Source organism: Balaenoptera acutorostrata, chromosome 14 (genome assembly GCF_949987535.1).
Source record: "Balaenoptera acutorostrata chromosome 14, mBalAcu1.1, whole genome shotgun sequence".
In the NCBI taxonomy this organism is placed as follows: Eukaryota; Metazoa; Chordata; class Mammalia; order Artiodactyla; family Balaenopteridae; genus Balaenoptera; species Balaenoptera acutorostrata.
The window spans coordinates 53,475,626-53,547,714 of record NC_080077.1 but is presented as its reverse complement, the minus strand read 5'-3'; the positions used below and the strand labels follow the sequence as shown (position 1 = coordinate 53,547,714).

The 72,089-nt window shown below is 41.6% G+C and overlaps 1 long non-coding RNA gene across 1 annotated transcript; it reads left to right on the top strand.

The window, feature by feature from the left end:
* Positions 1-43,198: 43,198 nt before the first annotated feature.
* On the top strand, positions 43,199-56,249 carry LOC130704703 (uncharacterized). Its single transcript, XR_009005139.1, has 3 exons — positions 43,199-43,331; positions 47,244-47,340; positions 56,020-56,249. It is a non-coding gene; the product is annotated as an uncharacterized LOC130704703 (long non-coding RNA).
* The last annotated feature ends 15,840 nt before the right edge of the window (positions 56,250-72,089 follow it).

The window sequence follows — 72,089 nt, the reverse complement described above, 5'->3', positions numbered from 1 at the left end:
GAGAAACTATAACCTGTGGTCCCAATCTGGCTCGCAGCCTGTTTTTGTAAATAAAGTGTCTGCAGCCATTCATCTCTGTACTGTCTGAGGCTACTTTTGCACTAGAAGGCAGGTGATGGTTGCAACAGAGACTGTATAGCCTGCAAAGCCTAAAAGATTTAACTTTCTGGCCCTTGACAACTCTTGATATAAATGGAGGACAAGGAGAAGAGGAGAAGGAAGAAGAGAAGGAGGAGAAAGGGTGGAGGAGGAAGAGGAGGAAGGAAAAAGGAGAAAGCGAAGATATTCTGAAAACAAATCAAATTTTCTGGGTATAAACTGTGCAGAGGAAAAAATATTCATTAGAAGAAAAAGATTGAAATGAGATTGTGGGTTTATTTTCTTCTCCCTTGGTAGAAGCTGAGGAGCTTTAGTTTGTTTTCATATTGTACTATAGTCCACTTCACAAAGACCCACAAATCTCTCATCCTTTTTTCTACAAGAAAGGCCAGAAGTCCCTACAGAGATTCCAAGTCTTATGCTTGTTCACAAATGTAATGATGTGTGGGTGGTCTTGGGGGACCCCTTGGAATGTGGAAAGCTGGGGTTCCTTTTTGAACACATCTCTTTGGGATGTTGTGTGCTACTGCCTTTCAAATCTCCTTCTTTCTTCTAGGACTAACAAGAAACCCCTCTAAACTGGCTTTTATTATTACTTTTAAAAATGTGTTGTACAGGACCCAAAGGATTTGTTTACCCGGAAAGTATAGTGTTTCTCCCTTCTAAATATTACACAAAGGAATTTCTACTCCAATGTCTCAGTGGGTTACGCTGGCTTTTTAATACTCCAGCTGATTCCCCTTCTTTTCTTAGGTTTTCCACAAGTTACTCACTAATCTTCTTAGCCCCTTTCCAGTCGTCCTGAGCATGCTTCACCCTTTTCTGAAGCAGCTACAAAGTAGCTATGAAGCACCAATTATTTAAACTCACACTGACTTGCATGAGAAGAAGTGCAAGAGGAAACACAGGATAAAATTCCTTTTATCCAGGAGCTATAACTGTGATGATAGACTCTAAAATGCTTCACAAATATTTAATTTACTTTATATTATCATTATTTCAGTTTTATGTCTGGTTCTACACTCTAAAATTGATGAAGCACATGGAGAACTTAAAGAGTGTCCATACATTATTATAACATTAGAAATAAACATTGTATGTGAAGAACATTTGTATTTTCAAAGCACCTTTACATACATCATTCTATTTGAGTCTCAGGACAATCAAACAGATATGGCTATATCCATCTCATAGTTGAGGAAACTGAGTCATGGGTAATTTATTTCATTTTTATTTAAATTTATTTATTTATTTATTACCCCACTGCAGGGCACCCAGGATCTTAGTTCCCCAACCAGGGATTGAACCCGTGCCCCCTGCAGTGGAAGTACACAGTCCTAACCACTGGCCCGCCAGGGAATTCTCTATTTATTTATTTATTTATTTATTTATTTATTTATTTATATTTAATTTATTTATTTTTGGCTGTGTTGGGTCTTCATTGCTGCACGTGGGCTTTCTCTAGTTGCAGCGAGCGGGGGCTACCCTTCATTGCAGTGCACGGCCTTCTCATTTTCGTGGCTTCTCTTGTTGTGCACGGGCTTCAGTAGTTGTGGCTCACAGGCTTAGTTGCTCTGTGGCATATGGGATCTTCCCGGACCAGGGCCTGAACCCGTGTCCCCCGCATTGGCAGGCAGATTCTTAACCACTGTGCCACCAGGGAAGCCCCCCTATTTATTTTTAAACTATAGTTAAAACATTCACATTACTCCACATTCAAAAGGCACATAAAGGTATACAGGGAACAACTCCCCTCCACCCCTGCTACCCAGTCTCCCTTCCTGGAGGCAACTGCCATGCCCTGTTTCCTATATATTCTCCTGGAGATATTGTATGCTTATGCAAGCATATATAGCCACACATGGTGTTTTTCCTTTTTACATAAATATCTTAATATGTACACTGTTCTGAACCTAGCTTTTTTCATTTAATAACATATTCTGGAGATATTTTGTATCGGTATATAGTAAACTTTCTCTTTCTTATGGTTTCATAGTATTTGATTGTATAAATTTATAATGTATTTAAACAGTCTTATATGATGCCCTTTTTAGGTTGCTTTCAATCTTTGCTTTTTTTTTTTTTTTTTTTTTTTGGCCATGCCACATGGCTTGCAGAATCTCAGTTCCCTGACCAGGATTTGAATCTGGGCCATAGCAGTGAAAGCCCCGAATTCTAACCATTAGGCCACCATAGAACTCCCTCAATCTTTGCTTTTAATGAGTAACCTTATGTCTTTACACGTGTGCAAATGTATCTGTTGGAGAATTTCTATGTTGGAATTGTTGGATCCAAAAATACATACATTTAAAAATTTGAGAAGTATTGTGACATTTTCATTGGATTAGACAAAGATTTTAGGTGAATTATCCAAGACTGCAGAGCTAATTTTTAATGGATTTGAAGTTAAAACAAATGTTTCCTAACTAGAAAATAGGAGCCATGATGAATGGTACATTAGGGGAGACACTAACTTCTTGTGAAATATAATTAATTAAGGCCTCTGCAAGAGAAGAGAGTGAGGAGTCACCTTTCTTGCCTACTCCATCCTTCTCATTGCCTTTTGTGAACTTGTTCCCTGAACCGGAGGGCTAAGTGATGAACTAACTTCAGCAAGCCCAGATGGGTTTACCTCCTGTCAGCCTGGGCCAGCCAGTCTCATAGACAACTGAGATGCAGGCTCCTCTGCCTGTACTGAAAAGTTGAAAAAAATGAAAGTGCTTTACCTCAAAAAGTAGAAGGCTATGAAGAAAAGGGTAATGAGTTTTAAAAGGCCTTCAAAGATACTGCAAGATGGACCCTCACTAAAAGACTTGCTTTGTGTGTCACTGTCCGTGGTGCTGACAGCATCCCTGTGGGCTGAGACAGGATGGCTTTTCCTCCTCCTGGGGCACTAAAGTGTCTTATACAAACCCTCCTGGGGAATTCTGGACAGGAGAGAAAGGAGGCAATCAAGGGAAACCAGAGAAGTAAAAAGGACAAGGGCTACTTAGGCAGAATGTTTGTGAGGTTGGATGGAGAAGGAAGAGGGATTGGTATATGACTGGGTATTGTTTACAAATCATCACAGATACTAAAAGATAATTCTGCCCCCTTTGAGACAGTGGTGGGTCGGGGGACATATGCACATTGCCTTATGCATTCCATTATTGTATGCATATATCCCCTGAGGACTTGAAGAAAAGTAAGGTTACAGAAAGAGCTTAGAGAAAGTTATCATGTGGAATTTCTTGAGTGGACAATTTTAGAAATAAAATGGATTGCCATCTTCCTGAGCTGATTTGACTATAATCCTACTAAGACTGGGAATAGACTGGATAAACCTCCCGAGAACTTTGCAATATTTGAAGTCACAACTTCAGTGAAAACATTCATCCTATTCTTGCTCTTTACCCATTTGAGCTTCAGGGCAACCTGGATTTAAACTAAAGTAACATCACAGGGCTTCCCTGGTGGCGCAGTGGTTGAGAATCTGCCTGCCAACGCAGGGGACACGGGTTCGAGCCCTGGTCTGGGAAGATCCCACATGCCGCGGAGCGACTGGGCCCGTGAGCCACAATTGCTGAGCCTGCGCGTCTGGAGCCTGTGCTCTGCAGCAAGAGAGGCCACGATAGTGAGAGGCCCGCGCACCGCGATGAAGAGTGGCCCCCGCTTGCCACAGCTGGCGAAAGCCCTCGCACAGAAACGAAGATCCAACACAGCCATAAATAAATAAATAAATAAATAAATAAATAAAATTTAAAAAAAAAATAAATAAATAAAGTAACATCACAATCTATACTGATTATTTTTGTCTTATCTAAAGACATTTGCTTTCAAGTGTTGTTTTTTTTTAATTTATTTTTGGCTGCATTGGGTCTTTGTTGCTGCGCTTGGGCTTTCTCTAGTTGCGGCGAGTGGGGGCTAGTCTGTGTTGCAGTGCACGGGCTTCTCATTGCGGTGGCTTCTCTTGTCGCGGAGCACCGGCTCTAGGCACGCAGGTTTCAGTAGTTGTAGCGCACAGGCTCAGTAGTTGTGGCTTGCAGGCTCTAGAGCACAGGCTCAGTAGTTGTGACGCATGGGCTTAGTTGCTTCGCAGCATGTGGGATCTTCTCAGACTAGGGCTTGAACCCTTGTCCCCTGCATTGGCAGGCGGATTCTTAACCACTGAGCCACCAGGGAAGTCCCAAGTGTTTTTTTTTTTTTTTAAGTGTTGTTTTAATACACACAAGAAGTTACTAACTCTCTCAACCTGTCAGTTCTTTCCCTAGCAGCATAAAAGTATAGTACAGAACATGAATTCAATAAATCCCATTCATTCCTCATTGGTGCGCTGAAATTGAACAATCTTCAATTCACATGATTAAGTATAAAAAAATATTTATGTTTTGGTGCAAAACGAAAAAGAAACTCTTGGATTTATATTAAGTTTAAGTGTAAAAATATAATTTTTTACATTTCTAGCCTTGGTTTTGTTTTCAATTTTTTTTTTTTTTTTTTTTTTAGAAGCACATGCTTTTTTTTTTTTTTAATTGTATAGCTACTTTATTTATTTATTTATTTATTTTTTTTTTTTGGCTGTGTTGGGTCTTCGGTTCGTGCGAGGGCTTTCTCTAGTTGCGGCAAGTGGGGGCCACTCTTCATCGCGGTGCGGGGACCGCTCTTCATCGCGGTGCTCGGGCCTTTCACTATCGCGGCCCCTCCCGTTGCGGGGCACAGGCTCCAGACGCGCAGGCTCAGCAATTGTGGCTCACGGGCCCAGCTGCTCCGTGGCATGTGGGATCTTCCCAGACCAGGGCTCGAACCCGTGTCCCCTGCATTAGCAGGCAGATTCTCAACCACTGCGCCACCAGGGAAGCCCTGTTTTCAATTTTTAAATGCTATATTTTCCAGTTGGAGGAAATATGTAATTTGGGGGATTAGGCCAGAGATTCCATAAATGTTAAAATCTATTTTCCAATATTTTAATGGCCTCACTGGCAATGCAGTTGGCTTTGTGTGCTTGGCTGTGGTTATAATCACGGCCGCTACAGAGACACACAGATTTCGAACTATCTGGGCTTGGGGAGCTCTTGTGCATGAGCAGTCAAAGCAACATCCAGACAGAGTCTCCAGAGGCCCTTACTGGCATATCTGTCCCCACACAGGGTGAGATTTCCCCATAGGCCACCAGGAAAATAAGCTATTCTCCCCAAGGGTTATCTGATTCTGCCTGTGGGCATTGACTCTTATAAACCTTCTCATATTCTAAGCTTAGAGACTGCCCTCAAGTTCTACATCAAATTTCTCTATTCCAGGGCTGTGACTCAGCTCCAACCTAAAATCCATTTGAGAAAAGAAAACATTTAAGGGAAAGAGTATCATCCTTTCTTCTGGATCATCTGTTTCAACATTTTCTTTTCCTCGCACACAGCTAACACAATGATCATCTTTTATCACACTGTGGTGATTCTCTGCCAAAGTGTGGATGGGAAAGGCAGAGGGCACGTCCTTTTCTGTTCCACCCAAAAATGCTTATCAGAATGGAGGGTGGGGGGCTTCCCTGGTGGCGCAGTGGTTGAGAATCTGCCTGCTAATGCGGGGGACACGGGTTCGAGCCCTGGTCTGGGAAGATCCCACATGCCACGGAGCAGCTGGGCCCGTGAGCCACAATTGCTGAGCCTGCGCGTCTGGAGCCTGTGCCCCGCGACGGGAGGGGCCGCGATAGAGAAAGGCCCGCGCACCGCGATGAAGAGCGGTCCCCGCACCGCGATGAAGAGTGGCCCCCGCTTGCCGCAACTGGAGAAAGCCCTCGCACGAACCGAAGACCCAACACAGCCAAAAATAAATAAATAAATAAATAAGAAAATCCTTTAAAAAAAAAAACAAACAGGTTTTAAAATAAAGAAGAAATTCAGACTTTAAAAAAAAAAAAAAAAATGGAGGGTGGGGTGGGTGACAAAATCTATAGGAAATCAATTTACTCTTATATATAAATTCAACAACCTGGCTGTATTTTATGACCAAATATAATAAGTACCTGTTAACTCTTTTGAGTTTTCTTTGTATACAATCACATCAACTGAGAATTATCCAAATCTGATTTTTTTTTTGAGGTTCCATATTGTGTAGTGCATGCACCCTCTTATCATGATTATCATCACAAACAACAACAAATATATACTGAGTGTTTCCCAAGTAAAAGACATGGAACAGGGTGATATGGGGATCTAAGGGATGAATGAGACAGAACCTTTGCCCTCTCAAAAGGATAATAATTGGGACATGGTTTGTCTATGTGAAAAACAGGACCAATAAACAAAATGGGACAAGGCCATAATTACCTTTGCAGACTCAAAGTTCATTTAAAAGAATTGCTTTTCTTTCACGCCTACTATGTTGGCAGACTGCATACCCTAGATGAGCTGCTTGGTCACAATTCTCCACTCTCCTCTTTTTTTTTCCCCTTGTTTTGGACAAATGTCCATTGCACAGTCTATGGTCTGAGTCATGAACATAATGATATTAGAAGTAAATGGAAAAGGAAAAGCAGAGTAGGAGAATATTGTAGGGGAATAGCTATCACTCACTCTGGTATTCTTTCCATCTGGCAGGGCTTCCTGGTTCCCCCATAAAGTGGAGATTACCATGGCCACAAAAGACTCTGAAACCTTTCCCAGAAACCAATTGCCAGAATGGGAATTCTGAAGGAACATAACACAAGTGAATAACACATTATTTTCTTCTCTAAGAGAAAAAGGTTATAAGAAGTAATAAAAAAAAATACAATCATGAAATCTGGATGAAGGAGACAGTTTTAGCCTGACTTTCAATCGTTTATAGACAATTTTGAAGTAGTTTAAATTTAGCTAACCCATAGCATGGATTACTCTTAAAGTTTTTAAAGTGGTTTACAAAATAGGATATATAACAAAATCTGTTTTTGTAAAAAAAGAAATAAAGGTATATTTATGAATAGGAAAGACTATCAATTCTAATTTTTCCTAAGCACTGTGATTTTAGTTCATTTTATTTTCATCTTGGGTATAGGAATAGGGGATGGGGATGGGGAAGGAAGAGAACAGACTATTTTGATAACAAAGCCCATAGAACTACTGAACTTTTAAAAATATGTACATTTATTTTTGTCAAGAAAAAAATTATGTTTAATTTTTTCAATTAAAAAATTTAATGTAGCCTTAGAAACAAAAAAGTGCTGCTATCCAGTAAGCAGTCGGTAAATGATTGCTAATGTTATTATGTAGTGAGAATAATCTTCAGAAAGAAAATCAGGATTATATTGCTTCTGAAGCTGTTGCGAAGTCAAGCCTTCACCTAACCAAGCTGTTGACAAAAGGATAACATCAGCATGGGAGCTACAAAAGCAGAGCTCACAGAGCAGGAATTAGGTGGCCAGTATTCTTTTTTATTTTAGGTAAGAAGTCGATTTATTTAGAGAGATACACATTCCCTAGACAGATTGCGGTCCGTCTCAAAAGGCGAGAACAGCCTTGGGAGAAACTCTACAGACAGAGTGTGGGCCATCTCAGAAGGCGAGAGGCCTGGATGGCCAATATTAAAACCACACTGTGCCGAGGCCAGAGATCCTGAAGAGAGAAAGAGGCTGGGATGCTACTTGCTGGCAACTTGTGCCCTTTGAGAAGCACAGAAAGTTCACTGAGCATCACTGGGGCCACCTCCCTGCCTTTTGATTCCTTGATCCTCTGCTCACCCTGTGACAATTCTGAAGAATCATTCATCCTCTGGTTAGCATAAGTACAACTGGTGCAGTGACTAAAGGTTAATTTCCTTTATCATGCACTAACTGGTTTGCACAGTAACCTTGGGTGAGTGTGTTTGATGTCCCCCTGAGTTGATGAGCAAAATGTGTAGTGAAGGAAGCGAGCCTGGGACATAGGGGCCCAAGAACATACCGTTCCCCCTGTGAGTCTCCATAGGAGCAGCCAGGCGGCCTCTCTACAGTTAACGGCTTTCTTATCTATAGTGCCAACCACAATATTCCCATCTGAAAACCAAGTGTGCATGTGACCCAAAATATTTACTCTGGACCACAGCCAAACCTTTACTCATGTTGATTAACACATACACTGTTTACGGTCCTTGTTGACCCTACTTATCTCCCCCACTTCTCTGGGAACTGATTGTACTCCCAAACCAGAGGTGGGCACGTGAGCTGGGCTGGGTGAAACACAGAGTACTCTACTCTTCTGTGGTCAGTGATCCTGCCGTGATGGGAACCTGACTCAAGATAGACCCATCAGAGTCCTGCCCAGGATCGTATCCAGCTTGACTCCACTTGCAAAACGAAATATAAGACTGAGCCATTCATTCAAGTAGCCAGAAGACTGTTTGTAGCATTGGCCCAGGGAAGAACAGCTGACTGACCTTGGGCAAGTCACTTAAACTCTGTTGGAACAAAGTTCCTTCTCCTATGAAGTGAGAGCTCTGATTAAGACCATCTGGAAGGTTCTGACATTCGGAGATGAGACCGCTCCTTCTCCTGTTATGTAGACAGTTGAACCAAGACAACCTTATCAAGCTAGGCTAATGGATTTACTCTAATGATTCCTTCTCAGTCCTACAGCTGGGTTTTCCAGAAACCCAGATAATTGCACCTGGAATCCCAATACCAAAAAAAGCACACCACTTGCTGAGCTGAGTTACTACAAAATACTAACTATAGTTCCCTGTGCTACATAGTAGGTCCTTGTTGCTTATCTATTTTATATATAGTAGTGTGTATATATTAATTCCAAACCCATCAAAAAATGGGCAGAAGATCTAAATAGATATTTCTCCAAAGAAGACATACAGATGGCCAACAGGCACATGAAAAGTTGCTCAACATCGCTAACTATTAGAGAAATGCATATCAAACATACAATGAGGTATCACCTCACTCCAGTCAGAATGGCTGTCATCAAAAAGTCTACAAATAATAAATGCTAGAGAGGGTGTGGGAAAAAAGGAACCCTCCTACACTGTTGGTGGGAATGTAAATTGGTGCAGCCACTATGGAGAACGGTATGGAGGTTCTTTAAAAAACTAAAAATAGAGTTACCATATGATCCAGCAATCCCACTCCTGGGCATATATCCAGAGAAAACTATAATTCGAAAAAACATGTGCACCACAATGTTCATTGCAGCAGTATTTACCATAGCCAAGACTTGGAAACAACCTAAATGTCCATTGACAGATGAATGGATAAAGAAGACATGGTATATATACACAATGGAATATACTATAGTTTTGCAAAATATTACCATTGGGGAAACTGGACAAAGTCACAGGATCACCCTGTATTATTTCTTACAACTGCATATGAATCTACATGATCTCAATAAAAATGTCAATTAAGAAAAAAGGTTTGATAGGCATAGGGGATTACGAGATACAAAACTTACTATGTATAAAATAAGTTACAAGAATATATTGTACATGGTTTCCCTGGTGGCGCAGTGGTTGAGAATCTGCCTGCCAATGCAGGGGACACGGGTTCGGGCCCTGGTCTGGGAAGATCCCACATGCCACGGAGCAACTGGGCCCGTGAGCCACAACTACTGAGCCTGCGCGTCTGGAGCCTGTGCTCCGCAACAAGAGAGGCCACGATAGTGAGAGGCCCGCGCACCGCGATGAAGAGTGGCCCCCACTTGCCACAACTAGAGAAAGCCCTCGCGCAGAAACGAAGACCCAACGCAGCCAAAAATAAATAAATAAATAAATAAATAAATAAATAAATTTAAAATAAATAAATAAATAAATAAAATAGTGTGACATTTAATAATAAAATATAAGAATTATTTCCATAATCATAATGAATAAGGCAAGGTGGTCTATTATTTAATCTTGTAGAAGTGCTAGCCAAAACAACCAGAAAAAGGAAAAAAGAGGTGTAAAATGTTGGAAACATTATCATTTTTCAGAAGATGCTGCTATATATCTGAAAAATATGACAGGTTGAAATGCAAAGGTGTTAAAACCATTAGAGAGTTCTATTAGGTGGTCAGATTAACATTAAAACACAAAGCTTTCTCAATTATACCTCAATAAAGCTGAAATGTTTTTAAACACTAAACTTTCTCATATGCTGACAATACCAGTTTAAAAAAAAAAACACTTTTTTTCTATTTCACAGTAGATAAAAAATGCATAAAACACTTAGAAATAAACAAAAGTAATGTGCAAATTAAACAAGAAAACTATAAAACACCAAGGAACACTGAAGAAAATATAAATAAATGAAGAGAAATGCCTTGCTCACACTGGTGTACTGCACATCTATTTTTGTTGCCTTTGCTGTCATTGTTACTGCCTTTGTCCCCCTGAACATCCAGCCCTTGATTTCTGGAACAGCAACTGCTTCCCTTTCTCTGAGTTTCCTGCCCCACTGTGTGCCAGCTTGTTAGGACTGTTACCAAGTGTCCTGCTCTTCTTCAACCAAGTGGTAGACAAGCTACCCAAGCAAGGATCACTGAATTCTCTCTCAGAAACTGAAATTTGAGCAAAATGCGTCAAAGACAGAAAGCTGGTAGAATTGAGGAATGTGAGTAGAGCTGCAGATCCCTGTAACTGCTCTGGCTCTTTTCATGCCCATATCTAGTCCTTCAGCTTTCCTTCACATCTGTGAGCCACTCCAAATTCTTTCAGGAATTCCTTTATTTTACCTTTTTTCTTTAAGTCAGTCAAAATCTGATTTTTTTCAACCAAATAACTGTAACTGAATCAAATAGAAAGACATACCATTATAAAGATGTCAGTTACCTCTAAATTAATCTATAATACAATACACACCAATACCATAACAGAAATGGAACCAAGCAGTCTTAAATTTCATCTTGTAAAGTGGTACTCAACTTTGGCTACACATTTGGGGGGATTTTACAACTCTCTGTTCCCAGGATGGACCCCAAAGCAATTAAACCAGGACCTCTGGGAGTAGAACAAAGTGTTTATTGATCCCCTTGAGTGATTATGATGTGCTATCAAGATTGAGAATTACTTCTCTAGAAGAATAAACATGTAAGACTAGCGAGAAGTTGCTGGGGAAGAAAAGAAAAATGAGCAGGCTTGTCCTATCAGCAATTGAAATATATTATAAAGCTATAGTAATTAAAACAGTATAGTATGAGCACAAGAACTGACAGACAAATCAATAGAACAAAATACATACTCCAAAAAAGAGTCAAGGCTGTACAATTTAAAATATAATAGAGATGGCATTTAAAATCAGTGGGGAAAAGAGGGACTACTCTGTGAATAATGTTGGGACAACTAGCTAACCATTTGAAAAAAATGAAGCCATTAAAGTAAATTCTAGATTAATTGAATATGAAAATTAAAACTATATGTTGCTTTTGCCTATGCAGTATATATTCATCCTTATCTTGGTTATAGAACCCCAGTTTTCCTTGGGAAACCACTCATCAGCAATATTCAATCCATTTGATTGAAGGTTGAAGTAAAAAGATGAAAAGATATTAACTCTCTCTCTCTTAAACTAAAGAATATAATAAGAGCAATGAGATAACACTTATTGGCCATGATATTGGCAAAATAAAATTTTTTATTGGTAATATCTGGTCTTGTTCAGTGAGTGGGGATTAGAAACTCTCAGAGTATAAATGGCAGTAAACACTGTAAATATATATATCTTTAATTCAGTACTTCAACTTTTGGTAGTATAATACAAGCTTACAGTCAATCACAACCACAGAGATGCACCTACAAAGATTTTATTGATATAGCTTTGTTTCCACAGCGAAAAACTAAATGTCTTTCAAGAGGATAATATATCTATACATGTGTTGACATTAAATATTTCCAGGACTCTTCACACTCATTAGAATTATTATTATTAAAACACACACACAGGGGGCTTCCCTGGTGGCGCAGTGGTTGAGAATCTGCCTGCTAATGCAGGGGACACGGGTTCGAGCCCTGGTCTGGGAAGATCCCACATGCCACGGAGCAGCTGGGCCCATGAGCCACAATTGCTGAGCCTGCGCGTCTGGAGCCTGTGCCCCGCGACGGGAGGGGCCGCGATAGAGAAAGGCCCACGCACCGCGATGAAGAGCGGTCCCCGCACCGCGATGAAGAGTGGCCCCCGCTTGCCGCAACTGGAGAAAGCCCTCGCACGAACCGAAGACCCAACACAGCCAAAAATAAATAAATAAATAAATAAATAAATAAGAAAATCCTTTAAAAAAAAAAAAACACACACACACACACAAAACACACACAGAAAATAAGTGTTGGCAAGGATGTGGAGAAATTGGAACCTTTGTGTACTGTTGGAATGTAAAATAATGCAGCCACTATGGAAAACAGTATGGTGATTCCTCAAAAACCTAAACATAGAATTACCATATGATCCAGCATTTCCACTTCCACTTTGGGTGTATACCCAAAATATTTGAAAGCAGGAACTCCAACATGTATTTGTACACCATGTTCACAACAGCATTATTTACTGCGGTCAAAAGTAGGAGCAACTCAAGTGTCCATCGATAAATAAATAGATAAGCAAAATGTGGTCCATACGTCCAATGTAACATCAGTCTTTAAAAGGAAGGATATTCTGATACATGTTCAACATGGATGAACTTTGAGGACATCATGCTAAATGAAATAAGTGAGTCACCAAAGGACAAATATTGTATGATTCTACTTATATGAATTTGACTAGAATAGTCAAATTCATAGAGACAGAAAATAGAATGGTGGTTGCCAGGGCCTGGAAGGGGGAGGAGTAGGGAGTTATTGTTCAATGGATAGAGTTTCAGATTTGCAAGATGAAAAAGTTCTAGAGATGGGGACTTCCCTGGTGGTCCAATGGTTAAGACTCCACACTCCCAATGCCAGGGGCCCAGGGTCAATCCCTGGTCAGGAAACTAGATCCTGCATGCCACAACTAAAGATCCTGCATGCCGCAACTAAAGATCCTGCATGCGGCAATGAAGATCCTGCATGCCGCAACTAAGACCTGGCACAGCCAAATAAATAAATATTTTTTTTAAAAGTTCTAGAGATGGATGATGGTGATGGCTGCAGAACAATGTAAAATGTACTTAATACCACAGAACTGTGCACTTAAAAATGCTTAAGATGGCAAATTTTATGTTATGCATATTTCACCACAATAAAAATTTTTTCTATGAAAAAATAAGTTTTTGTTTATTTATTTTGATTTCCTCAAGATTCGTCTTTATTATTGGTGTCTGGGAAATTTGCTTTTATAATGAGTCATTCACTAATGACGCTGATGGGCTTCCCTGGTGGCACAGTGGTTAAGAATCTGCCTGCCAACACAGGGGACAGGGGTTCGAGCCCTGGTCCAGAAAGATCCCACATGCCACAGAGCAACTAAGCCCATGCACCACAACTACTGAGCCTGTGCTCTAGAGCCCGTGAGCCACAACTACTGAGCCCATGCACCACAACTACTGAAGCCCGCGCACCTAGAGCCCATGCTCCGCGACAAAAAGAAGCCACCGCAATGAGAAACCCGCACACCGCAACAAAGAGTAGCCCCCACTCGCCACACATAGAGAAAGCCTGCGTGCAGCAACAAAGACCCAACGCAGCCAAAAATAAAATAAAATAAAAATACATTTTAAAAAAAAAGAAAGAATGACTCTGAAACACAAATATTGAGTTATGCAACAGCTTCCTAGATGTCATTCTTCATGGTCGCTTTTATAGTTTGTGATCATCAATCATTTTTATTTGTAATCATTGTTCACAAAGTAGGAAAAGTCTTTTTAAAGAGCGAGACAGACAGACAGACAGACAGAGAGCAGAACCCTTAAAAACATCAAAGAGAATCCTTACACAGGGTCAATCACAAATGCTATTATGGAAAATTAGGTGGTGACATCATATCTTAAGTTACAAGTCACTTCTTTGTGGGGTAATTTTCCATGTTGGAATTTTGCTTCACATTTTCTCAGCAGCTCTATTTCACTCCCAGTAGCTAGCTGCTCATAAAGATTCTAGTGGCCCAGTCATGCATGCCAGGGACCCAAAATCTGGAAGGATTCACTTGGCTAGCCAAGAACCCTGAACTAGAGGCGATCTGGTTTCTTTCTCAGGGCTGGAACAAAATAGTGAAAATATTTCCACTCAAAATAGAAACTGCAATCTAAAAGTAGCCCTGTTGCTTTTCTTTTAAAATAAGAACACAAGCAGAAATAAGGAGTGGGACTTTCGTTTGCCTTACACTGTGGTTCAAGAAAGGAACTGCAGCATATATAAAACAAAATCTTAACTGGCGCTACTGCATTTAAAAACTGTATCTAGTGCAGCTGCTTAGTATAGAACATGATCAGGAGAGAAGAGAAATAATGCCAACCTCTTGTCAGAAAATCAGAACACTAAACCATCTGCATGTATCTGGACAAAACTATAATTTGAAAAGATACATGCACCCCTATGTTCACAGCAGCACTATTTATAATAGCCAAGACATGGAAGCAACATAAATGTCCATCAACAGAAGAATGGATAAAGAAGATGTGGTACATATATACAATGGAATATTACTCAGCCATAAAAAAGAACAAAATAATGCCATTTGCAGTGACATGGAGGGACCCAGAGATTGTCATACTGAGCTAAGTCAGACAGAAAGGGAAAGACCAATACCATATGATATCACTTATATGTGGAATATAAAATATGACACAAATGAACTTATCTATGAAACAGAAACAGACTCACAGACATAGAGAACAGGCTTGCAGTTGCCAAGGGGAAGAGAGGGTGGGGGAGGGGTGGCTTAGGAGTCTGGGACTAGCAGATGCAAACTATTATACATAGAAAGGATAAACAACAAGGTCCTACTGTATAGCACTGAGAACTATAGTCAATATCTTGTAATAAACCATAACAGAAAAGAAAAAAAAAAACACTAAGCCATCTGAAGGCAGATAAATACCTTCCCTTAATATCCATTTAAATATGTACTGAGGTTTCTAAACAAAAAGTGTCACTGTGGAATGTAAATTGATACAGCCACTATGGAGAACAGTATGGAGGTTCCTTAAAAAACTAAAAATAGAATTACCATATGACCCAGCAATCCCACTACTGGGCATATACCCAGAGAAAACCATAATTTAAAAAGACACATGCACCCCAATGTTCATTGCAGCACTATTTACAATAGCCAGGTCATGGAAGCAACCTAAATGCCCATCGACAGACGAATGGAGAAAGAAGATGTGGTACATATATACAATGGAATATTACTCAGCCATAAAAAGGAACGAAATTGGGTCATTTGTAGAGTCGTGGATGGATCTAGAGACTGTCATACAGAGTGAAGTAAGTCAGAAAGAGAAAAATATCATATGTTAACGCATATATGTGGAACCTAGAAAAATGGTACACATGAACCGGTTTGCAGGGCAGAAATAGAGACACAGATGTAGAGAACAAACGTATGGACACCAAGGGAGGAAAGCGGCAGGTGGTGGTAGTGTGATGAATTGGGAGATTGGGATTGACAACATATACACTAATATGTATAAAATGGATAACTAATAAGAACCTGCTGTATAAAAATTAAGTAAAATCAAATTTAAAAATTACAAAAAAAAAAAGTGCCACTGTGAACACCTTACATAATCTGATCCAAGGAACTAGCTGACTTTGATGAAGTTCCCCGTTTGCAACCAAACTCAGCAAAATTGTTCAAACGGAACCAAAAGAACAGGAAAAGTCTTGGGAGTCAAACCATTTATGACTGTCTGCCCTCTGACCAGTTGTGTTTCTGTTCCAATATAAAGTCACTCTTCTTAGGGACTTCACACCATCTGTTTCTGAGGTTTATTTAGACCAGGCTTAGTGATTTTATGCCAAAGGTGCATAAAAGTGTTGTTGTTTAACTCTGATATTTGGTGAGATATTGCTTGAATAAATGAAAGAGGTATGACACCTTCATACTTCTGACATTTTAAAATTATTTTCAAATACGACACCGAAATACTACATCACAAAAATACTATCAAAATCTGCCTACTCTCATTCTTGCAGGTGATTACAAATTATTCATTCTAGTCATCCCATCGTCCATGAGCATGCACTTAGAACTGAAGTGGCACAGTGACTCTAATAAATGCCAGTCCTTGCTGAGAAACCTCAGAAATCCATCCAACAGCAATCTGGGGGCTCAGCAAAGGCGATGCCAATAAATCAGTTGACTAAAATAATCAGTTCTTGCTGAAAATGAGAAGACCCCCATGATCCACCAATGCCAGGACTAGGTATAAACCTTGAAAACTACATGTACAACAAGATGTGACAGAATGTTCATGCAACACTGTCTGTAGTAGCATAATTCGGAAAAACCTAAAAGTTCATCAGCAGGAAATTAGATGCATAAATTGTGATATAATTGTGTAACAGAATAACAGAATTTTAACTTATAGAAGTTAAAATGAATAATTACTATATATACTTAGACCTTGAAAACATAATTTTAGTGGGTAAAAGCAATATGAATGTTTTAATACCAGTTATGTAAAATTTAAAGACAGACAAAACGGTGAAAATTTTGAAATGACACAAGTGTCCATAAAGAGGGAATTGGATACATCAAGGCAGTATACAATGAAAGATATCGTTATTTAAATGATGGTGTAAAGCTCTATTGACTGACACTGAAAAAGGTCAATGATATTTTGCTAAACGAAAAGTCAGATGTATACTATGATCTGACTTTTATTTTCAAAAAATGTGTGTATATGCATTAAAAAATGTTAACTCTGGCTGTTTCTGGATGGTGGGATAATTGATAGGCTTTATTTTCTTTATACTTTTCTGCGTTTTTCTGAATTTTTTTTTTTGCCATTGGTAATATTACTTTTGTAATCAGAAACAAAAATTTACTACAAAAAAGAAAAAACAAAAATACAATGTAGCAGATTTTATTTCCAAAGATGGCTGCGCCAATATATACCTCATCCCACATGCTTTTCTTACAGTATGACTTTGACATTGCTCCACAGAGAGGTAGGAAGGAGTCTCTGTTCCTGCCTCTTAAGTATAGGCCAGCCTTTGCAACTTGCTCCTAATGAATAGGATGCAGTCAAAGTAACTGCAGTATTTCCAAGGGTGGGTCTTAAAAGATGATACAACTTCTGCCTAGCTCATTGTCTCTCTTCCTCTCTCTCTCTTTCTCTCTCTCTCTCCCCATCTCCACTTAACCCTTGGAACCCAGCCACCATGTCATGATTTAGCCCAGGCCACACGGAGAGGTTTCATGGAGCTGTTCTGACTAACAGCCCAGCTAGGGCCTTAGTTAAGAGCCAGCATCAACCACCAGACATGTGAGTGAACTAGCCTTCGAATGACTCCACTCCCAGCCTTTGAGTCTTCCAGCTGAGGCCCCAGACACCTCTGTGCCTTGCCCAGAATCTGTGAGCATAATCAAGAGTTCTGTGCCACTGTATTTGGGAGTAATTTGCTATGCAATCCTAGAACCTGGAGCACACACAAGCAATATTGCGCATTGTTTCAGGATACACATGTGGTCAAAGTAACTCAACTGACTACTCAGTTTTTGCTCTCTCGCAGGGCTGAAAATGAGCATATCCCCATGACCCAGCAACTCCATGTCTAGGTGTAAACCCTGAAAAATAAATGCTCAGTGAAACATGGGCTAGGATGTTCATTTCAACATTGCTCGTAGTAGGCTAATTGGAAAAAAACTAGAAGCCCATCAGCAGGAAATTAGATATATAAATTGAGATGTAATTGTATAATAGAATAGAATTGTCATAGAAGTTAAAGTAAATAAATTATTATATGTACTAACTTAGCATGGATTGGGTACATACCAAATTCTTTATAATAATTTCTCCTAAGAGCATAGGAGGAAAACGGGACAGAGAGAGCATCCCATGGCATTTAAAGGCATTTCTGAAGGTCAAAATGTAAAAAAGAAAAATAACAATAATAAAATAAAAAATGTAAAACGTTGATCTGAAGCAAATATGACAAAATGCTAACATTTATTCTAATTATGAAAACCCAGGTGATTATAACTCCCCATGTACTTTTCCGTATTCGCTTTCCCCTACCACACCAAAAGTAAATCTAGTATTTAATTTAAGGGTTCTTTTTTGTTGTTTTTTTTACTTTTGGTTGTTGTTTCCTTCTCCATTGGAAAAAACAAATTCCCTTATTAAAAATACCTTCACACAAAACTAATCACCTAAGGATCCAACTTAAAATCCTTGACAATTTCTCTTGATAATTTGAAACGGGTTTTGTTTGTTTTTTAGGAGAGTTACTTTAAGAAGTCAAGGTATAAATTGATGCTATAATTATTTGTGAAGATCCTTCTGGATAAAAATGGATCAATAATAATAATATAATAAGAAATTAATAATAATAAATATGCTAAAACTCCTCCATGATAAATTGAAACCCTGCTTCTCAGATCCGTGTTCTATATGAGGAGCCAGTGAGTTTTAGGACGAGCTATTCCACTGTAGACTGTGGTTTTGTATATATCACACTGGGGAGAAATCTGCCAGGAGTTCCATGAGGTACTTTGTCACACTCCCAGTCTAGCTCTGGGCAGGAACCAGCCACGGACTACACTAAGTCACATTGGCTCAGTACAGGCTCAGTGGCTCATTGCAAGCCTGTCCCCAGTCATGGCCTCCATTCAGGACCATTGGAGACGTCTTACAGACCAAGAGAGGGACCAGATATGATATTGTGAGAGGGTAAACTAGGATGTCTTGGAGGGTACCCTACCTTTTATCTTTAACTTTGATCTTTGGGGTGAGCCAAATGCACATGTAACAGGCGGGGCTCTGAAAACAGATGGTACACCAAAAGGGTTTAACTGAAGCAAACTGAATGAAGGAGTTACTTGCAAAAATAACTTGGGTCCCAGGGTTAAGGGACCAACGAAGGAAGGTGAAGCACACAGTCCAGCACCAGTGAGAAGCCTGACCTCCCTCAGGCTCCACAGTGTTACTGGAGTAGGAGAGAACTGCCCTGCAGAAGAGGGGCCCGCTCTCAGGACAGTGCACACAGAGGGAGGCGGCTGCTGACCAGACGGAAGCCCAGTTGCTGAGGAAGTAAATACCTCAACCCCCTACTCCCACCCTCCCATCTTCTGCCAGTACCTCCCATTAACTGACCAACCAATAGCCAGAGGTCAAGGGCATCCGGGGATGCAGTCCATACAAGGCAACATGGCAGGACACAGAGTAGGGCAGAGAATGAATCTTGGGGCCAAACAGAAAATTAACCATCACATTTTTCCCTCAGAGAAAACAGAAAGATAGAATAATCCTATGGCATAGTTTGCCAAAAAGTACAAGTGGCAGAGAATACAGGTGAAGACCAAATACTCTAAAACCTCAAACTCCATGTTTTGTAGATGCTAATAGATGTTAACCTATAGAACAGTTCACGTCCAGGAATACCTGGTTACTTAAGAAAACATTTGAAATAATCTTTGGAAATATACTATAAGTTAAATTATATAATGTTAGCCTTCTGTTGATCATGATTCTATTGATTATTTTATATGTTAGATATATATATATAGATGATAGCTAGAGATATAGACATAGAACATATATATAAATATATAAAATGTATTCTATATAGAGAGAATATATAGGATTATATATGTTTTCTATATGTATATATAGACCATTATATATGTCTGTATATAGATATATATAGTTATATATAGATATTTCTATAGATCAAAATATTAATGGCTATAGATGAGTGATTGGTAACTTCTGTTTCACAAAATTTCCAAGCTAAAATTACTGCATGCTGGTGGGAATGAAAATTGATATGATCTTTCTGGCAGATAGTGGGGCAATATACTATCAAAAGCCTTAAAAATGTGCACGCTAACATTTTTTAAAATTCATAATGGCCAATGTAAGTGCTCTTATAGGCTGTTAAGAAAAGTATAAATTGGTACAGCTTCTTTGAATGTCTATTTGGCAGTACCTACTAAAATTTTCCAAGCACATACACTTTGACCTACTAACTTCACTCTTAGGGAATTGAATGTGTATACAAAATACATGAATAAGAAGAATACTTAACCTGAAACCATAAAACTCCTAGAAGAGAACATAGGCAATAAGCTCCTTGACATTGGTCTTGATGATTTTTAGGATTTGACACCAAATGCAAAGGCAACTTAAGCAAAAATAAACAAGTGGGACTACATCAAACTAAAAAACTTTTGCACAGCAGATGAAATTATCAACAAAATGAAAAGGTAACCTACCGAACGGGAGAAAACATTTGCAAATCATATATCCAATGAGGAGGTAATATCCAAAATATATAAAGAACTCGGGCTTCCCTGGTGGCTCAGTGGTTGAGAATCTGCCGGCCAGTGCAGGGGACACGGGTTCGAGCCCTGGTCTGGGAAGATCCCACATGCCGCAGAGCAAGTGGGCCCGTGAGCCACAATTACTGAGCCTGCGCGTCTGGAGCCTGTGCCCCGCAACAAGAGAGGCCGCGATAGTGAGAGGCCCGCGCACCGCAATGAAGAGTGGCCCCCGCTTGCCACAACTAGAGAAAGCCCTAGCACAGAAACGAAGACCCAGCACAGCCATAAATAAATTTAAAAAAAAAAAAAAAACTCACTGAACAAAATATATAAAGAACTCATACAACCTAAATAACAAAAAAAATAAACAAACAATCCAATTAAAATATGGGCAGAGGATCTGAATAGGCACTTTTCTAAAGAAGACATACAGATGGCCAACAGGTACATGGAAAGATGCTCAACATCATTAATCAGAGAAATGCAAATCATAACCACAATGAGATATCACCTTACATCTGTTAGAATGGCTATTACTAAAAAGACAAGAAATAACAAGTGTTGGTGAGGATGTGGAGAAAAGGGAACACTTGTACACTGTTGGTGAGAATGTAAATTGATGTGGTCACCACTATGGAAAATAGTATGGAGGTTCCTCAAAAAATTAAAAATAGAGTTGCCATATGATCCAGCAATTCCACTTCTGGGTATTTATCAAAATAAAACAAAAACACTAACTCCAAAGGATATATGCACCCCAATGTTCAGCATTATTTACAATAGCCAAGATATGGAAACAACATAAATGTCTATCAACAGATGAATGAATAAAGAAAATGCGGCATATATACACAATGGAATATTCTTCAGCCATAGAAAAGAATGAAATCTTGCCATTTGCGACAATGTGGATGGACCTGGAGGGTATTATGCCAGGTGAAATAAGTCAGACAGAGAAAGGCAGATACCATATGATCTCCCTTTTATGTGGAATTAAAAAAAAAAAAAGCAAGCTCATAGATACAGAGAAGAGATTGGTGGTTGCCAGAGGCTGGGGGTGGGAGTGGGGGCTTAGGCAAAATGGGTGAAGGAAGTCAAGAAGTACAAACTTCCAGTTCTAAAATAAATAAGTCCTGGGGATGTGAGGCACAGCACAGTGACTCTAGTTAATAATACCGTACTGCTTGCTTCAAAGTTGCTAAGAAAGTAGATGTTAAAAGTTCTCATCATGGGCTTCCCTGGTGGCGCAGTGGTTGAGAATCTGCCTGCTAATGCAGGGGACACGGGTTCGAGCCCTGGTCTGGGAAGATCCCACATGCCACGGAGCAGCTGGGCCCGTGAGCCACAATTGCTGAGCCTGCGCGTCTGGAGCCTGTGCCCCGTGACGGGAGGGGCCGCGATAGAGAAAGGCCCGCGCACCGCGATGAAGAGCGGTCCCCGCACCGCGATGAAGAGTGGCCCCCGCTTGCCGCAACTGGAGAAAGCCCTCGCACGAACCGAAGACCCAACACAGCCAAAAATAAATAAATAAATAAATAAATAAATAAATAAGAAAATCCTTTAAAAAAAAAAAAAAAAGTTCTCATCACAAGAAAGCAAAATTCTGTTAACTAGATCTGGTGACAGATGTTAACTAGACTTATTGGGGTGATCATTTCACATTACAAATATCGAATCATTATGTTGTACACCTGAAACCAACATGATGTTGTACATCAGTTATACCTCAACTTAGAGAAGAATGCTTACTGTTTCATTGTTTGTAATAGCACTAAATATGTGTGTGTGTACGTGTATATACACATATATAAACACATCTGAAAACCATTTAAGTATACATCAGTAAGAGAACAGTTGAAAACGTAATCAAGGGTCTCCCATTTCACCAGCCATTCACTTGTCCACCCTGGAAACTTAGGAGACAACCTGTACCCCTCAGTGTCTAGAAGAGGATGTGGCTGGCACAGAGTAGGTATTCAATCAATATCTAATCAATAAATATTTTTATGTCTCCTCCTTTACCCAGGATATCCAATCCATTATCAAGATGTATTGATTTTATCTCCTAAATATCTCTCAAATCCATCCACCTCCTCTCCACTGCTAGGAGTGAAGTCTATCTATTTATCTCTCACCTGGATTATACAATAGCCTCCTATTTTGGCATCTCGGCACTTACTCTGGCCACTTTCTAATCAATTCTCAGCTGCAACCAGGCATCTTTCCAAAATAAAGATCTAATCACATCACCCCGCCCCCAACCGTCAATGACTTTCCATTTAGGTTAGTTTGCTAGGGCTGCCATAAAATACCATGGGCTGCATGGCTTCAATAATAGAAATTAATTTTCTCACAGTTCTTGAGCCTAGAAGTCCAAAAGCAAGGTCTTGGTTGATTTCTTCTGAGGCCTCTCCCCTTGGCTGCAGGTGGCTACCTTCTCTCTGTGCTCACATGGTCTTTCCCCTGTGGATGTCTGTGTCCTAATCTCCTTATAAGGACATGAGTCATATGAAATTAGGGCCTACCCATGTGACTTCATTTTACCCAAATTACCTCTTTAAAGGCCCTGTCTCCAAATATAGCCACATTCTGAGGCAGTAGGGTTAGGATTTCAATGTATGAATTTGGGGGGACACCATTCAGCCTCTAACACCATGGCTCTTAGGATAAAGCCAAAGCTGTGTCCACGGCCGTGCGGGAGATCTTTGGTTTGCCCCCCCTGGTTCACTCTTTACTTGGCTTCACCCTGTCTGCAGTGTCCCTGGAGGCTGACCTATATGGACCCTGCTCTCTGGCTGCCAGGAGGGTACAGCAAATGGGAGGCACCAGTAGGAGATCTGGAGGGTGGCAGGAGGGTAAAGTTGAGGCGCGTTTCCCCTGCCTTCCTCTCTGTCAGGTCACCTCAGGGTGACTGCGTCCCTCTACTGAAAAGCCCCAGATCCTGTGAGGCAGCCCTCTCCACACAGTGACCAGCTGGGTTCCAGTAACTGCTCCTTCAAGCTTTGGTTCTTAAGGGCTCCCTGCTAAAACCAGGGATAATGGTCACCCCTTCGGGCCTTTACTAAGCCCTATCCACACCTTTGAAAGTGGACATACTGTCCTCGAATTACCCAACTGGATGTGTCATATGCTTCCTGCCACGCACCTACTATAACTTTGCGAAGTCCTTTATGGTCTGGCCCTTGCAAAACTCTGCACCCTCATCTTGCACTCTCCTCCTTCTCCTTCTCTCTGCTACAGCCACACTAGCCTCCTTTCAATTCTGCAGACAGGCCCACCGATTTGAAATATTAACAAGCACACATCCCTGTTGTCTTAAAACTATTTAGAGTTATACAAAAACGTATGTAACATTTCTGTCTTGGTCAGGTTCCCAGGGAAGCAGATGCTGGCAGGAGATCCGTGTGCATGAGGTTTTGGGGGGATGCCCTGGGATTCAACACCTGTGAGCGGGGAGGGAAGCAGCAGTGGGCAGAAGCAACAGCTGGGCTGTGATGCATCCGAAACAAAGGCCTTACCTGGTCCCGTGGGAGCCAGAGCTGGGCTGACCCTCCGTAGCCGATTGGGATTGAAGCAAGGAGACTGGGCCTTCTGGCCTCCACATCCACAATCACTGGAAGTGAGCTGCCCAGGACGAGGGGCATAACCTTAGGAGAGGGAACTTCCTTCAGCCAAGCGAGGTCCTGGGAAGGGAATCAGTTGTGAGCTGTCAGCAGTCAACACCCTCAGAAGTGGGGAAATGAGTCGCTGGGTCCTGAAGAGAGGATCTAGGTGGCAGCCACAACATCCGCCAAGAAATCCTACTCCTGACCATTCACTAAAGGGAAATAGAGCTTTCCAGCAACTGTGAAGCTAGCTGGGAAGATCCCAGCCAAGTGCAAACAGGGAATCTCATTGTCCTCCCAGCCCTTCGACCCTCCCCCAAAGCCCCTCAGTGAAATGGTTTGACCCCACCCACAAAAAAAGGAAATAGAGATCTAAGCAAAGAGCTAGGTACAAAGGTGTTTATTAAAATATTACTTATAATTGGGAGAACACCGGATACAATCTAAATAGCCAGTAACATGGGCTTCCCTGGTGGCGCAGTGGTTGAGAATCTGCCTGCTAATGCAGGGGACACGGGTTCGAGCCCTGGTCTGGGAAGATCCCACATGCCACGGAGCAGCTGGGCCCGTGAGCCACAATTGCTGAGCCTGCGCGTCTGGAGCCTGTGCCCCGAGACGGGAGGGGCCGCGATAGAGAAAGGCCCGCGCACCGCGATGAAGAGCGGTCCCCGCACCGCGATGAAGAGTGGCCCCCGCTTGCCGCAACTGGAGAAAGCCCTCGCACGAACCGAAGACCCAACACAGCCAAAAATAAATAAATAAATAAATAAATAAATAAAATCAAGTAAAACTTTAAAAAAAAAAAATAAATAAATAAATAAATAAATAGCCAGTAACAGGATTAAGTATAGTACACCTGAAGAATATAATATTATGGAGCTATTTTAAAAACATGTTGCAGAAATGATTAACCACGTGATAATAATTAAATTAAAAGGCAGGTTATAAAACAACTTTGTTGAAATATATATGTTTGTGTGTACAAGTGTCTGTATAAACGCACAGGGGGAAAAAGACCGGAAGAATTTGTATCAAAATACAAACTGTAGTTATTTCTCGGTGGTAGGATTATAGGTGACTTGTACTTTCTTCTTTGTACCTTTTGCCCCCTACTTTTAGCAACGAACGTATATTGCTTACATAATCAGAAAGAAACAATAAATTTGGAGATTGAAAAAATGATTGTGCTTGTGATGGCAGAGAACAGTAATTTTTGACTGGTTTTCCTTGGAATTTTTTGCTTAATTAACAACTGCATGTAAACCCCAAAAGGGAAACAGATCACCACGGCAGTGCTCTACTTGGGTAGGGGTGATGGGCCAAGGGGAAAGGGCTGTGAGGCACAGTCTGCTCAGTTCTCTCCTTCACCACCTGCCCCCAATCCTCACATGCCCTTGCTGGGTCCCTTCACATCCTGCTTGAAAACCATAGACTTCTGTGGCCGGCATCACAGATATTTTGACACACCAACATGGACATGCTATGGCTGCTCTTCAGCCCTGAGCGTACTCCTTTATTTTCACAACATGATGTCAGCTTTACTGTATATACAACTGTCAAAACTTATGCCTTTGTTCTCAAACAGCAAATGGAAAAGCCATACTCCATGATCCTGTCAGAGAAGATGACACCAAACAGTCAGAGAGGTGCTGATGGTGCAGTGGCTGAGAGCAAGGAACCACAGAACATGGGTTCAAATACCATCTATTATGGGGTGACTTTGGGCAAGCTACTGAACATCTTTCTGTTTAGGTTTCCTCATCTGTCAAAAGATGGTGATGCTTGTAGCACTGACCATGTAGAAATACATCAAGTATTAAATGAGCAAATATATGTAAAAGCATTTAGGGTAGTGACTGGTACATGCTGTTTGCCATTATTTTCTGCTCAGTCTATATCAAAAAGCTCAATTACAAAAAATAATATTCGTGAAGGATGTTGACCATATATTCCTCTAAATATTCAGTTTTTCCCTATGAATATTCAATTACAGAGGTGCATATTTGGTTAACACTACTTTGGCAACTGATAAAATTACTTCTGCTAAATTATGCTTTGCTATATCATTTGTTTTGATGAAAATGATAAGAAATAGACGTCCATAAGAAAGTTGCCCTTGCTGCCATTGCAGGGATGGTGCCAATGACATTGACCACATTCACCTGGAAGCCTCCCCCTAAGGACCCACACTAAAAGCTTTCCTCAGAACTCGGTACTTCTGGTTTACTCATGTGTTTTAAATGCAAGGCAATTTAGCTTCTGTTTCTAATCATGGCCCCTTCCTTCCATTGGCTACAGAAGCTACTCAGGACCCTACGACAAGCATTCTCAAATCCTATCCATGAATTCATGGCTTTCTTTTACCGTTATTTATCCTCTACCTCAAATTCTTCATCTATCTGTAACCTGGTGTATAATGCATGTTTCTATAAGCTGACTCAAAAATTTTTTAATTGGAATAAGACAGAATAAATAAGTAAATAAGCAAGTAATAAGTAAATACTGGACTTCCCTGGTAGTGCAGTGGTTAAGAATCCGCCTGCCAATGCAGGGGACACGGGTTCAAGCCCTGGTCTGGGAAGATTCCACATGCCATGGAGTCACTAAGCCTGTGCGACACAACTACTGAGCTTGCGCTCTAGAACCCGCAAACCACAACTACCGAGCCTGTGTGCCACAACTACTGAAGCCCACACACCTAGAGCCCATGCTCTGCAACAAGAGAAGCCACCGCAATGAGAAGCCCGTGCACTGCAAGGAAGAGTAGCCCCTGGTCACTGCAACTAGAGAAAGCCTGCGTGCAGCAATGAAGACCCAATACAGCCAAAAATAAAATGTATAAATTAATTTTTAAAAATAAGTAAATACAAAACCAAGTGCAGGGGCTTCCCTGGTGGCACAGTGGTTGAGAATCTGCCTGCTAATGCAGGGGACACGGGTTCGCGCCCTGGTCTGGGAAGATCCCACATGCCGCGGAGCAACTAGGCCCGTGAGCCACAACTACTGAGCCTGCGCGTCTGGAGCCTGTGCTCCGCAACAAGAGAGGCCACGATAGTGAGAGGCCCGCGCACCGCGATGAAGAGTGGCACCCGCTTGCCACAACTAGAGAAAGCCCTCGCACAGAAACAAAGACCCAACATAGCAATCAATCAATCAATAAAAAAATGAATAAATCTTTAAAAAAAAAAACAAAAAAAAAACAAAAAAAAAAACCAAGTGCATACTGACAAGCAGTGTTAATGATGAAACAACAAAGGGAAACTCTTGTTTCCTCAATGCATTCACACTCAACTCTCAACAAGGGTTGTGTCACTGGTCATATTTCACAAGCCCCGTCAAACAGTTCAATGTTGTTGCAGCCTCATTTAAAATGAACAGCAACTACCAATTAGACTGTGCTAATCTATCATTAAGAAAACCCTTCTCCAAGTCTTCAGAAAATGCAGTAGGGTGCAAAATGACAACTGAATAACAGAACAGATGAATATGATGAATGCCCGGTATCTCCTTGAGTAATAACAATGAATTTGCATTAATTTTTGAAGGCTCAGCATAGAGTACTGAGCCAAATTTTTCATGGATGGGAGGGCATGCTCACAAAAGCTCACAGGAAAAAAAAAAATTCTGAATCACGGAATGCTTCAAGTTGGATGGAATCTTAATATTAATATTCCTAAACTGGAAAATATCTCCAAAAAGTCTGATCCTCTTAAAGCCCAGAGAGGTTTCCAGGGGCCATGGAGCAAGTTTTCAGAACCAGGACTGGCGTCTGTATCTGCTTATGATGCTGGCTCAGGCGCTGGACCCAGAGGACTCTAGCATGAGTCCGTGTGTCATTTTCGAGTTGGGTAGAAATCCAAACGATGGACTAGAAGACAGTGACCTTACCTGTCTCCGAGCACAGCTCTACTGTAAGCACCTCTGAGAGTCACAGAGGTTTGAAGCCAGGGGCCAGACCCCATCTGACTCCACAGCCCCTGCCCGCCAAATGATCTAAGAAAGCAGAGCTGCCTAAACCCACTCTCAGGCCCGTGCTTCGCAATTTGGCTGCACTTTAGAATCATCTGGGGAGCTTTTTAAATCTACTGACGACTAAACTCCACCCAGGCCAATTAAATCAGAATCTTCTAGGTAGGCAAAGGTGACAGACATCACCTGTTTAAAAAGCTTCCCAAGTGATTCTAATATGCAGTCAGAGTTGAGAACCATTGTTGGAGATAAGCAGGTTTGCCTGTATGATGAAAACTGAGCAGCCACAAGAGACTAGCCTGTTTAGAAATAGCCCTAACTACCTTCTTGTGCTTCCCCCCAAGACCTAATATAGTATCAAAAGTCTGCCCTCCCCTCCCCCACTTACTTAGTCTGCTACTAAGGTACTGCTGCTGGCTGTTTTACTAACTCAGTATTAACTGAGCACCTACTCTCAGTCACACATCAGGAATCCAGAAATGAAATAGGGCACAGTTCCTGCCTTCAAGGAGCACAGACAGGTCAATGCAATGTCCACACATCCATAAGAAAGAATGCTGACAACAAGGTCCTACTGTCTAGCACAGGGAACTATATTCAATATCCTGTGATAAACCATAATGGAAAAGAATATTAAAAAAGAAAGTATGTATATAACTGAGTCACTTTGCTGTACAGCAGAGATTGACACAGCACTGTAAATCAACTATACTTCAATTAAAAAAATAAAATTAATGTAATGAAAAAAAAAAAAAGAATGCTGGCCAATGTTTATCGAGTACTAGCAATGTACCAGACTCTTCTAAAACTTTGTGTATTAACTCATTTAATTCTCCCAACAGCCTTATGAGATAGGTACCATTATTATCCAGTGCCTTTACAGACAAGACTCCTGAGCCACAGAGAATTTATGTACATGCCTATGCTCCTTTCACTAGTCAGAGCTGGGCCGGGAGTCAAACTGAGGCAGCCTGGCTCTAGCATCCATGCCTTTAACCGCTACACTGAGCTGCATGCATGGATGCGTTCAAAGCCATGGAGGCATAAAAAGACATTGTTGATTCAGAGAATGGTGGGCAATCCAGTGTGGCTAAAAATGGGGCTGAAAAGTTGGGCTGGAACCAGACTATGAAAAGCCTTATGGTCTGTGAATGGGGGTTTCTCTTCTATCTTCTGTGGGCAAAGGGTAGCCAACCAAAATTTTAAAGTTAGGAGGAAAATGATCAGATCTACATTTCAAAGAATAGCCACTGGGTGGAAAGACAAAGGGCAGAGAGGCACAGCTTTGACAGAGGATGGAAGTCAGAGGAAGGCAGGCAGAGGGGGAAGAGAGGCAGGGTGCCTAGATATTTCTGACTCAGAAGTGACAGGACTCTGTGGCTGATTGGAGATAGGAAGAGAGAGGAAGGAGGCTCCTAGGTTTGTGATGCGACTTGGCAGGTAGGTGCTCTGAAGAGAGAAGCAGCGGGTCTGTGGAGGGAAGGTAATGAGGTCAGTTTTGGACATTGTTAGGTTTCCGCAAACCTTGGCATCCTCCAGTTGCTAAGAGGCATGACAGTTACACCACCTCAAACCCTTTGGGCTCACAGAGAGATTTCTTTGCAATATCATAAATATGAAAACTTCCTAACGTTTCTTAGAAATGCATTTGGTTTTAAATTTACATGTAATTTTTTTTTTTTTTTTTTTTTTGGGCAGGGAAGATGAACTTGAGAACAGTGGAGATCCTGAGACTGTAAGTACATGGAAATTAGAAAAAAATAATAAAGGGAATTAGGAAAACTTTAGATTTCTAAGGTCATGGATTACTGAGACAGACCTGAGATTTCTAAGGAGTTATATACGCAGTTAATATTTGGATTACTTGTTGATAAAGTGGAAAAACTAGAGTTCTTCCCAAGTGTAGGTAAGATATAATGAGAGGGGCTTCCCTGGTGGTGCAGTGGTTGGGAGTCTGCCTGCCAGTGCAGGGGACACGGGTTCGAGCCCTGGTCTGGGAGGATCCCACATGCCGCGGAGCAGCTGGACCCGTGGGCCACAGTTGCTGAGCCTGCGCGTCTGGAGCCTGTGCTCCGCAACAGGAGAGGCCGCGATGGTGAGAGGCCTGCGCACCGCAATGAGGAGTGGCCCCCGCTTGCCGCGGCTGGGGAGAGCCCTCGCACGGAAACGAGGACCCAACACAGCCATAAATAAATAAATAAATTTAAAAAAAAAAAAGATATAATGAGAGGATGGAGGTGGAAACTAGGGAGGCCCAGAAAATTTACATGTAATTTGAAGAGAAACTGAGAAGCCAATCATGATGGTGATTGTGTTGTTTCAAAAAATGCCATCCTACCAAAGTTAGAAAAAATACTCTCTTTATACTAAGGAAGGAATCCAAAAATATTCACGCTAACCCCAGATAAGGTCTATGAGAAACGGAAAACACATACTTTTCAGCTACCTAAATATTTGAGTTCTATCTTAAGGACAGTGGCATTGGGTATGTGTGTTTAGAATATGTTTAGTTCTAAACAGATTTTTCTCGTCTTAACCCTATGGCAAAGCAACTATCTGCTTTTCTCTAAATTGTCTGCTTTTGTCTACTAAGGCTCAACTTAGTTCAAGAGACACCCATACAGTGGCCGCTCATTACTCAATTTAGCCATTAATTATATGACTAGTATTTCAGCGTGAATATTTAAAGTATAACCCCAAAATAGAATTTTGAGTATTTTCCTAATAAATTTAAAACAGCTCATATTTGTTTAAAGCCATGTTCAAAGAATAGTTGAAAAAGTAATTATATAATAGTTCCTCCTCCATGAGCATTGATGATTACTTTTTAAAAGATATACCCAAGTTTGGGGGACTTCCCTGGTGGTCCTGTGGCTAAGACTCCACGCTCCCAATGCAGGGGGCCCGGGTTCAATCCACAGTCAGGGAACTAGATCCCGCATGCCGCAACTAAGAGTTCGCATGTCTCAACTAAAGATCCTGCACGCGGCAACAAAGATCCCGAGTGTCAAAACTAAGACCCGGCGCAGCCAAATAAATAAATAAAGTATTTTTTTAAAATAAAAAAATAAAAGATATATGCAAGTTTTTGGTTGCTTTTCTATAAATTTATATTAGACCAAGGGTTGGCGTCGATTGTCTGTTTTAAGATTTCAAAGCTAAGCCCTGCCATCCTCTGCAGGCAGCAACCCTTCCTTGAGAAACAGTCTTTGGCTTGTTATTGGGTTTAAGACTGAATGCTTGACCACGGACCGCCATGCAACCTGAGCTGCCCATCATGACCTGGGTATGGTCTAACCACCAACCCATGAAGTTGGATGTGCACATCAGCACTCCATTGTCAAATGAAGGTGGCATGAATGATACTGGGCTTGAGCAGGCCCTAAAAATACATACGCGTAAGTTATAGGAGGAAGTGGCCCAAATGCCCATGGGCCATATTCCTGCTACATTAACATCTCTCTCCCAGCCTGTACCTATGTCTTCACGGGGAGTTCCCTATGACCAGTTGACTGAGGAAGAGAAAACTTGGACCTGGTTTACAGAAGGTGCTGCACAATATGCAGGCAACACCCAAAAGTGGACAGCTAGGGCTACACAACGCCATTCTGGGACATCCCTGAAGGACAGTGATAAAGGAACACACTCCTAGTGGGCAAAATTACAAGCAGTGCTCAGCAGGAGAAATGGCCAGAGGTTAAGTCTATACCAGCTCATGGTCTATGGCCAACAGTTTGGCTGAATGGACATGGAAAGAATATGATTGGAAAATCGGTGACAAGGCAGGATGAGGAAGAGGTATATGGAGAGACCTCTTTGAATGGGAGAAGAATGTGAAGATATTTTTGTCCCATGTGAATGTTCACTAAAAGGTAACCTCAGCAGAGAGGGATTTTAATAATCAAGTGGATAAGATGGCCTGTTCTGTGGATACCAGTCAGCTTCCTTCCCTGCCCATCCCTGTCATCATACAATGGGCTCATGAACAAAGTGGCCACAGTGGCAGGGATGGAGATTATGCATGGCCCCAGTAACATCGGCTTGTATTAAGGCTGATCTGGCTACAGCCACTGCTGAGGGCTCAGTCTGCTGCATCAGAGACCAATACCGAGTTCCCTAGATGGCTCCACTGCTTGAGGTGATCAGCCAGATGGAATGTTGATTACGTGGGACCACATCATCATAGAAGGGGCAGCATTTTATTCTCAAAGGAGTAAACGCTTATTCTGAATATGCATTTGCCTTCCCTGCATGCAACGCTTCTACCAAAACTACCATCCGTGGATTTACAGAGTATCTTATCAACCACCACAGTGATCCACACAACATTGCTTCTGATCAAGGAACTTCTTATTCCCAAATTCCAGCCTTTTTTTGGCTAGAGCTAGGAGTCCAGGACTACACTAGAAGAGTCAAAGAACTCAAGACTACTAAAGGAGCAGATGGAAATGACAATCTCAGGAAACCAAAGTGACTTGTGGCCCTCTGTGCAGACATGAATACAGTGCCAGTGACTACAGACTGAGGGACCTAGCACGTGCTGTTCCCTCCACCAGGAATTCTCCTAGAGATCCTCCATAACATAGCTCAAATGTCAGACCATCCATAATCACTCAACCATAGCCCATGATTCTTGCCACCCCGGCCCGTTTCCCTCACAGCACTACTTGCCAGTATACTGCCTATTTGTCATATACATACTTTATCTCAGCTATAGTAAAAGGCCTTGTCCAGCAAGTTCAGCATTCAATCAAATCTTCAGTAACCTGACACGTAGCTGGCATTCAATAGTTGCTGAGTAAGTAGGGATGCCCACTTGAAGGCTTAAAGGTGTCAAATTTCAGATGGATTCTTTAGCCAAGACATGCTGCTCATTGCCAACGCAAAATAGCTTAATGGTAATGTTCTGTTTAATAGGAAAGTATTGAGGTATATCCCTAATGGTTTAAGTAGACTCACACAACCATGATAACTCACAAAGTATTCCTTGCATTGGAAAAACATATCATTCAATGGATTGCTCTTTCAGCCATCTTTTTATTTACAGTTTGTGTTTAATGCAAATCAATTCCATAACAAGAGAAGTTACTATGAATCAAAGCATAAATACACAAACACAATATACAGTCCAAAATAGATGTACAGCATTCAGTTATGAAACAAAAGAGAATGTTCATTCACACACACAGTAGCTTGAGATCTGTTGGATATGGTTGTTCCAGTGTAGATTTCTAAAGATGGAAAAAAAATGACTTTGGTCATCAAGACTACTGTGGCCATATTAGATTTCGGAACATCTAAGCATCAGTGTGTGACCATGCGAACAAAAGACTTTAGGGAGTGCCTATTTTTAAAAAGGTTTCTGTGCATCAAGGCAGTTGTGAAAAGATCTACTTTCCAAAATCAAGCCCACTTTAGGCTTAGGACCAGGTTCTAACTATCTAAAAATATTGAATGATAACATAAAGTGTTCCAAATGTGGCTATTCCGATTCAGTTTAAAAAGAAGTATTTACAGAAAAGAGTATAAAAGTTTTTCTGAATTTAATGTAAGCAAGCTTCCAGTCTTCCCTTGCCAAATGTTTAGCTCCTTCACATATTTGCCTTTTTAATTTCAAGATTTGTCAATCTTACCTTCAAAACAGATCACTTTCTAAATTGTAAAAAGTATTCGACATATGCAGAAATAAAAAGCATTTTGAAATTAGTTGAGATCAATGTAATTCTACTCTTTGTTATCTGTTTAGCTAAATGAATCTACTGCTCTTTTTGAATAAGAATAGTTGATAAGTATATAAGCAAAATGTACTCATTATGCTTGGATTTGGGGTAGATTCCAATCCATCATTGCCCTGGTACATATCAATGACTATATAAAAATTCAAATGCAATGTCAAACCCAAACCCCAAGGGAAAGAGTTCAGTTCCCAAGAGAACAGCAATAGCTTAACATAAAATTTTCTCTAGAGTACATCAGCATTAAATTAGTACTGCTGAAACAACACACTGAGGATTTACAGTAACACCTGGAAGTTCCTTCTAATGTACATATAAATAGAATCACAGAAGCTTTGTTTTACCTCATTGTTTTATGGCCTTATAAATTTAATGAACAAATGAAAACTGAATCTCTGTTCCACATCCCATTCTTTATGTCTAGGTAAGATAAAATCTATTCTCACTTTCAAGGTAGAGTTTTATGTGTCCATACTTCTTAAGCCACATTTAAGGAAATCACCTCTTAACTAATTTTGGATGTTGTCTCTCTTCATCTTGTACAGGAAACTCCAGCAGATTTAATATTGGCATTCATCATCTAGTCAAACCCTTCACATGCTCTTCAAACCAATCAAATTTGGGATCCTCAACAGTTTCTGTCAATAAAATAAGGTGTGGAACTAGCAGATTCATTCAATGAAGACCTGTTTTTTTTTTTCCCTTGTCACACTGGATGTCTGGATGCCATCTGAATTGGGTTTAGAGGATGGGGAAGTATAGATGTTTCTTGGCCTGAGTCTCTTAACAGTAGAGATGTAGAAGGGAGACCGAGATCACCAAGAGACTGGCTGTTGACTGCAGAGCACCGTCACTTGCCTTGGTGGTGGCATTCGCTGGATTGGGGGCAGCTGAGGTATGCTGGGAGGAATTACTTGGAGGTGTTACAACAGTTGTTTGATTTGAATAAATCTAAAATATATAAAAAGTTACACTGATCAATTTCCAACGTCACAGTTGTCTCCACATACACTTAATATGCAATTAAGATAGATGATATATTCTCAGATTGCTCTTTTCCCATTATTCCCTTACCCACATCATTTCATTCTGAATTTTTGCTTAGTCCCACCAAGATCTTTTAGTTTCAAAACCAACTACCTAGAGATACCTAATGACTGCAAGTAGCAACAACAACCAAAAACAAGCAAACAAAAATGTTCTTCAATAACTACATAACTCCCAAGAGTATGACTTTATCCTTAATTCTTTATAAAGTAATAAGTAACCAAGTTAACTAATCCAGTTTCTGATTATATTGACTTAACTGGCATTGCAAAAAAGGTTTCCTCTATTTTCCCAAGAAGGGGAGATTTTAAAGGTGCACAAATAATTTGGATTTTAAAATATGGTAATTTGAGACATGTTATGAGAATTGAGTCGTCTATCCTGGATTTGCTGGGCAACTTTCACATACCCATTTAATACAGCCTAGCGTTTAACTTAAGGGGCCCTGGGTATCTTACCTGCTCCCTTGAAATCTTGAAAATTATATATAACCCATCTCAAAAATGGCCACGATATTTGTTTTAAGTTGAAAAGTATAATATAATGAACCCCTGCCTTAAGGCAAAATGATTTCACCCAAAGCATCGTGAAGTCGGAATGACTTCACAACAGACAAGAGGGTTTGGTGTTGTTTTCACCAGCAGCAGCCTTCCTGCCTGGTCACTAAGCTCACCACTGTGGCCAGGGACCAAGGTCCCCCCCCAGTGTCCCAGCGCCTGAGTGGCATTATTCACCACACTATTTTCACCACACTATTTTTCAAGTCACTAAATGCACAGTCCAGCGGGGCACGTGGTAATCTCTCCTTTGTCACAGAACAAAGGCAGTTGGGAGATTTCAGCTCTCACTGCAAGAGAGGGTTTACAACGGCTTCTGATTACAGGCGGGACCAGGACGTGGCATCAAGCAGGTCTGGCCACGTGTACATTTGGCTGCCTATCAATCCAAAGATAAAACCATTCTATCTTTTGTTGTAAACCCATAAGGTAAACCCAGCTCCTTTTGTTATAAAACCCATAAGAACATTAAGCAAGCATTGACTAAAAAATTGGTAAATCCTATCTAAAATAGACTAATTTAAAAAAATCTCGATCAAGTCAAATATATCCATTGGGAACCTACCCAATAGCGTGTGCTTCCAGGAAAAAGCACTCCCACTAAAAGGAAAGCATTAATATGGTACATAATTTAAAACAGGGCTCGCTGTTTGGGGACAAGACCTGTTTTGGGATCCCTGAAGGTAATCTGTTCTTATTCTACAAAGCTTTGGTGCATCAGGTGACTTTTTTACTAGAGCCCAGTGCAGCAATAGGAGAATCAAAGGGTCCTCCCACACCAACGAAAAAAACTGTTAATACATTAAACTGACATTAAACAAAATTTTCCCTACCAAACTACCAAAGATTTATTTGCATAACTATTAATAAAAACCCTCTTAAATTTGGAGGCGGGGCGGAGGATCTGGTTGGAAAGGTGATGGAGTGGGCGGGGGAGAGCAGTGTTTCTGGCGGCCGTGCCCCTCCCCCACCGAGGAATGGTGAAAGGCTCGGGAGCGCAGCCGCCCCGCAAGACAACAATAGGGTACAGTTACGCAGCCCGCGGAGCGGAAGACGAGGAGCGCTCCGCTCTCAGGCTGCGCTCCCAGGTGAGCCCGGCGGCTGGGTGTCTGGGGACCTGGCGCACCCAACTTTTCGGAGGAAATGCTCAGCAGACACTCAGAAAGCCCCAATGGAAGGCGATGGCGAGCCACCCGCTCGGGCACCTCTACCTACCCTCCAAGCCCAAGCTGCTGGAGACAAGTGCCCCTTCTCGCTCTCCCAGCGCCCCTCCCCCACTTGGGTTTCCCAGGCTCAGCCCCTGGCCTCCCTCGCGGCCGCCGCGCACCCACCCGGCCGGACACCGCAAGCGAGGTCGGTTCCCGGGACAGAGAATCTGGAGAGGAGGCGGCGGGGACAGGGACAAAGCCTGGCGGGGACTCGGGACAGAAATGTCCCACCCGCCGCCGCCTGCCCAGAGCTAGCCAATCTGGCTAACACGGGGTTCCGTGGTGACAAGAGATGGGCCTGTAAAGTCGACCCCGGGAGAGCACAGGGTCAGGAGAGGGTCCCCGCCCAGGCTTCAGCCCCGAAACACGCGGGACTGAGGTGGGTTGATAGGGCCAGGTAGCCGCGGCTTCCTCGGGATCCATGAACCAGCTAGGAGTGGAGAACGGACGAGAGCGGCGCCCCCGAAGGGGATCGTCCCCTCTCTTTGTGTGGTGCGCTGGGGACGCGAAGACACTCGTAGAGGGAAGCGGGGTGTCCATGGGATCCAGGGACGACCTCCCCAAAGGGCCTGAGGTCTCCAGGCGCTCCAGAGGTGGGAAGCGCACATTCTCTTCCCCGCTAGCGCCTCGGACTTCTGGGTGAAAGCGGGCGGTGGGCGTCAGGCTGCCTGGTAAGGGCTGCACGGAACCTGGGGTGGGGCGGAGTCCTCCCAGCCCACGCGCGGAGGTGCTTTGTTCCCGGGGCCGCGGAAAGGGTGGAGGCAGCCGCCACCGAGTGGAAAGTGGGCTCCACATTGCCGTCCCACCAGGTCAGATTCTACTAGATTCTCTCTCCGAGTCCGGGCCCGCGCCCCGAGGTGGGGGGCGCAGGCCAGTCCCCAGGGGGCGGCCCCACCCCCCCCCCCCCTAGGGCGCGGACCCCAAGCCCCAGCGTGCGCCAGGACCTCACCTGCGTAGGTAAGAGCAGTGCCAGAAGCAGCAGCCCCAGTCCGAGCCTGGCCACCATCGCTCTGCCCATGTCCGCTCCGTCGGTGCGCAGCGCGTCTCACTGGATGCTGGGTGCGTAAAGGATCGCTGGCTCCGGGCGGGCGCAGGCAAGGTGGGGAGGGCGGCCGGCGGGCGGGACCTTATATACCGGGACAGCCACAATAGCCGTGACGTGGCGCCGCCCGCCCACCCGCGCTCCCCTCCTCCGCCGCCGCCGCCGCCCACCGCGCGCGCCCGCTGGCCGCCTCCCCGCATCCCGGCCCTCGCCTGGCTCCCAGCGCCCTCTCCCTCCGCCGGCCCCGGAGACCTCCGGGCGGCAGGTGGGCGGCCGGCGCCGCCGGCTGCCGGAGGGATGCTTTGTGTTTCCCCGGGCAGGCAGCGTGCAGGCTGTCACAGGCGCCCGGCACCTCCCACACACGACCCGGGGCGAACTAGCCAGCCACACATGCCGCTCCCGGGGCCGAGCCCAAGTTTCCTTTGTTTCCCCGGACCTGCCATCTTACCCCCCAAAAGAAAAGTCTGAGCCTCCCGCGCGGCGGGCAGCCTCCAGTCCCGGCTCTGACTACGGCGCGGACCCCGGGGCTCCCTCGGCTAGGGTTTTCTCAGATCTCCGCCCCAGAGGAAGGGGAACCGTGAGGGGTTTGTGGGTGTCCCGGACCTGGCGACGGGAACGGGGCGCCGGCACGCGCGTGCCCTTCCCAGGCTGGTCGGCCGGGCTGGCAGGCGGCGCCCGCGCTCAGAGCAATGTGTGTGTGCTCGGCCCCGCGCCCGTCACGCCCGCCCCTTCCCCCAGCCACTCGCTTTGTTTTTGGAGCTCCTCGTGCTCGCCTGACTGTGAGAGTTCTATGGGGCGTCCCGGGTCCCCATCCTCCCAAGAGGTGGGGAGCCGCCCCCCGGGCGCGGACATGCTGCCCGGACACTGGTGACGGCTGAGTTTCGGTCCCCGGCGCTCCTCCCTGCCGCCACTGGCGGACGGGGGCGAGGAGACGATAACCCACCCTGAGGGGTGATCCCCCTCCCCAGCCCTAAAGGCCCCGCCGGCCCTCACCACGCAGCTTTGCTCCCAGGTCCTACCCAGGCAGCGGGAACCTCCCTGGCGGTCCCATTAGAATTCGCTGCCGCAGTGGAATTCCTGGGGACATGCTTCTTTGGTCTCTGTTGCAACGCACTTGCTCATTATCCTTTTAAAGAGCAAAAGCTTTCCGGAGAAGGCTTTTACTTTTCCATAGCTGCCATCAGGCGATTTAATGAACTGGCGCATGTAGGAGATTAGTCATTCTGCAGATTTGAGTGGAATATATTTTCTAACCATCATATTGTGAAAACTTTCAAGCATACAGTGAAAGTAGAAACTATTTTACTGGTGGAAGGTTTTTAATTTAATTTGTAGTTGCGGGACATAATCTTTTTATTTAAAGTTTGCCCAAGTGGTTTGCCGTCTTTGAAGCAAACAAGAGACCAAACATAGTAAGGCTGTAAATTTGTTTAAATTTTACTTTTGCAGAGCAACCTTGTTAAACAAGGTTTGTTTTACGGAAGCAGAGTGGCAATGGAATCCACAATAGTTGGTCTGTGACTGAATGGGCCTGTGCCTTACTGGTCAACCACTTTAACTCAGTAACTTTCCACATTTAGTATGTACTCTGGAACACTTGTATTTCTGTCCTGCACCAGCGGATTTTCCTGTTCTACAGTATTATCACCTTGTATAGAAATAACCTAGCCTGTTCCAGGACATGAATGGTCTGTGGCCCAGAAGTGCCTAGTCCCAAGGCAGGGCCCATAGGAGAAGCTGCTTGTTGAACTAAATGGTGGTATTCATAGGATAAATTAATTTTGTCCTGCATCTTCTTTTTTTATTCCTGCTCCCCTCTTCCTCCCTCCTCCTTGTTATTAATTTGAAGAGATGAACTAATGGAGTGGTTAAGAATAGACTCTAGAGCCGGACTGCCTTGGTCCAAATCCTAGTTGTGCTACTTTTACTTGAGGCAAAAAGCCTCCGTTTCTTCATCTGTAAAATGGAGATAATAGAGCCATTATTAACTAGTTATTAAAGGGTTGTTGTATATAAAGTGTTAGAACAGTGCCTGCCTTACCCTGGGAGCTTTCAGGTGATATTTGCTCCTGCACTGAAGGTCCCAGGAACCTTCTTTGCAGCTGTGTGATTCATGAAAGACATATCAAGCACCAAATAGTACCCAAACCTGGTAAGGCACCTCATCACCAGCTAATGAGACTGCATAATTCACAAAGCAAGGCCCTTCATATCTGCCTAGCAGTTTCCCTGGGCATCCTATAAGGGGTGTTACCTGGGGCTTTGACAATTCTGTACCCTGGAGCCTTAGCTCTCCTAGGGAAGTCCTCATTACAAATCCTCCATGCCACTCTATTTCCTATATGGCAAGAAACTCAAGAAAACTGCCTGAATCTTTCCTCTAGGTTTCTTTCTGTGAATTCCTTCTTCCTGTTCATTCTTCTCTTCTGGTTTTCCATAGTTATTTGTTTGCTTTTCCCTTAGTCAATAATAGCTCATGCTCCTAAGACTATAAATTGTGAATCTCAATAATTATTCTAGAATTTTTCTTAAGACACATTGCCAATTTCCATTTTTATAAAGAAAGTATTTCATGGAATGATCTTGTAACTGATGGAGTCCATAAATTGGCATATGTGTGGAAAGTCATAGCTTTAAGTTTTAATATTTTTTCATGAGATAGCATGTGACCCAATTTTTTGATGCTAGTTCTCTTACGAGTAAAATTAAGGGAGCAATACGTACAATTTCTTAGTGCAGAACTGTGAGGAGTGATGAAGAACCAGACTAAAGATCCTGAATCTAGGTAGACTCTGAAGTCAGACCTGGACTTGAACCCTGCTCCCTCACTTTCTAGGGGTCTGACTTTGGGAGAGCTTCCCAACCTCTGACACCTCAATTTTCTCATCTGGAAAATGGGCTAATAATACCTGCCTCACAGGGGTATGATCTTCACTGAGATAATGTGTATGGTTAGCAGAGTTCCTGGCACATAGCAAGGACTCACTAAGCTGCCACTTCTGTTGCTGTAGGGTCTATTCATTATAGTGTGGCTTTTGAAATCTTTCATTTGTATAGCAATTGCTCTTTTTCTCAAGCATCTTTGCAGGTGGTATTTTTTTTTTTTTAATTTTATTATTTATTTATTTATTTTTGGCTGTGCTGGGTCTTCGGTTCGTGCGAGGGCTTTCTCTAGTTGCGGCAAGTGGGGGCCACTCTTCATCGCGGTGCGGGGACCGCTCTTCATCGCGGTGCGCGGGCCTTTCACTATCGCGGCCCCTCCCGTTGCGGGGCACAGGCTCCAGACGCGCAGGCTCAGCAGCTGTGGCTCACGGGCCCAGCTGCTACGTGGCATGTGGGATCTTCCCAGACCAGGGCTCGAACCCGTGTCTCCTGCATTAGCAGGCAGATTCTCAACCACTGCGCCACCAGGGAAGCCCTGCAGGTGGTATTTTATATGTGCACCTATGAGGTCAGTAAGGCAGACCTCATTTCTGAGGCACAGAGAAGTTAAGTAACTTACCCAAAGCCACATAGCCAGTTATGGTACCTCACCTAAAGCCATAACCAAAGTTTCCTGACCAGATCCCAAGTGTTTTCTGCTTTGCCAACAAGAGCAGAGACACGTCTTCCTACACCATATCCTCTTCGCCGAGCACTCAATCAATGTTTGCTGGCTGAATAGGCTAATGTTAAGGGAGCAGGTTAATTTGCTTTTTAAGGTAAAATAGTAAATCCTATTTTTAGGGGAAGAGAAGATATTACTTGACATTTTTAGAACTCGTCAACAAAATGGGTATGAAATATATTAATCCAATAAAAGATGTTTCTTCTGTGCTTTATAGCAGAAATGGTGGCTGGAATAATTAAATAATTTGTTTAGATTCTAGTCTACAATATGGTGGTGTTTATGTTCACAACACTCTTCCCCCTTATTCCGTACCACCATTAAATGCATTGAATTCCATGCATTTAATATTTTGATCTATCCTGGTTTTTTAGCTAAGCTTTGTTCCAAACCCAGGAACTCCAGCCTGCTCCAACCATGAGATGGCAGTGAAGGTGACCAAGTGAAAGAGCGTTTTTGACTGAGTAGGTTCTAAGTCCTGGGGCTACAGCTTGTTGAATCAGCAGATGGAGTTGCAGCCTGACTCTCTGTGGGGACGTGCTGCCCCCTGCTGACCAGAGGAACCCCTCAGCTCTCACTGTCAAAAAATAAAATAAAACCCCTCCTTTGTGCCGACTGTAAAAGCCCTGAATTTTTGAAGCCTCGTAAAGCTAATAAACCGCAATGAGCTTCCTTGACTATTAGTTCCTTTTTTCCCTCTAGAGACTCTCAAAGAAATTCTCTCAGGTCTTAAGCTTCAATCAAACAAGAAAACAAATGTAAAGTGTAGGAATTGTATTATCTTCAAATGCAAATTGAGTAGCAGGATGCCTGCCTCTAAGCATCCTGGGGATTTTTTTCTTAAGGAAATGAAACAAAAAGAAGTAACTCTTAATCTCCTTGGCCGGAATTTAAATTCAGTGTCTCCATTGTGTGTTGGCAAGGATGTGAGAAAGCCAGTCTTCTCATCGACACTGATGGGATTATAGAATGGAATTTGACATCTATCAGTATTAAAAATACATGTCCCCTTAGACCTAGCAGTTCTAATTTTAGGAACTTATCCTACAGATATACTTGCAGAAATGCAAAAGGGTTTTTGCAGCACTGCTTGTAACAGCAAAGGATTAGAAATCACCTGATTATCCACCGATAAAGCCCCAACTAAAGAAATGATAGCATATCCATATCACGAAATATTATAAATCATTTAAAAGAGCATAATATATACTACAAAGAAAAATATCCAAATAAATTCTTAAGTGAAAAAAAGTAAGATACGGAACACTGTGTACACTAGGGTACTATCTGTGTTGAAAGGAAGGAAGGAAGGGGGAAAGGAAGAAAGAAGGAAAGAAAAAGCTAGACAGAAAAAGAGATTATTTCCAAAGGGATACACAAGAAATTGATAGCGGTGCTTGCCTCTGAGCAGGGAGCTGGCTCGGCTAGGGCACAGAAGAAGTAAGAGCCATTTTTCATTACATACTGGTTTGTACTCTTTGAATTTTGCACATTACTTATTCACAAATAGATAAAATCATGTAAATAATGTCAATACATTCTGTGGCTGACTCCCATAAAGCAAGTGTGTGGAAAACGGATTTTTTTCCGGCCCCCGGAAAAAAAATTCATTGTACCCCCCCCACCTCCACCCCGCCTTCTCTCAGGAGCCCTCCTTCCATCATTCACAGGTTCTTGAACAGAAATTATAGTTTTGCCTCAGCTCATCCATCCAATGACAACTGTGAGACCAATTCTCTCGAGTCCAGATGGTACACACACAAAAGCTTTCAGGAAAAATGAAGAACGGAGCTGTAGAAAAAATAACGAGAAATCACTTGGCAAATCGTCTATTTCATCATTTTATTCTCCCTGCGGTGCCTTGAGCAGCCGAGGCTGTTAGAGGAAGAAGAGCTTGGGGTTGGGGGTTGCTTCACAGGAAGGCCTGAGATGGGAGGGGTTAGTCCCTTTAAGGGAGCTTTTAAGGATTCCCCTTCCACTCCTGGGCAGGAGATGGAGCTGAGGGCTAATTTGGTAAATCCTAGCGTGGGTGAAACCCTACTTCCTCCTCACAGAAATGAATCTTCAGGCCACAAGAGTGCTACATCATTTGCCATTTACATGTGGACCCTAAACGACCCTTTGCTTGGGAATAATGAAACTGGAAGAGTGGTAAAGTATATATATATTTTTTTCATGCTCCTATGATTTTTAGTCTAATTTCCATATCCTTTGTTTGTCCAGGTCCTTCCTTTTACGTTAGGTTTCGGGCAAGAGGGTCCCTTTGCTATAAGAGATTAGTAAAATTTTAAGGGGCCAGGAAAATTGGTTTAAATATTTTTACAAACCTAAATAATGTTATAACATGTAACACAATGGTCCATTTCATAAAATGTGACATTGTGCCTGAAACAGGAACCACATTTTCAGACTTTGTGAAATAACAGTCAGCCATTAAAATAAGATTAAGTGAATTTTTTTTTTTTGGCTGCACTGCACGGCATGCGGGAAATCTTAGTCCCCCAACCTGGGATCGAACCTGCACCCCCTGCAGTGGAAGCACAGAGTTTTAACCACTGGACCGCCAGGGAAGTCCTAAGGCTAGGTGAATTTAATAAGCTAGGTTGAAAAGGGATTTCTCTATTGAGAGCCATATCTATATATATAGATCTTTGAGTTTTTAAAAAAAGTCCTCTCAACATTTTTACATATTTTTTTCTTTTTCAGATTTTAAGTGTAATATTTTAAGGTAGAATATAGAAAAATTTGGAAAATACAGAAAAGTATAGTAAAGAATATTAAAATTACCCATAGCCCACTAACCAGAAATAACCACTAATAATAATTTTTTTAATATTTTCTTTTTGATTATGTATATACTTATGTATTTAGAGTTTGCTGGCTTATTTGTTTTGCTGAATTAGGAGCAAATGTGCATAAAGTTTTCTATCTTGTTTTTTCCACTCAATAGAAAACAGTAAAAAAATTTAATCATAAAATTTGAGGCCACATGACAAGATTAATGAAATAATGGGGTGACCTGTGCAGGTGACCAGCTAGGGTTTCTGCAAGATCCAAATTCACCCAGGTCCTCCTGGCTTCAGTCTGGTGCACTGGTGGCATTTATTTGCTCCAAATATTGATGGGGATGATTCAGGGTTCAGGGGTTGGCAGGACTTCCAGGACAGCAGTGTCAATTTCTGGACTCTTTTGGAGCTAGGAGAACACTGGATCTCTGCATCCCTGCTTTCCAAGAAGGGATGTTCTGTCCCTTGTCCTCCCTCTACATTCCCCACACCCCAGAAGGCCTTTAGTGCAGCCTTATTAGAATTAGAAAAGGGGAGCTGATGAGAGCCAATAGCATTGTATCTGAATTTGTGTTATCTCAGGACGTATTTTTGGCAGCCTTTACTCTATTTTTCTTTGTCATTACATGTTCTTCAAAAACATTATTCATAATGACTGTACAAAATTCTTTCTTATTGAATGTTTGTTCCTATTGTAGATAACCTCATAAACATCCTAACACACGTTTTGTTTTCATTTCTGGTTATTTTCTTAATGGTACATTCCTAGTTTGGATCTTGAAATACACTGCCAAATTGTCATCTAGAAATGTACACTCACAACAGCAATGTGTGAGATTGCCAAATCCACAAACCTTTGCTAAACGTGAGAATTATAATGTAAAAATATTTTTTAATTTCATAGGAGAAAAATCTCATTTTGACTTGCATTTTCACTATCAGTGAGATTAAGCTTTTTTCAGTTATTTATTAGCCATTTGGATTTTTCTTTCTATGAATTGTTCTGCGTACATTTTGCATATCCACGGAAGTGACATGTGTCATGAGTGTGCTCAGGGTGAGGAGACAGTAGACTCAGATGTCATTTGGTTAGGTCATATAGAACCTACATATGGAAAGGATGCAGAAGTAAGTCAGTGCAGTCGGCCGGGCTTCAAAGCAGAGAGAGCTACAGTATTTTCCAGGATAGTCAGAACATGTTTTCAGACCCTGAAATCCTCCTTGGGGGTGCACAATTGCAGATGATAAAATCTAGGTGAATGAGGGTGAGATCGGTACTTCAGGAAGCTTACTGGTCTCTCTCAACACCCAGTCTTACATACCTGAGGCTAAAACAGTTCTGTACATAAACTCTAAACATGTACTACAGGCCACCACCACTGGACCTGGAGCACCTCTTCAGTCTTGGAGTTATCACGCTTCATGATTACAGGGTATGGTGCCCTGAGGCATGAACTTGGTCCTCTTAATCACTTTCAGCCTCAAAGGAGAACACATCCTGGTTCAAGTACATTTTCAAAGTTAGAATATTTACTATAGGTCTTAGTTGTCCACATATCTGTGGGTGTCAAGCTAATAAGTTGTTTTTTTTTAAATATACTTATTTATTTATTTTTGGCTGCATTGCGTCTTCGTTGCTGCGCAAGGGCTTTCTCTAGTTGCGGCGAGCAGGGGCTACTTTGCATTATGGTGCGTGCGCTTCTCACTACGGTGGCTTCTCTTGTTGTGGAGCATGGGCTCTAAGCGCGTGGGCTCCGTAGTTGTGGTTTGTGGGCTCTAGAGCGCAGGCTCAGTAGTTGTGGCGCGCGGGCTTAGCTGCTCCGCAGCATGTGGGATCTTCGCAGACCAGGGCTTAAACCCATGTCCCCTGCATTGGCAGGCGGATTCTTAACCACTGCGCCACCAGGGAAGTCCCTAATAAGTTCTTGAACCAGGGAAAGCCTCTTCCTGTTGAGTTCTTATGTATTGTAAGAACTCTTTACATATTAAGAAACATTCGCTCATTAGAGATTGGAGTGAGGCTTTTGCTCATATGCTTATATCTGACCCAGAGTCAAATTAAGTATAAGGACAGCCGGACAGTGCCACGTGTACCAACATACAAGGGACCCTACAGCATCATCAGAAGTGAAATTAGAAAGAAAATATTTTCTTTTTTTTTTTTAAGATTTTTGTTTATTTATTTATTTATTTTATTTTTGGCTGCGTTGGGTCTTTAGTTGCAGCACGCAGACTCTTCGTTGCCGTGTGCGGGCTTCTCTCTAGTTGTGGCGTGCTGGTTTTTCTCTTCTCTTGTTCAGACGCGCGGGCTTAGTTGCCCCGCCGCAAGTGGGATCTTAGTTCCCTGACCAGGGATTGAACCCGCGTCCCCTGCATTATAAGGCGGATTCTTTACCACCGGACCACCAGGGATGTCCCAAAAATATTTTCTTTAAAACCATCCTCTCCAGAGAATTCTGTATGTGGTTAGAAGCAATATTTGATATACACTTGGGGAAGTATTTGAATGAAGTAATATCCAAACTGTTAACCTGTTTTCTTGCTTGTTTTGTTTTGCTGGCTTATTTGCTTAAGATAACGGAGGACATGTTGAATGGTGCTGCCACTGGGAGTTCCTCTCTCTTCCTTAAAATTCTCAAACTCTCCTCTAAAGAAAGGTAGAAGGGAATTCCCCAGCGGTCCAGTGGTTAGGACTCCACGCTTCCACCGCAGGGGGCACGGATTCAATCCCTAGTCAGGGCACTAACATCCTACATGCCACATGACGTGGCCAAAAAAAAAAAGGTAGAAATATTTTAAAATATTGAAGGTACAACAATTAGTTACCCTACCCAGGGTACCCAAATGTCTTGGTTATTTTTTACTTATTCTCAGCCCTTTTTTTCTGCCCCAACATGCTGGAGGATGATAACAACCTACATTAGCATCAATATCTCTGGACAGCAGCAATTCCCAGGGGAGTCATTGGGAGCACAGGTCTGCCGGGAAATCAGACCCTTCAGAGGGGTGTGGTTTGAAAGAGTTTCCTAGAGTTTAGAATCACTAGTGATGGCATTATAGCTTTATTAATTAGCAATAAAGGGTGTAGCATAAGTTGTAAAGCGTTAATCAGTAAAAAGCACACATATGACACAATGAGTAAACAAATAATTCAAAATAATTAGTATTTATTCCCTGACTGTGTACCTGCCATTGCAAATAAGGAAGTTCAAAATATAGTGCTTAATTTGCAATTTTTTCCCTTTAATTGCATCTGCCACCTGCTGTTAATTTGAAGCAAATTAAACCCTGAAGGCAGCATCCAAAAGTAAGAAGACTAAGCAGATTTCACTTTTCGGCAAAAATTATACAACAGCTTCCCCATCTTCAAAACGGTGAGTCATTCTTTTCCAGATGTGATAAACTATTTTCTGTTTCAATAGCATGCCCCAAGAAGTGACACGGTGATGCTAACGATGTGACAACCAACTCCCTTCTGCATGCTGGGCTACGTAAGCTACGTGAAACCCTTTTCTCTTTGGGGTTCTATACCAGTGCTGTCCAATATAATTATAATGCAAGCCACATATTTTAAATGTTCAATTTTCTAGTAGCCACATTAAAAAAGTAAAAAGAAACAGGTAAAATTAATTTTGGTAAGGTATTCTCTTTAACCCAATATATCCAAAATATTATCATTTTATCGTGTACTCAATATTAAACAATTATTGATGAGATCATTTATATTCTTTTTAGGTTCCATATTAGTTATCTATTGCAGCATAATAAATTGCTACCAACTTAGCTGACAAGAACACATTTATTATCTCATAGTTTCTGTGTGTCAGGAATCTAGGCATGATTTAGTGGATTCTCTGCTTCAAGGTCTCTCAATCAACAAGGCTGCAATCAAGGTATCAACCAGGGACAGGGTCTCATCTAAGGCTTGACTGGGGAAGAACACTTCGAAACTCACATAGTTGTTGGCAGGATTCAGTTCTTAGTGACAGTCAAACTAAGGGGTTCACCTTGCTGCTGGCTGTCAGCTGGAACCCACTCTCAGTTCTTTGCCACATGGGTCTCTCCATGTGGTGGGTTACTTCATCAAAGCCAGCAAACCAGAGTCAATAGAAAGAGTCTACCAGCAAGATGGAAATTACAATCTATGTCATATAATTGTGAAAGTGGCATCACCTTTGCCATATTCTGTTGGGTAGAAGGAAGTCACAGGTCCCACCCACATTCAAAGATTCCAAGAAGGTGTGAGGCAAGGATTATTGGGAGCCATCCTAGAAACTGTCCACCACAGTACTATCTTTGAGATCCACTGTGTATTTTCCACTTACAATACCTCTCAAGTCAGATCAACCACATTTCAAGTGCTCAATAGCCACTGACTAGTGGCTACCATATTGGACAGCAGTATTCTGTAACAGCGAAGCCCATACATCTGGGAATTACAGGATACCCGAAAACTGGTGTAAGCAATCATGTGTTTATATGGACAACTTAAAAGAATTGAAAGTATAAAATATAGAAGTTAAAAACATTTTGTTACTTTTAATAGGTAAAGAACTTGGGACTTCCCTGGTGGTCCAGTGGTTAAGACTCTACACTCCCAATGCAGGGGGCTCGGGTTGCATCCCTGGTCAGGGAACTAGATCCTGCATGCCGCAACTAAGAGGTAGCATGCCACAACTAAAAACAAAAAAAGATCCCACATGCTGCAACTAAGACCCGGCACAGCCAAATAAATAAATATTGGAAAAAAAAAACCTTATTACTATCATTTTAAATCTGGATCCTCAAAGCAACTAAGGCCGAGAAAACAGTTTTGCATTTGTTTTTACAATTTTATATTATTCTTCGCACTTCCCCTGGCTTGCTGGGCAAGTCCTATAGGCTGAGAGAAAGAGCTAAACAAAGGCAATTTACAGAAGGGTTAGGTAACCATAATATCAGAGGGCTCCCAGAAAGATATCTTGGTAAGTAATCTTATACTTTTCCCCTGCTTGATTCCTAGCAGGACCACTTTAGCCAGTCAAAACAAAGAATCGATCCTTGCATAATATTTTACCAGAAATAGGAGGCTCAGAGGAGGGAAGAAGATGGGGATAGTTTCCAAGCAATTCTCCAGTTTCCCACTTGACCCCTGTGCGAGGCAGCCCTGTGTGAAGAGGAGCTGATCCCTGATAAATTAATTAAACAGGGAGGCCATTAGACTGAGGTGGCTCTCTGCCTTGGCAGCCTACATAAAACACACCCAAACCTAAGCCTGTCACTGCCTCAAGATTATGAAATTGAAACCGAAGGACAGCCCATCACAAACAGCCAAATAGGCTTTCCCAAATAAGGCAAACACTTAAGCTCTATAGCCAATCAAAAAACTTCTTTGCTTTGCTTCTGCATCTGTTCTCTAAAAGTCTTGCCCCAGCCCCTATCAGTGGAGCTCTCTTAACTACTTCCAGTTTGGTGTTGCCCAATTGGAATAGATGTTTGCTGAAGTAAACTCTTCACAATTTTAATGTGCCTCAGTTTATCTGTAACAACCCCAAGCATGAGCTGGTAGAGGAGTCTGCAGATGGACTGTTTTTTTTTACTAAAGCCTAGGCATCCCACATGCAAGCCAATGGGCTCACTCTAGCTCCTCCGAGCCCTTTGTGCCACACAGCACTCAGTTCAAGTGTTAACTCTGTATGCAAATGTGCACTTGTTTCAGCTGTTCACATGATATGTTCATGCATCTGTTCTCATGTCTTCCCCTGTCACCTCTCTAAAGACAGCCCCAAACCTACCCTGACTTCTTGTGGGAATTTCCAGTCCTACCTCCCCAGTTGCCTCCTGGATATTTCACTCTGAATATTCCCCTTTCATTTTCAGCCCAACATATCTATCAGCAAATGTCAAACGTTAAATGCCTCTCCATGGGCTACACAGCCTCAGCAGGGGCTGGAGGCATTCTGCAGAGCCAAAGGCAAGGTGGGGAGGTGGGCATCAAAAGCCATGTAGCAAGAAAAAAAAAAAAAAAAAAAGCCATGTAGCAGCACTGCCCGGGTCAGGGCTGTTTCCACACAATAAATAGATCCTATGAATTTTAAAGAGTTTAATCTTCTCAATATACATAATCATATAGGTAAACATGAATGAATCAGAGTTATTTTCCCTTTCTGTGTCCCAGAAAGCCCTTGACTCTGGAAGGGGAAGTATTTCCATTAGTGTGCCTCAGTGTGGCCCTAGGTAATCCCTGCCCGCATCAAACACCAAGGCTACAGGGGTATCCCCAGTCCTGGGGAAATGGAGTAAAAAAACTCCCAAGTCATGGTTCCCCCGGTGACCATAACTGGTAGTACAAAATCATCCTAAATCTTCATCAGTGACTCACAGTCAGATGAAATATAAGATTCATAAGATGTATGCTGGAACCCAGGGCGGAGAAATGATAGCGCCTAATTTGATTTTATGTGACTAGGAGGTAATGAATGGGAAGGATAGCGTACTTATACAAATGTCCTTACTCATTAAATTCTTGTAGTAGAAAGAGTAACATCATTTTACAAATCATAGAAAACAAAGACTATCATGATGGTATGACACCATCATTCTCTCCCACTCACCTTTTACCAAACAATTCTGAGGCTAAGATTTCATTTATCACCAAGATCTGAGCTCATATATATATTTTTTAATTGAAGTATAGTTCATTTACTGAGCTAATATATTTGTAATAAACAAAATTCAGTTGGGGCTTCCCTGGTGGCGCAGTGGTTGAGAATCTGCCTGCCAATGCAGGGGACACGGGTTCGAGCCCTGGTCTGGGAAGATCCCACATGCCGCGGAGCAACTGGGCCCGTGAGCCACAATTACTGAGCCTGCGCGTCTGGAGCCTGTGCTCCGCAACAAGAGAGGCCGCGATAGTGAGAGGCCCGCGCACCGCGATGAAGAGTGGCCCCCGCTTGCCACAACTAGAGAAAGCCCTCGCACAGAAACGAAGACCCAACACAGCCATAAATAAATAAAAATTTTAAAAAACAACTTTCTAAAAAATAAATAAATAAATAAACAAAATTCAGGACCCGGGGTGCTATAGACTGAATGTATCCCCCTAAAATTCATACTGTAGGAGAGGAAAAAAAATTTTTTCCATCATTCTAAGTTCTTGGCTGGGGCCCCTGTAACAAGACAGATTAACAAGAAAAAAAAAAGAAAAAATGAGTTTTTTAACATGTATACCTCATGTACACATGGGAGATACGCAGGGAAAAAATCGGTAACTCTCAGGGAGAGTTAGATTTTAAGCTTAGAATTCAGGCTTAAATATCATCTTCAGCTAAATCACAAAAAGAAAAGGTGTAGGGGAGGCCAGTTATGGGTTGGTGACCAGGAAAGTTTGGTGCCTTCTCTATTGATGAGTCTTTAGTGATTTAGAGTCAACCTTCCCTTCCTGGTACAGAAAGGGAGTCACCCTTACAAATGGAGATTTCCTTTGGAAATACAAATTTCCCTTACACAGAGGGAAAAAGGGTACAGAAAGGGTAACTTCTACTCTGTTTTCAGAGGTTCTCCTGTGTCTGCTGTTTCTCAAAATAATCCTTATGCCAAAGAGGCATATTTTGTGGTGGCATATTCTGCCATCCTTCAGTATGTTGAAACCTAATCTCCAACATGATGGTATTTGGAGATAGGGCCTAGGCAGTTGATTATGTGATTAGGGATTAGTGCCCTTATAAAGAAATGCCAGAGAGCTCCCTCACCCCTTCTGCCATGGGAGGACTCAGCAAAGACTCAGTGAGAAGAGGGCTGTTTATGAACCAGAAAGTAGGAGAAACTGAATCTGCTGGTGCTTTGATCTTGGACTTCCCAGCCTCCAGAACTGTTAGAAATAAATGTGTTGTTTATAAGCCACTCAGGCTATGGAATTCTGTTACAGCAGCCAGAACTGAATAATACAAAGTGTAGGCACATCTAGACCTGCCCTTAGACCCAAATTAGGGGGACGTTAGACCCAGCCTTCGCACCTGTGCCTCTAGGATGCATCCACTCTGTAACTAACGCCAAATGCTTCTCCACATCTCTTACCCTCTGTCTTCAAAACAAAGGCAGGGGACTTCCCTGGTGGTGCAGTGGTTAAGAATCCACCTGCCAATGCAGGGGACGATCGCTCATCCGGGAAGATCCCACATGCCGCGGAGCAACTAAGCCCGTACGCCACAGCTACTGAGCCTGCGCTCTTGAGCCCGCGTGCCACAACTACTGGAGCCTGTGCTCCACAACAAGAGAAGCCACCGCAATGAGAAGCCCACGCACCACAACGAAGAGGAGCCCCCGCTCACTGCAACTAGAGAAAAGCCCGTGCAGAGCAAGGAAGACCTAACGCAGCCAAAAATAAACAAACAAACAAACAAATAAGTAAATAAATTTATTAAAAAGAAAAAAACAAAGGCAGATGGTTGGTGTGTTGGGCCACTGCCAAAGCGGAAGATGGACATTGCCTTGGGCTGTGGGAAGGATGTGAATGGCACAACCATTTAGGTAAGAGAAAAACTGAATTAATTAACTTGTCAATCCTTCCTCTGAGATATGCGAGTGCAGTAGGTTTTCACATGATGGATTACAATTTCTCTGATGTCAGAAACTGCCTCTCTTCATATTTGTAATTTGCAATTCTGGAGGGTCTTATGACCCTCCAGAGGGTCATGGAGGGTGGTATTCAACACAATTGCCCACAGCTGCTGAGGAACATCTTGCAATATAAAATATAAATTTTCATACACATAAACTTGCTGTAACATGCATGAAACATGATGTCAATTCTTTACAATGGAAACAAGATGGATACTGAACACAAGAATTTAAATTGCTTTGCTTTTACTAAACTATTAAATAGTATTTAAATATTTAAAAAATAAATTCAAGATGTTAGCTTTAAAGAATTTTGATTTAAAATATTGATATTCAGGCTTCCCTGGTGGCGCAGCGGTTAAGAATCCGCCTGCCAATGCAGGGGACACGGGTTCGAGCCCTGGTCCGGGAAGATCCCACATGCCGCAGAGCAACTAAGCCCCCGGGCACTACAATTACTGAGCCTGCGCTCTAGGGCCCGCAAGCCACAGCTACTAAGCCCATGCACCACAACTACTGAAGCCTGTGTGCCTAGAGCCCGTGCTCCACAACAAGAGAAGCCACCGCAATGAGAAGCCCGTCGACACAACTAGAGAAAGCCTGCGCGCAGCAACGAAGACCCAACGCTGCCAAAAATAAATAAATAAAATAAATAAAATTTAAAAATAATAATAAAAAAATAAAATAAAATATTGATATTCATTAATAATTTGCTCTTTTTAATTTTAGCAGATAATTCTGACTATTTTAGAAAGTTTTAAATACATATATTAAATAATTTAAAATTTTGTATTGTTTGTATTAATTTTAATATACAGTTTAATGATACACACTACTATGTATAAAATAGATAGCCAACAAGAACCTACTGTAGAGCACAGGGAACTATATTCAATATTTTGTAATAACCTATAAGGGAAAAGTATCTGAAATAGAGTAATGAATAAATAAATAAATATAAAACCAAATCACTTTGCTATACACCTGAAACTAACAGAAATTGTAAATCAACTACACTTCAATTTAAAAAATAGATAAACAGCCTGCATAGGCTTTGTAACCATAAATACACACACACACACACACACACACACACACACAGTTTAATGAAAACCTATTTGAATACAACTATTTTCATTTTTAATCCTCTAGTCCATTGCTAAAAAACTTGATAACATTATTAGTAATTTTGCTGAAGTGAAAGTACGAAAAATAGATTTACAGAAACACATAAATTATGTATGTCTTTTTTTTGTCTCACCCAAACATCAGTAGCCATCAACAGAACACTGACATGTGCACCAATAATTACATTTAGTCAAATTTCACCAACTTCCTGTTGTATAAAAACCATCTCTTTAAACATGCTTTATTTTTGTCATTATGAAGGTATATTTATCAATGCAGGAGGTCAAAGCATACTTTATTTCTCAGTTGTTAGCTTGATTTATAGCTTTTAAATACTTAGACACTTGGAATGTGCCTCCACTTGAATGCTTGCCCTGCGTGTTAGTGACCTAGGATGAATCAGGTGCCTGTTATCAATCCGTCAGAATTAAGAGTAGTATCTGTCTGGCACATTTACTCATAACTGAAATCCCGGCAGCCATTCAGAAATAACAGAGCCCTTTTAAAAAATGAAGCTATTCCTGAAAATTGTCCACTTATAATGCTGTCTTATGATAGGATGTCATGGACAGAAAAAGACCAGAGACATCCTTTGTAAAGTCATATGCAGAAGGGTCATATATCACAAAGCGACAAGAAAAGCTCAGCAGGAGAAAGAAAGCAGATAAACCAAGGAGACATTTTAACTGTTGTTGAAAGGACCATATTAATGAGCCCATAATAGATAGGAAGGTGAGATTTTGTCAGACTTAATCACCAGGGAAATGAGAGATCAGTCACTCTTCGAGACTGAGAAATATACTGTGGACAAGTTGGTAAGAAGCAACTTAAGAGAAAAAGGAATCAAGATTTCTTGAGCACCCGCCATGAGCCAGGGCCAGTGCTAAGCACATAAGATACGCTGATGCCTTCAGCTACATGACACACCAGAGTTTTTTTTTTTTTTTTTTTTTTAATATTTATTTATTTATTTATTTATGGCTGTGTTGGGTCTTCGTTTCTGTGCGAGGGCTTTCTCTAGTTGTGGCAAGCGGGGGGGCCACTCCTCATCGCGGTGCGCGGGCCTCTCACTATCGTGGCCTCTCTTGTTGCGGAGCACAGTCTCCAGATGCGCAGGCTCAGTAATTGTGGCTCACGGGCCCAGTTGCTCCGCGGCATGTGGGATCTTCCCAGACCAGGGCTCGAACCCGTGTCCCCTGCATTGGCAGGCAGATTCTCAACCACTGCGCCACCAGGGAAGCCCACACACCAGAGTTTTTAACAGGATTTAATACATTAAAGCTACAGGAGACTACTTAACCCTTAATGTAACCAAGCTATGTGCTCGTGTGCCAACTGCGCAGAATGCTAAACAGCAGCTGTTTGCAACAAAGTAAGGGCTTATTGCAGGGCATCAGGCAAGGGAGTGGGAGACAAGCCTCAGATCCACTCCAACTTGGTCTCTGAGTTGGGGATGTTTTAAAGAGGAGGAACAAAGACGCTGGGGTTAATCATCATCTTGTGATGTTTCTTAATCGTAGTTTCAGAGGTCAGGATACCTACTGTTTATGAGTCTCTGCTCTGGTGATGCATGACCCAAGGGTCTGTGAGTTCACCTTGCCCTGGAGAAACAACCTGAGTCTGTGCATTAACAACGTTATCAACAACAGCAATTTTAGTCCTCTGACTCTGGTTGATTAGTGTTCAGTTAGCATAGGATTGGGGTCAGAGGGAACAAGACAGGGAATGAAGTTTTGGAAAGACAGGTTAATCATATATTCGGCAGGGAAACTCAGCTTTAGGGGGTTGCATTCATGCCTGTAGGGCAAAGTTCAAACTTGTTAGTAAGCTGCTCACCACCTGTGCCCACCTGGCCCTAATTAGCCACCCAGTCTCCCCCTCCCCCAGCATATTGCCCTTCTCACTGTCCCCAGCACACCAGCCATTTCATGCCTCTGTGCCTTTGCCCATGCTGTTCACGTGGCTGGGGGTGCCTTAATCCACTGGCAAACTCCCGCCCATCCTGCAAGCCTCAGCTTGAAACCGAGCAGGATCCTGTGGGGCTCCTGGCCACGGAAGCCTTTCTATGTCCCCCGTTTCTTGCTTGTAGGAAATAGGCTTCAGCCTCCATGACCTGAGTTCCAAAGGGCAGGTTCAAACAGTTGCTGATCAGGGAAGGGAGGGGATGCAGAGACAAGGGAGGAGCAGTGGGAAATAGGGCAGCCTTGGGACAGGGTCCTGGTTCCCCCTCAAGGGATACACATGACAATATCTCAGCTCTTCTGCAGAACTAAAACCCCCAACAAATGGAAGATGTTAACTACTTGATGAAGCATTCTTCATTCCAGAGAGAAGGTCAGAGTTGGATAACCTCGAGAACCACAGAAGCTCATCAGGAGACCACCTGAGGCCAGATAAAGGAATGCAGGCCCAACACACACCCTGATCCTTCTCAGCAACCCCGCCCTTGAAATACTGTTATAAAACTCCTCACCAAATCCCCCCTGGGTAGGGACACACAGTTTTGAGGGCATGAGCCCACTGTGTCCCCCTTTCCCTGGCAAAGCAATAAAGCTATTCTTTTTTGTTTCACCCAAAATTCTATCTCTGAGATTTGATTCAGCACCAGTGCACAGAGGCCGAGTTTCAGCATCAAGCTCAAATGTCACCTTCTCTGTGATGTTTTATCAAATTCTTCCAGGCCCAGCAAGTTTATTTCCTCTGTTTCCATAAAACCCTCCACATCATCATACATATTAAAACACGTTGTGTTGCATTACGATGACCTGCTCTTGTGTCTATCTTCTCCAGACAGTAAGTAGTTCCTCACGGACACTGCAGTATCCCTGCACCTACAGTATGCCTGGAACACAATAGGGACGTAATAAATGCACACTGACTGAAAGAATAATTGAATGAATGTACACAGGTACTATTTACTGAACAATGACATGTAAACAACAGACATGAAAGCAACTAACTAGAATATCTCAGAGTAGCTCACTTTTGTTTTAGTTCAGTCTGCTGGATGAGATCTGGGCATTACCCTTCTTTCTTGGCAATATCTTTGAGACACAGGAAGCAAGTGAACGATTCAAATGATATGACTTGCGTCAACATATAATCTGCCAACAATAGATCACTTTAGACAGGGGCAGAACATTCAGCAGTGATGGAAATATTCTATATTTGCACTTGCTGGTATGGTAGCCACTAGCCAAATGCAGCTATTGAGCACTTGAAATGTGGGAAGTGCAAATGAGGAACTGAATTTTTAATTTTAATTAATTGAAGATAACCGCACATGGCTAGTAGCTACTATATTGGACAGCACAGCTTTAGATAATCATTAACACACAATGTAACAAGGAAGAGCCAATTCTGGCTCCATGTTGGATCTGTTTCTTTTACTTTAACCTTTGCTTTTCATCGCTTTTGTTATTATAATTACTGTCTATAGCTATAAGCATACAGAATGGCCTGCCACAGAGAACCCTGCCCTCTGCCTGACTGTTAAAGTGCCAAAAAATAAAAAAAATTTAAAAAAATAGTGCCTTTGTTCAGCTCACAGAGAGACGTTCTGACCCTGCCCACCTGTGAATGGTTGCAGAAAAGAAGAAATTAACACAGCCCCACCTATTCTGCAAGATAAATGGCATTTTTACTTTACTTCCTCACCTCCCCCCACTCTCTGTTCTATAAAAGAACCTGTCACCCAGACCCCAATAAGATGGTTTATTTGGGGTACACTAGTCCGCCGTCTTCTCGGTCTGTCGGCCTTCCGAATAAAGTCGCTATTCCTTGCCTCGACACCTCGTCTCCTGATTTACTGGCCTGTCATACAGAGAGCAGAGCAAGCTTGGACTTGGTAACAACGACATTGTAGGGAAGTTCTACCTCATTACAATTGTTCTGTACACAAAACCAAAAACTCAGCCACTGACAGGATGGGTAATCTTAAGAACTTCCTTAACTTTTCTGTTTCTCCTTCTACTCACCTATAAACCCAGCAGCAGGGACTAGATGTTGTAAGACTGAGCTGCAAGCTCCGCGGATGTACATCTCTCGGGCTCAGTTCTCTCTGCCACATCAAGCCCTCTGGAGGGACAGCTGATGGGAGCAACCCTCTACCCCGTCCCGAAGTGTGAGGGCAGACATAGGCTTATGTGCCCTTGTGGATTCCAGGGGTTTTCTCCAGAGAATTCCAGATGATAGGTTCATTCCAACCCATGAGTCAGAGGACCACGCTGAAAACACCTAAGGTCCCTGGGGGAAATCCCATGTTCTAAATCTTAAAGAAGAATGGGAAAAGGCCTCACTAGTGCAAAGCAGTGCATCCTCAGGCCCTTTCAAGTTCTTCAGGTTGGAGCCGACTAGGGTAGCTCCCTGTGTCGAGGGGTAAAATCATTCAGCTTCTTTCCCTTAGGATTTTGTGCTTAAAAAGAGTGAGGCTTGTAAAGCCAGCTGGGCTTATAATCATGTTTACTAAGCCTGATTATCTAATTTCCACCTGTCAAAAAAGCACTTTGCAATTCCTCAGCTCCAAGGAGAGAAAATGTTAAATCCCCTTCCCAGGGTCTCTGAGACAACTGGGCTCATGTGCACGTAACTTGGAAAGACCTAGCCAGTCCCTTTTTCTTAAAAAGGGAAGGGGGAAGACAGAGAGAGGTGGAGAGAGAGAGAGAGAGAGAGAGAAAGAGAAAGGAGAAGGAAGAAGAGGAGAAGGAGGAGGGGGAGGAAGGGCAGGAGGGAGGGGAGGGTACGAAGGTGGGGGAAGAGGAGGAGACAGGGAAAGAAAGATGGGGAGCGCTGCTGAAGCTCTAGGCTGGTGGCTCGCAGATGAGCGAGCATCTGAATCACCTGGAGGGCTTGTTAAAACACATTGCTGGGCCCTAGTCTAGAGTTTCTGACCTAGTAGGTCAGGAGCAGGACCCTAGGCTGTGCATTTCCAAGTCCTCAAGTGATGCTAAGACTGACGATGAGCCTGGCACCACACTTGGAGAGCCACGGTCATCGCATCAGCCCTGGGCTATTCTTCTTGCAGTTCCATACAGGGTTTGAGTCAGTTCCTCAAAAGGAAAAGATGGGTAAGTGTGTGTGCTTAGAGGGGACTTGGTTAATACGTTTCCGCATTGTCCCTCCTGCTGCCCAGACAGATGTGTGGCAATGCAGACTGATGCACAGTGGCCGCTGCCGGTGACAGGAGCCGTTGGGAAGATCTGGAACACCTTGAAGGTGGTTTCGGTCACCTGGCCCGCATCCTTGGCTGGAGAGCATGCAGGCTAAGGGCGCACCTTTGCACAGAGGGACAGCTTTCTCCTCAGAGTATCACAGCCCACCTCCCCTCACCACCCCCTACCCCCTTGCAGGATGCTCGTCTTATCACCATAACTTGTCAAAGGCCAAATGATAAAAGCATTATCATTTCCTGTCAAGAAAGAAGAAAATCTATAAATGAGTAAGGGCTTTTAACAATGGTCTGCGTTGGTCATTTACAAGAGAACAGTTTATATTTTCATAGAAAGACCACAGACAAGGATGATTAAATTGGCCAGTTCATTGAAGGATGTTAGAGAGATACCCCACCTGTCAGCAAAGATCCAGAGCTCATCTTTCCTTTTTTTTTTCGTTTTAGCTAACACATATATATTACTTATCACATGGCATGCACTGTTCTAAATACTTTACATATATTAACTTATTTAACCTTCACCACCATCCTTTAAGAGAGATATACTATTATCCCCATTTTACAGTAAAGGAAAGTGAGGCATGGAGGTTAACTGACATGGCCAAGGTCACACTGCTAATAAGTATCAGAACCAAGATATCTGGCTTTAGAATCCACGTTCATAACCATTCTATAGACTTTTGGTGTTTTCTGTTCATCCCTTTACTCACTTGTCTTGAGAAAGTTTACAGCCGAGAATGGAATACTTGTGTGGATGGCCCACCATATATATTTCCCAACAGGAAAGTCTAGTTGAGGAACAGCCTCAGGATATCAGTTGCTGGGAGAAAAGAGAATCAAGGTAAAGTGACCTGGAAGATCTCAACGGACCCTGATAGGCAGCCTCATGCCCCCAGCTTCTCTCACTAACTGGACAGGAAGATTTGTATTGACCAGCCATCCAGTGCTGAAGATATGGCCAACCTTTTAACCTGGCTCTTGCCTGAATTTCTTTCTACAAATACGCATTTATCCTGCCCCTGCTACACGCAGAACACTAGACTAGATACTAGATGGTGGGGTGGGGAAAGGAAACAAAACATGGTTATCACCCTCTGGGGGCTGACAGACTGGGAGGGGATAGAGGTAAACAGGCAGTTGTAATACCACAGTTCATCTTATTATTAGTGACAGTTCAGTCTGCTGGATGAGATTTGTGAGATGCCTTCCTACTTGGACAATATCCTTGTTGGAGACGTGGGAAATTGCTTTTAGTTATTTGTGCCAGGCACCATAATGAGCATGTTTACGTAGGTAGGGTTGGCAGATAAAATACAAGCCACCCAGTTAAATTTGAAGGCATATGTCCCATACAATATTTGAGACATACCTATACTAAAAAAGTATTTGTGGTTCATCTGAAATTGAAATTTCATTGGGCATTCTGTATTTTCATTTGCTAAATCTTGCAGCCCTGTGCACAGATTATCTTTAATCCTCACAGTAATTTTTTGAGGTAGTCACTATTATTGTCTTCATTTTAGAGATCCGGAAACTGAGACATAGTCACATTAAATAACTTGTCCAAAGTCATACATCTATCTGCTAACACACATTAGAAACCAAGTTCTTAGGCTGCTTTGTTTCCACCAATGGCCAATTTTGTGCATTTTATGTTGATAACTATCATTATCTGTCTCAATGAATCCCAGTTTCTAACCCTGTTCTCAAATTATCTGAGTATACCCTACTCACTGACCAACATGTAAAGTTCTGGGTCCTGATTTTCAGAGTTAAGAAACAGATTCAAGTACTATATAAAAGGAGGCTAGGGATAGCATTTACTCATTATAGCAAAAATCAGATTTGTAATTTCTAAGAATGTGTGTTTTAGTGCAGTACACACACAAGGGGAGTGCAAAAAAAGATCAGATACTGGAACCCCATGACACCTGAAGATGAGAATACTACAACACAACAACTAAACTAATCTGGGGGACAGATGGCAGTAACATTGTAAGTTTGTACTCTGGAACATGTGAGTTTGAGATTATTCAGGTTTAGTTCTTCATATGACAGTTAAAACTGCCTGACAGTGAATGAGTGAATTTAACTTGGTTCTTTGTGACATCGATGCTTTCTGTCCTCTCTCCCAACTCCCTGTGTTGGTCATTTTCCCCCTAGCTGTTTAAAAGAAAACAAAGCCCATTTAATAGTGTGCCAGCATTTGAAACACCACCAATCTTCCCCCTTTAGACTCAAAGCCAAGGCTTATTTCCTGATCAGATCCTAATAGTTTATCAAAAGTTCAACATTGAATTAGTTAGTAGCCTTGAATTTTAAGGTTTCCCAACATATGACACAATTACCTATGGTGGTTCTTTAATCTTCACCAATATTTTTCCATTAGAAAAAAAGAGAGTTTCCATAATCATGCCATAGGATTTGCTTCCATTCAAGCTCCAAATATACACAATTCAGCCATATGAAATTGCTATCTTTATAGGTTAAAAATGGTTACATATCAGCAATCTCATGTGGTTCAACCTAATATAAGTACACCCAATATACCTGCCATTTGCAACAACATGGATGAACCTGGAGGACAATATACTAAGCGAAATAAGCCAGACACAGAAAGGAAAAACTGCATGATCTCACTGATATGTGGAATCTAAAAAAGTCAAACGCAGGGACTTCCCTGGTGGTCCAGTGGGTAAGACTCTGTGCTCCCGATGCAGGGGGCCCGAGTTTGACCCCTAGTCAGGGAACTAGATCCTGCACACATGCAGCAACTAAGAGTTCGCATGCCACAACTAAGACGTCTGCATGCCGCAACTAAAGATCCTGCATGCCACAACTAAGACCTGGCACAGCCTAAATAAATAAATTAAATAATTAATTAAAAATACAAAAGTCAAATACATAGAAGCAGAGAGTAGACTGATGGTTCCCAGAGTTGGGAGGTGGGGGAAATGAGGAGATGTTGGTTAAAGGATACAAAGTTGCAGTTCTGTAACATGAATAAGTCATGGGGATATAATATACCATATGATGACGGTAATTTATAATAGTGTACTGAATACGGAAATTTACTGAGAGAATAGATTCCAGGTGCTCTCATCACACATACAAAAAGACTATGTGAGGAGGTGATACGCTAATTAGCTCAACTATAGTGATCATTTCACTATGTATATGTGTATCAAATCATCATGTTGATGAAACTTAAAAGCTTTTGCACAGCAAAGGAAACCATAAACAAGACGAAAAGACAACCCTCAGAATGGGAGAAAATATTTGCAAATGAAGCAACTGACAAAGGATTAATGTCCAAAATTTACAAGCAGCTCATGCAGCTCAATATCAAAAAAACAAAAAACCCAGTCAAAAAATGGGCAGAAGACCTAAATAGACATTTCTCCAAAGAAGATATACAGATTGCCAACAAACACATGAAAGAATGCTCAACATCTTTAATCATTAGAGAAATGTAAACCAAAACTACAATGAGATATCATCTCATACCAGTCAGAATAGCCATCATCAAAAAAATCTACAAACAATAAATGCTGGAGAAGGTGTGGAGAAAAGGGAACCCTCTTGCACTGTTGGTGGGAATGTAAATTGATACAGCCACTATGGAGAACAGTATGGAGGTTCCTTAAAAAACTAAAAATAGAACTACCATACAACCCAGCAATCCCACTAATGGGCATATACCCTGAGAAAACCATAATCCAAGAAGAGTCATGTACCACAGTGTTCACTGCAACTCTATTTACAATAGCCAGAATATGGAAGCAACCTAAGTGTCTGTCGACAAATGAATGGGTAAAGAAGATGTGGCACATATATACAATGGAATATTATTCAGCCATAAAAAGAAACGAAATTGAGTTATTTGTAGTGAGGTGGATGGACCTAGAATCTGTCATACAGAGTGAAGTAAGCCAGAAAGAGAAAAACAAATACCGTATGCTAACACATATATATGGAATCTTAAAAAAAAGGTCATGAAGAACCTAGGGGCAGGACGGGAATAAAGACGCAGACCTACTAGAGAATGGACTTGAGGACACAGGGAGGGGGAAGGGTAAGCTGGCACAAAGTGAGAGAGTGGCATGGACATATATACACTACCAAATGTAAAACCAGTAGCTAGTGGGAAGCAGCTGCATAGCACAGGGAGATCAGCTCGGTGCTTTGTGACCACCTAGAGGGGTGGGATAGGGAGGATGGGAGGCAGGGAGATGCAAGAGGGATGAGATATGGGGATATATGTATATGTATAGCTGATTCACTTTGTTATAAAGCAGAAACTAACACACCATAGTAAAGCAATTATACTCCAATAAAGATGTTAAAAAAAAATCATGTTGCATACTTTAAATACATACAATTTTTATTAAAATATAAAAATAAAAATTTAAAAATACACATGATATATAAATCAGTGCAATCCTCCTTCATTCTTCCTGGCCATTAAGACAATAAAAAAAAGATTCCGAGTTACCTGTACAATATCCACCCAAATATAGATGTTGAAATTGTGGGATAGCAGAAAATGAATGGTGGCAAGGCACGTGTTCATGGAAGCTTAGAACAAATTATAGATTCAGAGCATGAAAGACTGCCCTTTAGAATCTTCTAAACCACATGGTTCAAAGAACTGAGAATACCACTGGCCAAAGAATTTTTCCTTTTCCTTTTACTAGTAAACTATAATTTTTGGCTTCTCTTTCAGGCTAGGGTAGAGAACAAATAAGAAGCACATTTATTTTTTTAAAACTGCCACCTACCCCGATATAATCCTTGGTATTTAAGTATATATTTTGGGGCTGAGACTGTTTCTCTTCATTGTTTCATGGTTTGGGTCACTTTGTTTCCTTGCTTACTACTGACATTGTCTTATCATCCTACGACTCCAACATCCTTATAACAAAGAACACTATTAAAATTGCACAACTTCAAAGGAATGAGTCACGACAAAAATATACAATAGATTTACTTTACATTATGAGTGGAAGGAAAAAAGTAAACAGTATCTGCTGCAGGATTTTCATATCTTAAGGTGATTACCATAGTGGTTTATACTTAGTAAGTACTCAAAAAATTTAGTTTACTTGCCATAAATCAGTCTAGATAAGTAATCCCAACTGTGGTCCAAAGAATGGTATTGAAAATACTTGTGGGTTTCAGTTAAAGCAATCCTTAGAGGGAAACGTATACTCTTCATTGCTTGTTAGAAAGTAACAGAGTGTAAAAGTTGTTGAGCTAGGCATCTAGCTAAAGAAATTAGGAAAATACAATTAAATAGTTCAAAGAAAGTAAAAGGAAGAAAATGATAAAGAAAAAAGAAATTAACTAGAAAACAAAGGTACAATCAGTAAGATTTTTTAAAGCCAGAAGTTGGATATTTAAAAACACTATTAAAATTGACAGCCTCTAGCAAGATGAATCAAGAAAAAGAAAAAACTGAAGAAGGAGGTAAACAAATACATTATAAATTTTCAAAGATTTTTAAAAATTATGAACATTTTTATGCCATTTAATTGGGAAATACACACAATGAAATAATTGACAAAAATTTAACTTAAAACTAATTCAAGAAATAGAAAGCCTGGATAGTCCTATTTTAAAAAAAAATCGAATCAGTAAATAAAAATCTTCATGCACTCATGCGTGCGTGCGCGCACACACACACACACACACACACACACACATGCCAAGACATTTACAGATATAACCTTCCAGACTTTAAAGAAACAAGGTCATTCTAATCTTATACAAATTCTTCCAGAGTATGAAAAAAGAGGCAAAATTCTTGATATAATTGAGATTCTAAAGCTATACGAAGATAGTATAAGAAAGATAAAAGGTTAATTTTGCCCATAGATACATAAATCCTAAGCCAAATATTAGCAAACAAAATTCATAAGTGTGTCAGAGTGGACCAAAAGACACAACTCAACTATGTTGTCTGCAAGAAACCCACTTTAAATATAAATTTCATAATGGAATTTTTGTTAATGACCAAGTTGGGTTTATACAAGAATGGTTTAACATTAGGAAGTCTATACATACACTTTATCACAGTAGCATACTAAAGGAGAAAAACCATATAATCTTCTCAATATATGAATAAAAGGTATTTGATAAGTTTCAAAATTCATTCATGATTAAAATATGTAAAATATTCTATAGTAAAATAAGTACAGAAGGGTGCTTCTTAACCTGAAAAAAAGTATATGCCAAAAATCATTAGCAAATATCACTTTTAATGGTAAAAAATAAAATTATAAACATTACTTTTAGAATCAGGAAAAATGATACTGTGACTGCTTTTGTTCAACATTGTACCAGAGCACCTAACCAACAGAGTGAGACAAGAAAAGGATTTAAGAAGTACAAAGATTAAAAAGGAAGAGACACAACTGTTATCATACACAGATAATATGATTGTCCCCACAGAAAGTCCCAAACTCTGTACGGAAAAAAACCACCAACATATAATAAATGAGAACAGAGCGAGGTGGCTCAATAAGATCTCAATATATCAAACTCAATTGCATTGCTATACACTAGCAAGAAGTGAAACCGAGTTCCCCTAAAACTCAGCTCCTCTGACAAGTTTATGATTTTATCTCTTTATTCAAAATATTATTCCTATTCTTGTCCAACACCTCCTCAAGATTGAGGAGAATCAAAGAAAAGGGGGGACTGAAACAGAGCACGACCCTGTGGGGCCTCCCAGGTATAAATTATTTCCATGACCCCCCTTGCTTGTTTGTAAGAAACAGGCTTCATTCAGCTTCCTTGATCTTCCCTGAATTCCAAAGGGCAGATTCAAACAGTTGCTAATCAGAGAAGGGAGGGAATGCAGTAGCAAAGGAGGAGCAGTCAGGAAACAGTAGTGCATGGGACTTCCCTGGGGGTGCAGTGGTAAAGAATCTGCCTGCCAATGCAGGGGACACGGGTTCGAGCCCTGGTCCAGGAAGATCCTACATGCCGCAGAGCAACTAAGCCCATGTGCCGCAACTACTGAGCTTGCGCTCTAGAGCCCGTGAGCCACAACTACTGAGCCCACGTGCCACAACTACTGAAGTGTGCGCACCTAGAGCGTGTGCTCCGCAACAAGAGAAGCCACTGCAATGAGAAGCCCATGCACCACAATGAAGAGTAGCTCCCACTCGCCGCAACTAGAGAGAGCCCGTGTGCAGCAATGAAGACCCAGTGCAGCCAAAAATAAATAAAATAAAATAAATTTATAAAATAAAAAAAAAGAAAAGAAACAATAATGCAGTGTCCTGGTTCCTCCTCAAGGAATATACATAATAATATCTTTGAGCTCTTCCGTAGGAACTAAGGCCCCCACCCAGGTGGCGGATGGTAACTTCAGGCTGAGCATAAGATTCCTGGAACACCATCCTGGTACCTCACCACCAACCAATCAGATGAAAGTCTGCACACAGTGGAAGATAATGAAGACTCTGACCCCCTCCCCAAATGATTCTCCCTTTAAAAACTTTCATGGTTGAGCAGAATCTTCAGAGTTGGTTTGGGACACAAGTTCACTTTCACCCCAGGTTGTCAGCCTCCTGAGTAAAGCAACCTTTCCTTTCCAACCAACACCTGCCTCTCAAGTACTGGCTTTCGAGTGAGCAACCGAATCTGAGTTCAGTAACAGAAGCAGTTAGAAAATATAACTTTGTAAAGTCAAAACTGGTGTATAGTAATAGAAGTCAGAATAGAGGTTATCTTTGGGGGTCGTTCACTGGGAGCAGCAGGACAGAGGCTTCTGGTGTTGGAAATGCTCTATATCTTGGTCTGTATGGTGATTACAGGGATAATACATATGTACAAAGTCACTGAGTTTATACTTAATATTTATGTACTTTACTATATGTTATACATCAATAAAAAAGTTTCAAAGTGTAAATTATATTATTTAAAGTGGTTACAAATTTATGGTGCCTAGAAATAAATCTAATAAAATTTGTAGAAAACCTTTACATTTAGAGGTAAAAATTACTGAGAAACATTAAAGAAGCTCTAAATAAAATGAGAGGTATGTCTTGTTCATTTTTTTGGAAAACACAGTATTATTGATTCTTCCTAAAATAATTCAAATTGAAGAAGTCAAATAAGGTAGTGATGTAGCAGAGAAGGGAATCATCCCACCAAATATCAAAACTTTTCACAAATCTGTTATATTGAAATTATGTAGCATTGGTATAGGGACCAATGGACTATAACGAAGAACTCAGCAACACATACACACATATATGAATACTTAACATGTGACAGAGATGTCATTCAGATCACTGATGAAAGAATACCTATTCAACAAAATAGGCTAAGATAACTAGTGATCCTTATGAAAAAAGATGAAACTGAATCTTTGCCTCACACCATACATAAAAAAAAAAAATTCCAAACGGAACAAAGACTTACATATGAAAGATAAAATCCTAGGACTGTGAGAAGAAATTATAAAAGAACACCTTCATGACTTCAAGGTTGGGAAGGATTTCTTAAGCAAAAAACAAACTGTGTTAATCACTAATGATAAGATAATAGACTTAACTATGAAGTAGATCAGAGTACCCCACTTTGACATAAGGATTATTTTGAGCTGAAGGCAACTGAGAAACAGTAGATGCAAGAAAAGCTCTCTTCCCTCCCCCTTTCTGCCCAAAGGCAGAGTATAAATTTCCTCTTATGAAGGTTTCCCCCTCTTCTCTCCAGGTAGAAGAGAACCATCAGAGACACTCATCACCCTAGAGACTGCATGAAGTTGAGTCTGCATAACAAACCTTACTAAAATAATCCTATCTTCTATTAGTTTCCCCCATATATTTACCCTCCCACAATTTACCAACCCTAGAAGCCAAAGCCCTTTTCCTTTGTCTTGTCACTTCTTCACAATTTATCACCCTTCGATAACATGGTATATAAGCCCCAAATTCTAACCACCCCTTTGAGATAGTCATCACTAAGTTCTCTCACATTTATTTACACATGTTGCATGCATAAATAAACTCTGGGGTTTTTTCTCCTTTTAATCTCTTTTGTCAGTTTCATTTTCAGGGTCCCAATCACTCAACATAACAGAGTAGAGCAAAAAGTTTTCTCCTCCCCTACAACTACGTTAAAAATAAGAAGTTCTTTTCATTAAAAGACACCATAAGGAAAGTAAAAAGACAGCCACAAACTAGGAGAAGATATTTGCAACATCATAATCAATATAGATTTGTAGCACAGAATATGTAATAAATTCCTACAAATTTATAACTTGAATTTATAATCTTTCTATTATATTAATTTATAATAGAAAAAAAGAAACTGCCTGTTTTAGTTCCTAGGGCTGCTGTAACAAGTTACCAGAAACTGGGTAGCTTAAAACAACAGAAATTTGTTCTCTTGCAGTTCATGAGGGCAAATGTCTGAAATCAAGATATCAGCAGAGTTGGCTCCTTCTGGTGGCTCTGAGGGAGAATATGTTACATGCTTCTCTCCTAGCTCTTGGTGGTTACCATCAATTCCTGGTATTCCTTAGATTGTAACTATATCTCTCCAATCTCTTCCTCAATCATCATGTTGCCGAAAACTCGGCCTCTGTGTACCAGTGACGAATCGAATCTTGGAGACAGAGTTTTGGGTGAAATAGAATAGTTTTGTTGCTTCACCAGGCAAAGGGGATACAGTGGGCTCAGGCCCTCAAAACTGTGTGTCCCTACCCAGGGGGGATTTGGTGAGGAGTTTTATAGCAGTGTTTCAAGGGCGGGGTTGCTGAGAAGGATCAGGGTGTGTGTTGGGCCTGCATTCCTTTAATCTGGCCTCAGGTGGTCTCCTGATGAGCTTCTGTGGTTCTCGAGGTTATCCAACTCTGACCTTCTCTCTGGAATGAAGAATGCTTCATCAAGTAGTTAACATCTGCCATTTGTTGGGGGTTTTAGTTCTGCAGAAGAGCTCAGAGATGTTGTCATGTGTATCCCTTGAGGGGGAACCAGGATCCTGTCTCAAGGCTGCATTATTGTTTCTTGGCTGCTCCTCCCTTGTCTCTGCATCCCCTCCCTTCCCTGATTGGCAACTGTTTGAATCAGCCCTTTGGGACTCAGGGAAGGTCATGGAGGCTGGAGCCTGTTCCCTACAAACAAGGAACATGGGACATAGAAAGGCTTCCATGCCCAGGAGCCCCACAGGGTCATGCTTGGTTTCAGTCACATGGCCTTCTCCCTTTGTGCATCCTCTGTGTCTCTGTATCCAAATCTCCCTCTCTTTTTTCTTATAAAGACACCAAATATTGGATTCAAGGCACACCCTAATCCAGTATGATCTTATCTTAACTTGATTACATCTGTGAAGACCCTATTTCCAAAGAAGGTCACATTCACTGGCACTGGGGGTTAGGACTTGAATATATCTTTCAGTGGGACAAAACTCAGCCCATAATATAGCCCAACAGAAAACATAAAAATAGAACCCCAAAATGGGCAAAACAGATGTAGAGGAAACAAAAGTTGCTAATAAACAAATAAAAAGATGCTCAACCTCATGGGTTATCAGAGAAGCACAAATTAAAAGCACAATGAGATACCATTCCATATCCACTAGATTGGTAAAAATTGTTGGAAACAAGTGAATTAAATAAATGTAAATGGGATAAGAGTTTTTAGTCAAACTCTTTAATAATTATATTTTATGGTATATCTAATTAAAATAGTTTCTCCAAAGCTTTTTGGTAAATGAAACTTTAGTTTGCTAAGTTAAGTTAAATTATGGCAATTCATTGAATGTCTAGGTCATTTCCAAATAAGATAAAATACTGAAACATTAATTGCTAAACAAGTCTAACTACTTTTGTCATCTTATTACAGAAAAACTAAAGATGTTTAAGTTAATTAGAAATGTCTCATACCACATTGAAAAAAAAATGCTATGAGAAATTATGATATTGTTGAGGAAGAAGAAAGTTTCCTCTACCCTTCTGGGTTCTTCTGGCTGGTCTAAGAATTAAATGGACATGAGGCAGATTAATAGGAGAAACTCAAAGTTTAATAACACGTACACATGGGAGAAGCCGAGGAAAACTGAGTAAGTCACCAAAATGGCTGAAGCCCTCACCTTAAATACCATCTTCAGCTAAAGACAAAAGAGGATGGTGAGAGTGAGGAGAGTCAGTTAAGGGAGGTTACCAGGAAAAGCACAGTAAACAAGGATGATTGTGATGCAGATTAAAGTTAGGGCCTTCTCCATTGATAAGAGTTTCTAGAGATTTGGTCATATTCTTCTTCCAGGCACAGAGAGGGAGACACCCTTACAAATGGAGATTTCTCTTATAAATGTAAATGTTTCTTACAAAAGGGCAACTCCTTCTTGGTTTTCAGAGCCCTTCCCATGTCTGTGGTTTCTCAGAAAATAACCAGCATTTAAAATTATTATGCCAGAGAGACATATTTTAGGGTGGCAAATTTTACTCCCCTACCATAGGTATTCATAAAGTTTGCCAATCCAAAAAAAAAAATACTAGTATAACAAACAGTTTAAAATTGCTCACATATTAGTTTTCACTAGAAATTAATGCTTCTAAGGTTTAAAAATTCTAATTAATGTATGTAATTAAAACTACTAAAATTAGTAAAGAAACATTTTTATATGCAAGGAAGAAAAAAGTATAAAGAATGGAAATGCATTTTGTTAAAAGAAAGTATTTTTGTCCTAAAGTGAGATTAAAGAAAAAAAGGGGGGAAGCACAGGACAATCTGAGTGTAAAAAAGGGAGTTATAGAAGGTTTGTGGTAAAGGAACCTTGAGAAGAGAGTTATGCATAGTCAAGATGGTTGGGATTGGAATAATTTTAATTGAGTGAATAAATTTTAATATCAAAAGTAAGCTGGTGCAGGGCTTCCCTGGTGGCGCAGTGGTTGAGAATCTGCCTGCTAATGCAGGAGACACGGGTTCGAGCCCTGGTCTGGGAAGATCCCACATGCCACGGAGCAGCTGGGCCCGTGAGCCACAGCTGCTGAGCCTGCGCGTCTGGAGCCTGTGCCCCGCAACGGGAGGGGCCGCGATAGTGAAAGGCCCGCGCACCGCGATGAAGAGCGGTCCCCGCACCGCGATGAAGAGTGGCCCCCACTTGCCACAACTAGAGAAAGCCCTCGCACGAACCGAAGACCCAGCACAGCCAAAAATAAATAAATAAATAAATAAATAAATAAAATTTAAAAAAAAAAAAAAGAAAAGTAAGCTGGTGCAAAGCTAGAATTTGGTTCTATCTGTTGAGGGCAAAGTTTTCTTGAACCATTGATTTGCCTTTGATAACAGATTGTAAAAGGTTCTTTGTTTTTTAAGTAATCCATTGTAACAGTCTGTATTTGCCTTTGAAATCTTCTGTCACTTTGGTTGGATGGTGTAATTAAATATTGTTTAACAGTGACCTATGATCCCATTTGACTAAGTGTTTTAAAACCTTTTTGATATTTTTGACAAACTTCCCAAAAATCGAATTCTAAATGAGGGTTATTGACCTAGAAATAACTTTGAGGTTTTCTAGAAGCCCCTGGAACACCTTGAGAGATTTGTTTTCTCTCCTTGTTAAAGAGATATTAACTAATTAGGCTTATTTTGTGTTAAATTACACGAGGAACATTGTCAAATCAGTGATGATAAAGCCTCTTAGATTATATTGTATGGGTAAATGTTATTAATATAAATGTTCTAGAAATTATATGAAATTCCTAGAATTCTGATGTGTCTTGGTATAATGGTATCAGTCATAATTCTAGTAACATCTTAAAATGTTGTATGTCAGAGATAACTGAAACCCAACAGGACCCTGTGGGGCCCTCAGGGACACAAATCCTTTCCATATCCCTCATTTCTTCTTTGTAGGAAATAGGCTTTATTCAGCCCCTAAGACCTTTCCTGAGTTCCAAAGGGAAGATTCAAACAGTTCTAATCAGGGAAGTAAGGGAATGCAGAAACAAAGGATAAGCAGTCAAGAAACAATAGTGCGGTGATTAAAGCTGGGTCCTAGTTCCTCCTCAAGAGATATACAGAACAATATCCTTGAGTTCTTCTACAGGAACTAAGGGGACTTTCCTGGCAGTCCTGTGGTTAAGACTCTGGGCTCCCAATGCAGGGGACACAGTTCGATCCCTACACTCGGCCAAAAAAAAACGAAACCAGGAACCAAGGCCCCACCCAGTTGGGGGATGGTAACTTCAGGCTGAGCACAATCCTG